Below are 72,089 nucleotides of genomic sequence, written 5' to 3'. Positions count from 1 at the left end.
CCACAGATATATGCAGAGGACCACAATGCAGACCCCTGAGGGCTCCACCATTGCCAATCCAGCCTCTGTGAGTACCCGTGAGCCCTGTTTAGTTGATTCTGTTTTCCTGATGCCCTCAAACCCTCTGGATCCTGCAATCATTCCTCCCTCTCTTTGATGGTATTCCTGAGCTCCACCTAACGTTTAGGTGTGAGTCTCTGCATCTACTCTTATCTGTTGCCAGAGGAAGCCTTTCTAGTGATGACTGGGCTATGCACCCATCTATGAGTGTAGTGGAATACAAATGAGAATCATTCCATTCAGTTGTTTTTGTTTGTCTGTTTTTGGTATTTGTGTTTGGCTCTACCCTCGGTCTCTGAGCCACCCAGCTTCTGGTTCCCGGCCACCCCTGCTCTTTCAGACATGGGCTCCCTCTCATGGACCGGGTCTCAATTTAGACAAGATATAGGTTGGCCTCCCTCACAATGAGCTAACATTGCTCCGGTACATTTTTCAGGCATGACAGCTGCGGGCTGAATGTTTTGTGCCTGGTTTGGTGATCTGATGCCACCATTGGGAGCCTTGATAAGGTGCCAAAGACGGCAGGTTGAGGCTCTACATTCTTCATGGCCAGGTATCCTCACTAGGATCACCCTCATAGATCCCAGGAACTTTCCACTGTGCTAGGATTCCACATCACCCCAGAAATACCCTCCACCCAATTCCAGTCGTATTTACCTGTACCCTCAACCTCCATCGCTTCCTCTCCAACCTGATCTCTCCTGTTCCTATCCCTACCTGCCCCCAGTCCACCATTTATTTTCTTGTAAAAGCTTTCTTGTATCTTACAGTAAGGAATGTGTGGAAAAAAAATGCTCTACAGACTAATTATTTAAATTTTAAGCAGCATACCACAGCAAAAATTACACTCCACAACAGCAATTTATAGTAATAAGCCATAGTAATAGATTGGTTAATATTTTGAAATGTATGGGCTTTCCTTTCAGATGGATAAAGCGGAAAGGTCTATCCTCTGTGACAAATGTCCCTATAAATTCTGCTGGGCAAACATTCCTGATTCCTTATATCTGGATGCTCTAATTTACCTGGGAATGTAATAAATTCTCAGTGAACTCTCATATGTTTTAGAAATAACAATGTCTCCTTTTGCTCTTTTCCTCTGGCACAACTCAACTCTATAATATCAATATAACAGGTTTGTTTTTTGTTTTTTTTTTTCTGCCTTGAAACTTTAGTGTTTCTTATTTGTTAATTTGTTTTCGAAGTCTTAGGAAATTTATTGCCATATCATGGTGGCCTTAGTTTGATTGCTAGAAAAAAAAAAAAGAAAAGAAAAAGAAACAGACATTAAAAGAGAGAATCAAATCCCAAAGTTGTCCTGTGACATCACATCTATGCTGTGGCATACACACACACACACACACACACACACACACACACACACACACACATAATAATAGTAATGATGTGGACATTGATTTGGAATAAAAAGAAACTACCACGAATTATTGTGAGTTCCATCCATATTTCAGTTAACTAAAATGTTATGTTTGGTTAAAGGAATTCAAAATTTATTTTTTTTCAATCTATGATAACCAAAGAGAATCAAATTGTCATATGCCCATTGATGAGAAATGTTTTGTGACTTAAAACATGTGTTTCTTCTGCTTCCCCCAACTACATGTCTACATAAGTTTTGTTTTATTTTGTTTGTTTGTTTTGTTTGCTTGTTTATTCTTTGTTTGGCCCACAATTATATCCTATATTCAGATAAATCCAATAATGACTTCACTACATTTGTGTAGTGGTTGATTTGTCAGTAATGTTACTGTTTATTTTTGTTGTTTATAGATCCTTCTGTGTCCACCATACTATTATGAGCGAAGAAATTCCGATAGTGATAAGAATGACTGACTTCTGCATTCAAGATTTACCTATCAGTGCTCATTACTCTACACTGACAAAGAAGCAAAGAACGTGACGTTTCTGGGGGAAAGATAGATGCCTCAAGGGTTAAGAGAACTAACTGCTCTTGCCGAGGATCTGGGTTCAGTCCTCAGCACCCACATAGCTTATCACAATCATCTGTCACTCCAACTCCAGGGCATCTGATGGCCTCTTCCGGCCTCCACGAGCACAGCCCTCCTGTGATGTGCAGACATCCATGCAGGCAAAATACTCATGCACATAAAGTAAAATATTAAAACAGTGAAATAGACCTTAAAGAATGTGAGTAAGACTTAGAAAAGGATAAACATGTATATAACTGTGAGCATCCTATGTGAAGGGGTGCATAGGATGGAAATTTCCTCAGAGATGACATTTAATCTAACACCTGAGTGCCGAGAATGGTCAGACATAAGGAGGCTTAATAAAGAGGGGCGAGATGGTGTCTGATAGTGATAAAGGGGATACATGTGTGCATACACATATATTATGTAATATATTGCATATATTTTATACTATATGCATGTTTATATGTACATATCATAATGAATTTAGCTTGTTTCAATCTCTCATATATTGAGCCACTTTTTTTTAATTCACTTTACACCCTTTTTGTAGCCCCATCTCTCTTCCCCTCCCAGTCCCACCATCCCTCGCTCTTTCCCTCCCTCTCCCCTTTTTCTCAGCAAAGAGAAGCGTCCTTTTCCATCCACCCCAGCTCATCAAGTTGCATCAAGACTGAAGATGTCCTCTTCTCCACCATGGCCTGGCAAGGCAGTCCCATAAAGCAAACTGGTCAAAACCTAGCAAGTGAGTCTGTGTCCAATGCACTCCCTACTTCCCTTACCAGAGGATCCACATGAGGCCTAAACTGCCCATCTGCTACATCTTCGTAGGGCGGGCCTAGGTTCATAGTTCTTATATGGTCCTTGCTTGGTCCTTCAGTATCAGCAAGACCCTCTGGGTCCTGGTTAGTTGGCTCTATTGGTCTTCTTGTGGAGCTCCTGTCACCTTCACATCCTTTTCCCTTTCCTCCCACTTCTCCATAAGAGTCCCTATGCTTCACCCAATATTTGGCTCTCTTTTGAGGTGCTGCTATACACATCCATGACTTTCTAGGGGTCTTAGGAACAGAGCCCATGGCAGCAGACCATCTACAGGACTATCTCATAGAGGGTGTTGGAACAGAGCTAGCCACTGTTTCACCTAAACGAATTTCTACTGTCCATTAACTGGTCACCAAATTTCCAGTTTTATATAATTTCCTTCAGTGTTTTCATGTTCTCATCTGCATGGTATAATTCAATAAGGCAAAAACGTCACCCTACTCTCACAGTGCTTCCTGTTGTGAAATAATTACATTTTGACTTTACAAGAAGAAGGCTGGGGGCACATATATCCTCTATATTTGCACTTGTGAATTATAGATACAGGAGCAAAGCACCTATGGGAGGCAAGGCAAAGAGTTTCAATTCCTTTTTTTCTTTTCTGATGAAATCACATCAGTTTCCTTTTTCTTTTGTGATGAAACCTCAGAAGCTTATAAATTTCTACAAGTTTGTGTTGGCTGAAGTTAGCTGGTGGCCATGTTTCTCAGTACGTGCCTTCCCCTCCTTTGGGGAATGCATCATAAATGAGATGGACGGCTTAACCAATCGTGTAAGTACAAGGATGGATAATGTGAAGGTCGGGGACTTAGCCTTGCCTGGAGATGTGCTTCAGCTGGCACACTTGATTTAGTGTCTATCTAAAATGCTTCAGGGGCTTCCACGTACAGTTCCTGCATCTCACTATTCTAAAAGTATTGTACGTGGTCAGCCTAGACTACAGATTCCCATCACAGTATCAGACTCTCTGGAGATGGACAGATCCCATCCGATGGGACACAAACTTCCCAGCTGTCCCCAGCCTTTACTGGCTCATATTCCTCATTTTTCCTGCCAGAGTACTGTAATTAGTGACTTAGTGAGCCGTGCTTTGATTTATAGTCCCCTGTTCACACATCCTATTTGCAGCTGTCCATCAGCTTTATATCCATTTTTGTGCCTCAAAAAGAAAATAACCCAAACTCTTGATTGTCCCAGTACCTTGTGGCCTTACTGGACCCACATCAAAGGTTGTCTTGCTATCTTTCCTGTTGCTGTGATAGAATAGCCTGTAAAATTTTTTAGGTAAAAAGTGGTTTATTTTGGCCCCACTCTTCAGGGTATCGTAGTCTTATCATGGCAAGGAAGCCCGAGTGATAGGAGATCCATATGTCTAGCTGGTAGAATTGCAAAAGTAGAGAATGGTTCAGAATCATTCATACTCAGGCAGCATGCTCCTTTCTATGACATTCTGGTCTCTATCCCAGAGAAAGGTGTTATCCAAGACTGGGTGATCTTCCCAAATCTATCAGTCTAATCAAAATACTCCGTCACAGGTGCACCCAGAGGCTATGCTAATCTAAGTTATCCTTACAAATTGCCCAGAGATTTGTTCCCTAGGTGAGCTCAGAGTCTATCAGGTTGACAGAACTCTTCATGTCATCCATCCCACTTGTCCTCTCCTTTCCCTACATTTGTACTGAACAGCTGCTCAATTCCTCATGGTATTTCTTATGGCTTGTCTTTATTAACGAGATCACACGGATAATGCTGCCTCATACCCAGTGAATGCCTGCTCTTCATAATATCTCCCTTTAATATACTCATATTTCCTATTGTAAAATAATCTCTAACGCACATGTAAATTTTTAATCAAACTGTTTTACATCCTGTAAAAATTCCTTACAAATAACATCCACTGTCAGTGTGGCCCAAAAGCTGGTCTAGTGTGAATACAAACTCACTCCATACTCTCATCCTTTATTCCTGCTCTGCCCTGAGCCCTAATACTGTACCAGACTATATGCCATATCCCTGCTAGGTCAGCATGTTTTTACCTATAGTAATTCCCTTGGTCCAAATTTCTCCTGATCAAACCAAGCTCAATTTATCATTCCCAATCAAGATATGCACCCTTTTATGTGGTGTTACAGAACCCTGTATGATACAGTTATGACTGCCCTCACGAAGTATCTCTGATTGAAGAGTAGTGGAACAAATGTCATGAAAGTAACCAGCCACTTTCTGATTGGATTTAAGGCTTGCTCCACAAAATGAAACCAGTACTTGGCACCGTTATCATTGCTAGACAGGTCATGGGCCTTACTGGAGAATCTTACACTATTACTCTTCTTAATTTAGTACTAAGCCATTTCTGAATGGCTTAACATTATATCCACAGATCAATGCATCTCTTGGTCCTTATCAGAGAAGCTTTTTCTTTCAATAGACGGTAATTAGCACAGAGACTCACAACTGATGAAGGTATAGAGGATAAGAGACTGTTGAATTCTCAGTCCTATATGGTATCTCTGTATCAAATAGACTCATTCCATGGCTCAGGGTTCATTTCAGAATGGGAAAGGAAAATGTGTAAGAGCCTGAGTTGGTGACTGACTACAAGGAAGCAGCCTTGACATGGCACAGCACCTCCACAGAGGGCCACAATGACCCTCTAGAGGGAGATACCATCTTTGGGGTTTTCTCATATTATATCAAACATATTGCAAAAATCAGAACAGTAGTGTTTAAAATATTAAGGCCAGCAAGATGGCTCACTGGGCAAAGATACTTACAACAAAGCTTGATGACCTGTGTTAGGCCCCTAGAACCCACACAGTGGAATGAGGGAAACAAGCAACTCACGTTGAAGAGTATCATGAGTTAGCATCCTACAACAGGAGAATTTGCAAATGGTTTCCATTTAAAAAGAATATAGTGAACAAGCATTTGATATCAACCCAACCAAACCAAGTGATTAGAAGATGAATAGAATGCTTCCCTCTGTTCATAGCAAATCAACAGTACATAATGGACATTTTACCATAAACTACATGCGGTTCCATGAATTGCAGATAGGAAGTGGTTGAGGAAAGGATTATAGCAAATGAGTGTGAGGGAGAAAACTTTCATATTTAAAAAGATAATAAGTAATGATTTCATTAAGGTTTTTGAGAGTAAACATGATTTTTAAAATGTCTTGACACATTTCTAGGACACACAATTGTGAACTTATAGTCATAATTGCTTCCAGATCTGTAAAGAAGGAAAATGAACTACCCGTTGGAAATATCCATATCACTTTATGTTTGTGATTTCTGTTTTTGTGTTTAGCTCATAGAACCATGGCGAATTTAATTACTTTTGTGTCAGAAAGAACTAAATGCATTCGTTATTTTTTATGATGTTCTAATTCCATGCCATCTTTCCTTCAGGGAACTGATCACAGAATTCACAGAACCAGCTTTTCAGTCCATGGTTGACCAACAGGCAGTATTAAAATGTACGTCCAGGGAAAGGTCTGAGTGGAAAAATGAAAGGCTGCAATGGCAGAGCCACTGGCCTCAGGCAGGCTGAGCAGGATCATTTCTTCAGTTTAGTCATATCACTGAGCCCTGTCAATTCTGGCTCCTCTTCATCATTCTCCTCCTCTCCCTCTCCTCTTTCTCTTTCTCCCTCTCCTATACATCCTACTCCTCCTTTTACTCCTCCTTCTTTTATTGTTGAGGTTTTGGGGTTGGATTTTATGTTATTGTTTGTTTGTTAAGGAAGGTTTCTCTATGCAGCTCTGGCTTCCCTGGAACTCATTATGTTGACCAAGCTGACCTTACATTCATAGAGATCCGTCTGCTTCTACCTCCTGAATACCATGGTAAAAGGTGTGCACCACTGTGCCTGGCACAACTCTGCCTTCTCTGCCATCATGGGTAAAAGAATGAGACTGGAGACTGGATTTAGTATTTTGATTCGGAGTCAAGTGCCTCTATTTTCATAAAACGTTAATAGCATTATTGTAGTTAGATTCTCAATGTTATTATTATTACAGCTATTTCTCATGACAGATGTTCAATTTAGAAAATTAATTCTTTCAATAAATAATTCCTAAACATATAAGTAGGTTTTTCAGTATCTCTCTTCGATTGTTTATGATGCCTGTGGCCTCCAATATGGGTAACATCATACCTGTATTTCTCATAATACTTAGCTTTGAAAATTAAAATGTAAAAAAGGAGAGAAAATGGTTTTCAGAAATTATGTTTTGATTTTAATCTCCACTGAATATACACTGCATAGCAACATGTTACTTTTTTTGGTGAATGCATTTAAGAGACTAAAATAGCCATATCGCCTGTATTTTTGCACCAGTGGCTTAAACTCTCCATTCTAGCCCTCGATGGTTAACCTTTGTCTCACTCATCTTACTGCATACTTGAACATGTTCTGCATTCTCTGTGGTTACAGGAGAGAGAGGGAGAGAGGGGGAGAAAGATAAAAAAAATCTATACTATGTTATTTGAAAAATTTAGCTTGATAGTTTTTAGAAGAAATTTAGAAAGCAAACTTAAGTTATTAATAAATATTGAGAGAAACTCTCTCTCTCTCTCTCTCATTAAACAGCCAAATGGATACATATGGCAATACTTCTCAATATGTGTTCTGCTTATCACACTAAGATAGGAGTTCATATTACTTATTGCTTGCCAGTCTACATCATTTGACAATGATAGAAAATCAATATGCAAATATAGAGGAAAAAAGCATAAGTCTGGCAAGCTTTCACATGTGTAACTCGGACACTGACAGCAAGACATGATTTCATCTCATGAATGTTTGAAATAAAATGAAAACCCCTTTAGCTGAGAGTTGTACAGGACTGATTTAGGACATTTTATAAGTGGATGTTCCTCACACCCCCAATTCTAGGCCAGCCAGCCAGATCACCCTGGTTTAGGTATTTGAATAGCAGCCACAGCTGGGTCCCAAAAAAAAAAAAAAGGAAGAAAGAAAACAAAGCAACAACAAACCTTTATACAATATACCTAGGAAAACAAGTAAATTCCAGTGTTAGTGTGAAACATTTAACAGAATATTACAGCTAATTCAATTAAGATAAAATGGCAGAATATACAATGACCATCTACTTAATTAACTGCTTTGTGGTCTCTCTAACTCTTGAGATATTTCAGAGAGGAAAAGAAGTAAATACATAAAACCAAAATTTAAAAATAAAATAATGGTTAAAAAAATATTACTCCATGGGCTTATTTCAGAACTGCCCTTGTGTCCAGTGCTCAGCTCAGCTTGTGTACAAACAGGACTCCGGGTTACATGAAAGGAGCCTCCCCAGGGTGCTTACGCTGTGGGCAGAGAGCTTGGGATTCTGACAACCAGCCTATGAAATGCCAGCAGCCAACTGTCTGTCAGCAGTGCTCTGAGATCTAACAGCTTGTGTGTCAATAATCTCCAGAGGAAACATTCAAAGTCGGAAAAGAAGCAAATGGTGTATGGCCATTTCCAGAAGACCCAAACCTCCTGTCTGTCATCTGTGCCTTCACTGGCAGATCATGCAAATTTTAGAGAAAGAAGCTCATCCCACTTTGGTCGGTATTAACACAAAGAATTTTGATGCAGTAGTAATTTTTCCCTATCCAAGTAAGACCATTATGAGTGCTTAAAACACTTCTGCTCCACTTCCTCCATCATTGTCTTACTCTTGGTAGGTAAGAATAGCATGTTTATGCATGTCTACATTTATACACATATGTGCATATATATATATATATATATATATACATCTGCATGCACAATTAAAACACATAAAGGTTCATGTCCACACATGATCACATATGCACACATACATGCATGCAAATGTACACACATCATACACACACATAAACCTTTGCATTGTATGTCTTTCTTCAGTCCTGGCATACTAAAACCAGTTCTGGACACAATCTGAGGGTCTCTGATTAACATTTTTTAAATAAATAAACAAATTCAAATGTGAGTAAAGCTGGCTCATCTCTACCCTACTTTGTTTTGAAGATAATTAATTAACTGAAACAATCAGACTTCAGACAGATTCACATCCTAAATCAAGTTTTATCACCCATTATGGAGCATTTTTGTTTATAACATGGGCATTTTCATATTTTTGCTTAACAAAATACCATAAATGGTCCCTCATTTTGAGGGTGATTCCTCAGTGGGCACTGCAAAACACTTCCTCAATAAGAAAAATATTGGTAAGTTATATAAAATCCTCATGAATATTAAATGGCATATTTTACAAAGGAAAAAAAATACTGAGCTACTGTTAGATTCAAAACACAACCAAAACAAATCAGCAATAAAATGAAAAAAAAAAAAAGACACCTAAGCGAATAAAAATGGTATACCCTCAATGTCAGGGAAAACAAAATGCTAAAAGGAAAGATAAAGACAAAACGTGACTGGTGCCTGGCCCAGCTCAGCACCCTTTCATTTATTCCCAATATATTAACATGAATATTCATTTGATTGAAATTATGATTTACTATCTAAATAAGATGAGAGCTTAGAAGTACGCACGTGTGTGATAGGGACCGGAAAGTGAGAGAAAGCTGAATTATCATATTCCACAGAGGAGGACCAAGAGATAAAGCCTATTAATAAAATGCTCAGAAACAGCAATGTAGGCTTGCTATTTAGAGATGAGGAGAGATATCACAAGAACCAGCTAATAGAGTCGGAAATGGTCACATCTGCACAACAGGAAAGGGACTGCAGAAGGAATACAGGAAATTGCTGTTTCGGTGGCAAACCTGATAAAACTGCTTGATGCTTTATGTGCACGTGTGACATCAAGACAATACGGAACTTGAAAGATACCACACTGAAATGTAGTGAAATGTAAGCACAACTACGCTTGCTCTTTTCTGAGCCCATTTTAAATTACTCATACTTGAGTTCCCTTGTTCGAGGAGCTAATTTGCTCACAGTCCTGGAATAATGAGTCCTCACTTATACCTGAAACAATACAAAAGGAAAAAAAAATATTCATCTTCTCTTAGTTAGAACATATATGTTTAAATCTACAAAAATAAAATGGGCTATTTCCATTAGAAATAAAGACTACGGCCACTTTCGCTGGCTGATAGTTTTGCTATAAAGGAAGCAATTTCGTTATAAAAAATTCAAGGGACTGAGAGAAATGGCTCAGTTAGTCAGGTGTGTGTTGCTAAAGTACCCCAGTACCCACATAAGGCTGGCTATACCAGGAGTAACTGTAATATTTGTGGTTAGTGTGAAGACAGGCTAAATGAATGTGGCCTACCTCTGCATACACCTACACAAACACACACTCTTGCGCACACACACACACACACACACACACACACACACAGAGTCACATATAAAATTCTAGAAAGAACATGCAGGAAATTGTCACCAAAGGGGTGCAATCGCCTCTCAAATAAGTTATGTTAATTTGAGTACCCCCACACGCCATGAACACTGTGTCTCACGAGGCTTCGGAATTCTGACATTCACAGCACATCCAAGAGTGACAATACCATCCGTCATCAGCAGCTTTGGCAAGTCTATCCACCGTGGCAGGACATTTTATGACTCCCTATCAGAAACTACTTCGGGATGTCTTAACCATCTTCGTAACAGTGGCTCACAAATACGAATGTTGCTATATCAAAGAAATGTAGTGTTATGTGACTCATTTGCGGGCCTGTTTAGGAGGCTCAGTTTCTCTGGTGATGGAGCAGTGAGTCTCATGTTGGGGAAACCTGACTCCAACATCTATAGTGTACCTGTGGAGAGGAGGCTTGTAATCCCCTGAGCAGCAGAGCCTGAATCCGCTCCAGCAAGACGTGGCCCTAAGATATAAAACCCTAGGACGAATGGTGTTCCTGAAAAATAAGCTTGTTCTCTGGCTGTTTTCATGTCAATTTTCCTTTTTTTTTTTTTGACAGGTATTTCCCCAAGCTGACAGTCCTCCAGTCTGAGACTCCCATAGGCTTGGCATGCAGAAACACACGGCGCACAACTCAGTGGCTCATTGGGAAAGGTCCATCTCGTATTTCAGAAAACTTCACAAATGTATAGAAAGATCTGTGCGAAGCTTGATGAGGCTGCCAAGTATGCCATACCCTGTGCACTTACTTGTGTGGGTTAAACTTCACATACAAGGCTGATCACATGTGACTCTGACCTTAACTCATATAACCAGTAACACCAAAGCTCCCCCTTCAGGTCCGGATCTTCAATGCAGAAATCTAGTCAGTCACAGGGTATTTATTTATATTCTTGGGTATAAAAGTTGGAGTGGAGAAAACGAAATGAGTTGTGTTAGCCTTCCCATTTTCATTTTATGAAGTGAAATACACAGAAGAATTTCCAGTCTCTCCTACCGATTGCAGCTGTGTCAAGGTTGCGCTGTAGACGTAAGAAACCCTGGCATTTATTATGGAAAATCAAAAGAAAAGTGAGGTATGATTTGTCTACAACTTTGTTTCCAGAATATGGCATTGCAAGGCCTGCACAATTTACCAAAATGGTTTAAGTAAGAAAATAAGTGAAACCAAAAACAAAGGGATTCAGTAGTATGCATAAATATTTATACCAATAGGTAATGATCATAAATGACAGATAGATAGATAGATAGATAGATAGATAGATAGATAGATAGATACCTAGATAGATACATAGATAGATAGATGGTAGATGGATGGATGGATGGATGGATGGATGGATGGATGGAACATATACAGATGATAGGTTCATAGATACATAGATATATAGAGAGCTACATAGATACATAGATAGATAATATGTAACATTAATAATTAAGGATCATGTAGTGAGCACAGAAGAAGCTGAGGGAAAGGAGAAGTAGGAATCATGTAAACCCAATGATCATGAATGATGTTCTCAAAAACAAATGTTTAATTCAGATAGAGTTGCCAGTCTGCCAAATAAGCTATGATCTTGTCTTTCTTACTCTCCCTACTGTAATCTTCCTTACAAGATCTTCATGAAATATACCTGGTATTCTATGGCTGTACATGCTTTGTCTAAAACAAATTCTAAATGCTCACATGTGTGCAGACAAACACACACACACATACATACACACAGACTGTAGGAGACAAACTAGATGTCTGAATATAAAGACATGAAGTTACCGTAAGAAACATTCTTACCTGGAAGTGGGATTTTAAAATATTGAGTTGAAATCATGCTTAAACTGACAGTTGCAATGTTAAATAGGTGAATTTTTATTCCTGATGTAAAGGCAATGAAAGTGAAGCCAGGCAGTGTTAAATAGGCTCACGCAGGCACAGGAGCAAGTGAGGGCTCTCCTTCCGTGAGCTTCCTATTGTGCAGTTCTGAATTTGGGCACTCAGGCAGCTGTATTTAAACAGTCAATACCTTCTTAAGCATGGAAAGGCTGACAGATGATTAAAAAGACATAATTGCACACAGCACATAATTTGAAGTGTATTAGCAGCTGCTCCCATTAACACTGTCTCCTATTTTTCTGCTTCAGAATCTGAGAATAAAAATATGACAGAAGAGTACTATCCATTAGATGTTTATCTGATGACTGAGTCAGCCAGGAACTTAAGACATCAGCATCAGCAGACAGGAATAATAACAAGAGCAAACCTTGAAAATAATTTGAGGTCACATTCTACCTGCTTCATACATCATTCCCATGTGGCTTACAGAGAACAGAAGTTACTTTTCTTCCCAGGAACTGCCAGAGTCTCTGGAATCCTGGCCAAGGTGTAATCGAGGAAGTTCAAAATATTTTCAGAGGAAATAAAGTTGTTCAGAACTTCTGATAGTTAGAGGAATTCATTCAGCTCTAAGAAATTTTGGAAGGAGCAAAGCCGGAGATTCAAAACTGAAAGAGCAAATATGGTAAATTTGAGTCCCGATAAACAGACTATTTAAAAGGCTAGACACAGTTCTTTAGACACAGGGTTCTAGAAGGAACAAAGGGCAGCAAGAAGAAAGGCGAAAATGCTGCCACAGAGTTCTTTCTCTCACAAGGCACAGACAGATTCACAGGCAGCACAGTCTAGAGGTACAATCCTCCCTCCTCAATTAGAGGAATTTGTCTTTAGACACTGTAAGTGCGTAAAGCATCAGGGGGATTTCGAGAATTAAAGAAAAGAACTTATTCCAAAACCAACCTAAGGAGAAAGAAAGTCTATACTCTTTTTTTTTTAAAGGGGGTTGGAGATAGGGTTCCAGACAGGGTCTCTACATGTCACCTTGGCTGTCTTGAAACTCACTCTGTACCAGGCTGTGCTCAAACTCAGATTTGCCTGCCTCTGCATCCCGAATGCAGGGATTAAAGGCATGTTCTGCCCCTGCCCCATTTTTAAGTTTTGGGGGTTTTGTATTGTTCTGTCTTGTTTTGTTTTGGAAATCCAGACTTACGGATTTAGAAGAACCAACATGTTCCCTAGAAAAATTATTACAGTGATTTTTTTAATCATCACCTTGACAGGTTATACAAGACTCGTAGAGTTTGGCAGAGTTACATTGTTTCTGCGTAAAGGCATTTCTAGTGAGTGTTGACAGAGGGTGAGCATCCATCCTGAATGTGAGTGTCGCCGTTCTGTGGACTGGCACCCTGGACTGGATAAAATGGGAAAGTGGGGATGTACACTAAATACTAGCATCTTCGTCCTTCCTTTCAGATCCACCCAGATGTGAATAAGAAGCCTCACTCTTCTGCTGCCATCACTGAGAGAGAGCCTCCCTGGCAGCCATACTTTCCTTGGGGTGAGGGACTCTATCCTCAATCCCTAAGCCAAAATAAATCCTTCCTTCCTCAGGTTGCCTTCTCACAAAAAGAAGAAAGCAATTAATACAGTACTGATTAGTAATAGCAATGCTGATTAATAATAAAACCTAATTTGGCCAGAGTATTTCTTGCTTCGGGTACTGTGATAGGCGATCTTCCAAGCCTGTCTTGTTTAATACTCTCAACAGTGTTGTGGTGTAGCCACAAACTGCACTTTACATATGGAGAGGCTGAAAATAGAAGTTATGTCAATTACCTGAAATGATCTAGGCACCAAGGCCACGATTCAAATTGCCTTTAAAAGCAATTATTTTACTTTCCATCAATCAAAATGCTAGCATTTTGAATTTAAGTGAGAAATGTTTTGCTATTGAGAACTGTGATCATGACTGTCAATTTCAAGATGGTATTTGTGGACAATACCTGTCTTTCTTTCTCTCTGTCTTTCTTCTTTCTGTCTCTCTCTGCCTGTCACTTTCTGTATGTCTCTCTCTGTATGTCTCTCTCTCTCTCTCTGTTGGTCTGTCTCTCTTTGCCTCCTTATGTGTGCCTATCTCAAACTGTCTCTTTCTCTTATTTATAAATTGAATAGAAAAAAATCAACGCATCATAAAATTTTGTTTTGATTTTTTTAAAGTTCTATAGCCAAATAATAGCTTTTTTCCCCCTGCACCAAATGAGCAAACATCATCAGCAAAATGAAATAAACAATTACCTTAAACCTTATGGTAAGCAGCGCTTATGAATTACAACACATTAATCCATTAGACTGCTGAGTCTTCCAAATCTTAGTGTCACCTTGTATTCCCATGAGTGCTCTTTTTGTGCAATCAGACTTTTTTGTGTATCAGCTGGTGGTAGATAAATCACCTTCGTGACATCCTTCAGAAAATTGGCCTCTTTGAAGAAGGCTAAGGTCATAAAAGTTACAGAATACATACAGTACCATTTTGAAAGATCCTTTAACCTTTTTATGTGTGGGTACGTGCTGGCGGGGGCCATGTGCACATGCTTGTAGGGGCTCATGACAGGCAAAAGAGGACATTGGATGCCCTGGAGCTGGAGTTACAGGTTTGGTGAGCCAACATGTGGGTATTGGGTACTGAACTCAACAAGATAAGCAGAGGCTGTTAATGGCAGAGCCATCTTAACAGCCCTGCATTGTCATTTTGAAATCTGTACTGGACAGCTGAGTTTTCAGCAGAGCCTGGTTTATTTTCATTCGTGGGAGTCTTGGCAGTGAGCAAGAGGAGCCTAAGGATCTCTTCAAGCAACAGCTGGGATTAGAAGGCAGCCCTGTTTTCTTGTTAGAGGTACTCCCCACAGACACTGCTTTCTGCCCACGGAGAGTGTATTATTGCCGGAAGCACAGGATATAACTGGTAGTTGAGGGCACTGTAATTGTAATACTTGTAAAACTCTTTGATAAATTGCCCTTAGTGCAGAGATCGCTTGACTCTCATGAAATGAAGATTGCACAAGGCCAGTGAAACATTTTAGACTTTATTGTGTAAGCATTCTCCCTCTTACCTTCAGCATAATATGTCTTCTTGTCCCAATTCTTGCTAAAAAATAAAATAAGATAAAGAACCGATATAATTCATGCTAGATTAAAAAAACAAAACAAAACATCAGGCATATGGCTTACTGGGTAATGTGTCTGCCATACAAGCCTGGCAACCTCACTCTGGATGCCAATATCCACATAAAATTCAAACATGGCCATATTAGTCTGTAACCACAGGGCTAGGAAAACCAAGACAGGAGGATCTACAGAGCTTGCTGGCATCCAGACTAGCCAATCTCTGAGCTCAAAGTTGAGTGAAAAAGCCTGTCTCAAAGGCAAAGTAGAAAACAATAAAAAAAGATACTAATACTCAACTCTGACCTTACAAGCACCCACATGCAGACACCACACACACACACACACACACACACACACACACACACACACACACCATCATTATAATTTTTTAAAGTTGCTATTTTATTTTTGCTAAACATGTTCAAAGAGAATTTTTCCATGTGATGTGAATGGTCTGACCCTTCATGAGAGGAAGCTAAAGAATTAATAGATGGAGATCAGTGTTGTCATAGAACCAGTCTACATCCAAATGACCTACCCATCTTCATAATGATAGATTCTGCAATTAGGTAGAATTCAGCTGTGCCAGGTGCAAAGTGACCCTAGATGCATTATTCTACCTCATCTTTTCTCCTCAATACAAGATACCTACCACCCTATGTAGGATTTTTTCTAAAACTCAAATGATTGACAAAAATAAAACTCGTGAATCTGGAGTTAAAAACAAACAAACAGGGGGACATACAAGAACAGACTTACATTTCCTAACTCTGTAGGTCAGAAATGCATGAACCAAGGTTCCAAAAAGCCTACATTCCTTTTGAGAGCCCCTGCAATGCTTTCTGCTCAACCCAGCTCTTTCCAGAGTTCAGTTTCATATTGGTCTCTGTTTTCATCCTGGCTTTCAACTGAGCTCAATTTTCTGTTTCTAAAGGCCACCACAGGCCTTGGCACATGGCTCCCTCCTCCACACTTAAAGGAAGCAACAAGTCATGTTCCTCTCCTACTGGAAAAAAATCAAAAAGAAAAAGAAGAACATGATGAATTGCCATTTTCTATTTCATTTTCCTCTCACCCATTTCATTGGAAAAGTTTTTTTTTTTTTTGCATGTGTGTAATTCCTATTTTGAAATAGCAATGCATTTTTGGGAAAATAATAATAGTAAACCTCTTGTGAGTATCGCTAGGCTACCTGGGAACTCAGAATTAAATTAAATTCTGCTTTGCCTCTATAAAATTGACCATCAGAACTTTAAAGAATGTGCTGATGATGTACAAACGAAAATGACTCCATTCTGGACAGGGGGAAATAAATTAGCTCTCTGCAGTGGGAAGGCCTAGTCCCCAAGCAATAGCCTGGCGCCTATGAAGGACCGCATGGTTGGGGTAAGGGCATCTATAAACCAAAGGACAAGGTCTTAGTCTTATCATATATTTTACCAGTGCAGGGCAGCTTATATGTTTTGTTAACCACCTTCATTCATCTAGTGAGGGTTTTTATTCAGGACTGAAATACATAAAAATGTACAATATCTAGATTGCTGATACAATATGGCACCAGCAAGTCCTGCAGAGACAAAAGTATGCACACAATGCCTTCCAACTCATTACCTCCCCAAATGGGTCTATGTGACTCACCCCTGTGGTTCTACGGACTCCCAATAAATCAAAATGTTTTCAGAGGGTAAATAAATAACTACCATGTTTCTATGTAGATAGGTTTTTTTTTTTTTAATCTTTCTATCCACCGTGTGTACAACACTTGGATAAATAACTTACTGGGGCCAAAGATTTATCTCAGTTGGAGGAACACTTGCCTAGTATGGAAAAAAGGGGGGTTGATTTCCAGCAGCACACAAAACAATAGTGAGTGGTGACTCACACCTGTAATCTCAGGACTCAGAGTTGGAGACAAAGGGAACAGAAGTTTGAGGTCATCTTTGGCTACTGTTCTGATTATTTTGTTGGCAAGTTGACACAAGTTATGGTCTCTTAAGTAGAGGGAAGCTTAATTGAGAAAATGTCTTAACTAGGTTGGCTCTTAGGCTTGCCTAAGGGTCATTTTCTCGATTAATGATTGATGTAGGCAGGCTCAGCTCACTTGGGTTCTTGCCTTTGAAGGTAATAAGAAATCAGGGTTGTTTAAGAAGGGTTTCTTTCATCCAGCTGAGAGTGATGGTGCATGGCTTTAATAATCCCAGCACTCAGAGAGGCAGAGCCAGGCAGATTGCTGTGAGTTGGAGGCCAGCCTGGTCTATAAAGCAAGTCTGGAACAGCCAAGGCTACACAGAGAAAGCCTGTCTCAAAAAAGAAAAACAAAAAGGAAAAGCAAGCCAGAAGGCTGAGTAATCTATAAGGAACAAGCCAATGATCAGCCTTCCTCCACACATCAGTTCCTGCTTCTCTCTTTCCCTGCCTTGTGTTCCTGTCCTTATTCTCTCCTGATGATAGACTAAAACTGTAAGATGAAATAAACCCTTTTCTCCCCAGGATGCTTTTGGTTTTGGTATTTTAATCACAGCAATAGAAACCCTAACTAAATCTAGTACATTCCAAGTCTGAGGCCACCCGGGGCTACATGAAACCTTGTCTCAAAATAAAACAAAACATGACTTGGGTAGCACAAATCTAGGCCTTGAAGACACTCTGTTTTCTTAGTGATGTTATGTACAATTATCTTTGCTGAGGACAAAGATAAATTGCTTTTTAATATTCAGAATGTGAATCTCTCTGTGGCTCAAGTAGGTTTTCTAAGTTTGTCTGCTTATACATATGGATATGTGTATGTATATGTAATGCTTGTTTCTGTATGTGGCTGTTATATTAAGCTCTCTGCTTCACCAGATTATTATAGTGACCGACTAAAAGCCACCTTGGCCCATGAGTCCCTTCTCCAAATTTATGGGAAGCAACAAGCCATCTTCTTCCCTTACTGGAAAACAAAAGAACATGGTGAATTCCTATTTTCTATTTTAGTTTCCTCTCACTCACCCATTTCATTGAGCAATTAAATGAGTTTGTTCTCCATTAGATTCTGCTCAGTGATTGTTAACTGTTCGTTCTCTAATGTTATCGTATCATAGTTAACTCAGTCACAATCATGGGTCCTTCTTTCCAAAATGAAAATGGGCATATTCTAAGATATGCAAATTATTATTATATTAAGGTTCTTCAGAGAAATAGAATCAATGGTGTGTGAGAGAAGAAAGAGAGGAGAGGTATATACATTTATAGGGAAAGAAGAGACATGGAAGAGATTGAGAAGAGTGAAACTGTGAGAATTTAACTGATACAATTCTGTAGAGAACAAAGGTCCAGGACAGTGCCCTCTCTGTGCTGGAGAATCAGCATGATGGTGATATAACTCAGTCCCAGCCTGAAGGTCTAAGGTGTTGGATAGAGACAACAATATTGATTTAAGTTCCAAGCTGCCAAGGCCTGAACACCTTCAGTTCTGATGTCAAAGTTCATGACAATATGGATGCCTCAACTCAAGAGTAGTGAGAGGGAAAGCCAACCTCTCTATCCCTTTCTCTTCTGCTGACACCTCCAGTAGATTGGAAGACAAAACCCCACAGTGCTTAGGGTGAGTCTTCATTACAATATCAGTTAACTCAAATCTGTGAACACTCTCGTAGACATATTCAGTGTTTTAAGCAACTATCTGAACCTAGTAAATTCATATAAACTCAGGCATCTCTATCACTAAGGCTAGGGCTGTGGAGTACAGCACTGAGATTCCTAACAAGCCATGTATGTAAAACTCAAAGAGAGAAACTTTCCAATGATTGCTGGGGTGACACAGTTATATTTGTTTTGCCACAGGACTGAAAATAGTGAGAAGAATCAAGAGTCTGCTGCTGTAGAGTGTGGAGGAAGTAAGCTCACAATTTGTGGAGTGCATTCACTCACACATCTTGGTGGGCTTTGGCCATCATTTGAAAACTCAGTGATGTTTTCCAATAGTCCATGATCTTCACTTTAGAACCTCCAACCAAATGCTGCATTTTCTTCCAGGCTGACTTATTTTGAGACCTCATTATTATTATTTGGAGATTTTTTTTTTTTGAAATCTTGTGCTGAGTATCTCTCCCACGTCCTGATTTGGTCAAATTTATCTATTTTGTGGCTCACAATGATGTTTTACAAGCTGGATTTATATTCAGTTCTAAGCTCCCCCATCACAGCCCATTTGCCAGGAAGGTCATTTTTCACAGCATCAGCAATTAGTCTAGAGACTTCCAGTGGTTCTGGAGAGAAATAATTGTGGCTTGTAGAAAGATATTGTAAGTGGAAATGGAAATAAATGGCAGAACCCAAGGAATATTTATGAGGTTCCATGGCAGCTTGAGTGATTGATTACATGCCAGGGCCGTAGGGAAAAGAGAAGTATCAAGGATGCCTGCTAGATGCCTCGGTCTACAAAATATTTATCAGACACATATCCACGTGCAGAGGGAGGATAAACATGATGCACGTTAATATTAAAGAGAATGCAAAACCAAACACTCTTATAAACATTGCATACCCCATCAAACACCTGTATTATTAAGATGACTTCAATGTCAAGCATGGAAATAACAATAATAATGAGGAAACAATAATAATGATAAGAAATAATAAGAAAACAATAATAATGAGGATTTTTTTAATCCATCCAGTTGAAGAAATTGTACCTATTTTACAACTTCAGATTTCCATGGTAATATTTTATTTGGGCTTTGATGCGATGATCTGAGTGCAGATGTTTTATTTAACGTTTAGCAATCCCATTGCATCCGATCACTCAGCGGCTCAGCTGTTAAGAATTCATTGATTTTATTCATGTAAAAGTTATTCCTCTTCCCCAAGCAGTTTCTCTGCTGCTCACTCATTCTAATGCCTGTTCATCCATGCACAAGAGAACATTTTAAGTAACACTCAGAATATGACCTATGCTTCATAATATTCTCACATGCACGAGGCACTGGTAAATCAAAGGTTCCTTGTTGTTGTTAGCAACGAGGAAAGCAATAGAAGAGAAATAAATGAAGCTTAAAATTGGAATGCTAGGCACAGTCCTGCAGAAATCTAGAAAATAATTACACAGAGAGCAAGGTTCTAAGATGATTTAAGAATGACACAGCCTGAGACATCTGTGATATCTGTCCTCTTGGGAGGGCCATCAATGCAGCTGTCCAGCACTGCCTGATCAAGTAACTTGAGACTTCTCTAATGCAAACTGAGCAAGTGACTTAAGTGTTCCAGGGATGGCTCAGTCAGTTAAATGCTGGCCTGGCAGACGTAAAGATCTGTATTGTATACCTAGAGCCCGTCTGAAAGATGCTAGGCATGGCAAATGCTTGAAATTTCAACACCGGGGAAGCAGAGCAAACAGATTTCTTGGGCTCCTTGGACAACTTCAGGCCAGAGAGAGAGAGTGGGTCTCAAAAAAACATGTATGTGCAGTATCCAGGCATATGCAGTACCCAAAGAATAATCCTTCAGGTTGGCCTCCATGCACATGTGTTTGCATGCCTGCATGTATGTACACATGAACACACACACACACACACACACACACAGACAAACCAAAGTTAGGCCCTTCCCCTAGGTACATTTAGAAAACATTTAACACAAACGTTAGTCATTTGTGTTGGATAGATTATCTATTAGAGATGGATAGTTATCTCAGATTACTTAGGATGATTAAACTACACATGCACTGACGTTCCAGCTCAGTCTGCACTCTGTAGTAAAGCTTTCAGCTCCTTAAGTATTCCAAAGAAGCCTTATTAGAGGTGGGAGCTTATTTGTTTAACCCAGGACACATTGAGAATAAATGTGTTACTTATTATTAGCCCAAAAGTATCATGAGAAATCTGAAAAAAAAAGATTCTTTAAAATATCACTAACAAAATATTAGTTTGATTCTTCGCAGCAAAATAGGTATCAACAACAATTATAGTTTGCAGGTTCAACTGTTAAGCTGGTAATTAAATGTCACATTAAGCCCAATGTGTCTGGTTTAAAACCCCTAGCATAGATGTTTAAGAAGGAGTCTAGGCTGAAATGTAAACGCAATCCAATTCCTACATCACACACTGAGGACTTAGAGCAAAATTTCTCTGGGGGTAGACATCAGAATGTGGTCTGGTGATCTTCAGAAACACAGTATCAAACATGTGTACCAACATTAGACTGACAGTGACATCCCATCTTCCTTCACAGAGTAACATCCCATCTTTGGACACTGCTGCCCTCCTGAGAGTACATCACAACCTTGAAAAGATAAAAGGAGCCACGGTAGTGACATTTTGCCTGGAGTCTCATAGGCTAAGTTGATCCATTTTCAGAAAGCATCATGGAGAACATGAGATACTTCGCGTCTCCTGATAGTTGCTTTCTGAAATTGTGGACATTTTTGTAAGAGAGTGGAACAGCAATGTAGGTCACATAACATCACCTACAGATGACATGAAAGTGGAGAAGAAAAGAGAGCTCTATGAATTCACAGGCTACAGTGCAGAACTATTATTCCAGGGTTTGACTCACTCATACAAGAGTAACAGTGACTACAATGAAAGCATTTGCTAGTTAGCTAATTGTGGATCAACTCAGGAATTATTTTTGCTAGTAAAAGCAGTTTGTGCAAAGTGTCATTTGCATACTGAGGCTCAGACATGTAGCTATATACACAGCAATGGGATCTTCCCTTGAGAACTACATGAGCTAGCAAATATGAATGGTTGTCATTAAGTAAATCTGTGCCTAGTGGCAAGTATGAACTGAACAGCTGTCAAAGTTTTCAAGTACCTGTTCCTTTATTTACTCTCAGCTATGCTTTAGAGGACACATTCTGTGTTTTCCAAAATGATCTTATCTTATAACTTAATCATTGGCTTCTTTCTCTGTCTAGCATCTTGGACTGGATATCCTCAAATAAACTCATTATAAATTTAGCTATTAATAGAAATCCCATGTGTCCATACTCGTTCATGAGCTAAATCTCTCAACCCTGATATGATACTTTGATCCATCTTCGGATATGAGTGTATAAATTTGTTCATAAATATAAAATACAGATATTTTATTTCTTTCTAAACTAAGTTATATGTGTTTATCTATGTGTTAATCTGTGCACATGAGTCAAGTGTCAGTAAAGGTCAGGAGTGGGCGTCAGGGTCCCCTTCAACCATGGTTAAAAATAGCTGTTAGCTGGGAACCAAACTCAGGCTCTCCTTAAGAACAATACATTGACGTCACCAGCAAGCCATTTCTCCAGCATTGTTTCTCAATACCATAATCCAATACACTAATTTGTGCTTGGATCACTCCTATCTATGGCTTTTGGTATCCTAGTTAAGTTCTTCAAAATAGTCATATTTTATAGTTTGTTTAGAGTTATTTGATTGTTTTTTGAAATATATCTATACTTCCATTGCTTTTTTTCTTTTTTTTTTCATTCTTTATTAATTATACTTTATTCACTTTGCATCCACCCTGTGGTTTCCTCCCTCCTCCTGTCCCAATCCCTCCCTTCCTCCACCCTCTGCCCCTCCCCAAGTCCACTGATATGGGAGGTCTTCTTTTCCTTCCTTCTGATCCTAGTCAATTAGGTCTCATCAGGAGTGAGTGCATTGTCTTCTTCTGTGACCTGGTAAGGCTGCACACCCGTCAGAGGGAGGTGATTAAAGAGCAGTCCAATCAGTTCTTGTCAGACACAGTCCGTGTTCATATTACTATAGAACCCACTTGGATACTGAACTGCCATGGGCTACATCTGTGCAGGGGTCTTAGGTTATCTCCATGCATGGTCCTTGGTTAGAGTATCAGTCTCAGGAAAGTCCCCTGTGCTCAGAATTTTTGGTTCTGTTGCTTTCCTTGTAGAGTTCCTGTCCATTGCTTTTTTAATATTGTGTCTCAATGTGTCTAACCTTTTCTCTTATTTATAAGGTTTAATGACAATTATTCTAAGTTATTTTAAATTTTTTCTTTGTTTTTGACTCTACATGGAGTTCATATTAGGATCCTTTTGTACACATTAATTACTCTTGGTTTTCACAATTTTGTCATTTGTGTTCCTGTCCTTTGTATGGATCTTGATGATAAGCCTTTCCTTTCTGTTACACTGACTCCAACAGCTGATGAAAAAAAAAAAAAAGGTCTCATCCCAACTACTCCAAAGTCCATCCTAATGCAATCTGAGAAGAGCTTTTTCCTTGGCTTAATTCTATGCTATTGCACTGGTGTAGCCCCTATGAATTTAATCTTTGAACTTACAATCAGTCAGCCCAGTGTTGAGGGACAGTGGAACATGGGATGTTTACCTGAGCAAGGGGACTGTGTGTGACCAGACCATCTTCTTCACACATGTGACACCCAGCACATATGAAGCTTTCCTGATGCCTGTGGACACAGATCATAATTTGAAATTGTCCCAAAACAGTCTCAAATAACCTGTGGACACAGATTAATATGAAAATGTGTGAATAGAGCCACTGGCAGGACATATAATCTACTCTATCTAAACCATGGTTCAAAGCCTCAAAGAGATGACAGACTTTTTTACAAATTAATATTTTCTTTATTTGCAAGCATTTCATATAAACATATACATGAAACATATATCATAACAAAATATGAGCCTGTTCCTCATTATCCCTACACAGTGTCATGCTACCAACATCTATTTTCTTTATTTTGGTAATTTATTAAGTCCAGTTAGTTTTGTCCACGTGTGCCTGGGTGTGAGGCCATCCACTGGAACACGGATAATACATCCTAAAAAAAAAGAATGATTCTTCTTCCTCCAGCAACTCTCCATTGCCAATAATTTCTCAGTAAGTGTTTGAGTCCATCCTAGCTGGGCTTTTGGCTGGCTTAGTTTGCACAGATTTTCTTCTGGTTACCACAGTTGCTGTGAGTACTTGATTACAATATCCACGGCATGTCCACAGACAACATTTAACAGGAACTCAGCCAGTCCTCCAGCTCTTACTTTCTTTCTGTTTCTTCATCCATTTTCTTGGGTTTGAATTAGGGCTACTGCTAAATAATAATGAACTTTCATTGTGTATTAAGCCCTGAAAACCTAAGAGCCTGCCCTGAAAGGAATGTTAGGAATAAGCCAACAGCACTTTAACTCAAGCTCATAGTCTAAGTAGTGAACCTTGAATTCTTCCCTGTACAGCGGGTGCTTTTAAACTGTAGATTTCTGTGGTATTCTCTACTGTCTTATGGACATATAAAAAATAATCAAAGAAATAATCAAAGTGATTACATGTTTATATAACGTTATATACTTGAGAAAACAGTGTCTCACCATAGACTAAAAAAATAATAATAACAATGATAATATGGACCAGCAAGATGGCTTGGGTGATGAAAACATTTGCCACTGTGACTTAAGACCTGAGTTTGTAGAAGAGAACTGACTCATTAAAGCCATCATCAACCCACACATGTGGGCCATGCATATCCCTGTTCACACACACACACACACACACACACACACAGAGAGAGAGAGAGAGAGAGAGAGAGAGAGAGATTAAGTCCTTTAAGTTTCTATGCTTGCAGCCCAAACATGTTCACAGGTGGCGCTTGAGTTCTGACATTTGTCCTTCTAGTGTGCCATCCCTTGTTCGAGTCCATGTGCTTAGTATTAAGGTGGACAGATTATAGTAGGAGAGCCTTTCACTTTCTACAAGAAAACTACAATTGCCACTTAGTGCTCTATCCACTCCAAACAAAGAAATCTCCAATCCTGCTTTTTCAGTGAATGGGTTCTGGCTTTGCATCATGCGGCTGGCTCCGAAGCTGACTCCATGCTGACACAAACACTGTCATGTTTTCTCCTTTCCTGACCATTTTTAGAGCAATCGAATCAAAGAATGCACAACTTTACATTCTGTTGATTTATATGCCTATGACCTGTGTGGATAACTATGGTAAATAGGCACCTTTTTTATAGGGTCCAGAATACCTGGCCAGATATTCTTTAAGAATATCTATTTAATAATAAATTAGAAACACATAACTTGAAACCTACTGGGGTCAACATAAGTAATAGTTACAATTTATTTCTCTGGGTGTGACATATACACACAGAGAGGATGAGGACAACTTTCTCTCCCCACAATGTGGGACCCTGAGATCACACTCAGGTTGTCATGCTTGAAGTCTGAGCCATCTCGACGGCCTCAAAATATTAGTTCTAAATGATAGAGACATGGGCACATTCCTCGAAATGATTAAATTTCAGTTTTGAATATCATGGTCCTTGCATCTGTGCTATAATAAGTACAAATCAGCAATCTAATCCACGTGTCTCCCATAGAAAGCAGAGTCCATAATGTACATCTGACAGATTTTTCTTTAATTTTTATCAATTGTGGAAAACAGTTCTTGCCAGTCAACTTAGATACTTGTCACCCTAACACTCATAAGGCAGAGACAGGAAGGTAAGAGTTCAGTTAAAAGGTAGCCTGAACAACACAGTAAGTTTGGGGCCAAATTAAGTGACCACAGACACCAAGTCTTAAAACAGGAAAGGAAGTGAGATTTCCTGTGCTTCTCATCTAATATTAGTAATACTAATATAATTATCTTTTATTTTTTTTTTGGTATCATAGCATGTTTCTTTTTCTATAAACGGTGTTGGGTTTCCAGGGCCTAATGTTCTCACTGAATAGTAGAAAACCAAAAATTTTCATCTATTAAAGAATTAAGTACAAAAAAAAACACCCTTGCATTAATTAAGAGGACGAATAAATTCACAGCTGCAAATTCAAACTTTCCCAACAAAAGGCAAGTAATAACAGAAGATTATCCAGAGGAAATCACTATAATAGAAATTGGGTCAGAAGGCTATGACTTTCCCATCCTGTTAGAAAAGCAAGACAGAAGTGCTAACTGGATCAGGAACCCTTGCCAGTTTGAGAAATCCTGTCACAGTCGCCTGTCCATTGATACCCTGAACAGATCACTGTTCAGTGCTTCCATAGTAAACTTCCTCAGCCTCAAGCTGCATGATTAATGATTAAATCAAGATATGCATAGGGTATGAAACATATTCCAGGGAACAAATGAACTTGCATACAAGGTCAAAAGTCAGCCCCAACTTCTACAATCTAGTGCTGATATGAGATACAACGTTCAAGGACAAATTGCTTTTCACAGGCTTATTCCAGTTTCACGAGGCTAGCATGAGGTGTGTCCATATGCCAGGCAACATTGGTACTTCAGAACCAGTTTGTGAGCAGGTGCCTGACATCTGCTGGGTCCATCTAGAAGCATTTGTGGTAGATGAAGGAGAGGCCTGACTCCACATGTTCTTGCTTACTGATCCACATTTGCTGAAAGATGAACAGTGAATGCAGGATGGAGCTACCAATCCAGACTGAGTACTTATGTGCAAGGGAAGCAAGGATCTTGATCTTCATGATGGAGTTGAAGGTGGTCTGATGGATACCCTGGGCTCCCTGTCCAGAAAACTGGGCACTGGAGTTGCTCATTACCAATGGTGATCACCTGCCCATAAGACAGCTTATAGCTCTTCCCCAAGGAGGAGGAGATAGCAGTGGCCATTTCCTGCTGAAAGTCCAGGGCAATATAATACAGCTTCTCTTTAGTTTCTGCCACCAATATCTGGTTCAGCTGTGGTGTGAGGCATAGCTCCTCTCAGTCAGGATCTCGATACCTGCCAACCAGGTCCAGAAACAAGGTAGTGTGTGGAAAGACACTGGATGTGTGAACTGTGATACTAGAATCCACAACAAGACCAGTGGCACACCCAGGGGCATTCAGAGACAGCACCACCTAAACGGCCATGTACAGGAGTTGGATGTTGAAAGTTTCAAATATTGTCTACACCATCTTTTCTCTGTTAGCCTTGCTTCAGAAGCAATGGGTGTTCCCTAGGGTACATGAGTAGTTCATAGAAGTTGTGGTACCATATCTTCTCCATTTCATCCAAGTTTTTTGACAACGCAGTGCTCAGTAGGTACTTCAAGGTCAGGATATCCCTCTGAATGGGGCCTCTTTGGCTATGTAGGAGTCCTTCTGGCCCCTTCCTGCTTTGATGCCTTGATGTTAGAGATACCGCCAGGATGGAAGGGAACATGGCCCTGAGGGCATCATTACCAGCATATCCAGCTTTGCCCATTCAGGAGCCAGTGGGAATGGGAATGAGGAGCTCCATTTTTCATTCTTCCAATACCATCAGCAGAGGACAGGTTGAAGAGTGGTAAAAAAATATGCATGGTACAGACCACCAGTAGAGAGTGGTACTAATTATCCTTCTTAATATCAATCTCAATCCCCCCTTGCAAAATGGGCATAATAATTCATTGACACCATTATTTCTAGCATAGAACCAAACTGCAAATATTTGGCAACTTTAGTTGCATAAGAATTTTCTGGCAGGTAGATTAGAACAGATGGTAGGTAACAGCGTCCCAGTCATATTTCAGAAGCCAATGATAGTATACAATGATATACTTCAAAAACCAGAACTGTGATGCTGCCCGTAAATGTTGGGTGAGTAATTAAAAATCATCAATATATGTCTGAAATCATAGCAGATCTAAGTTATGGGTCTAAACAGTGCCAGAAATTAAAAAAAGCATAAACTTCCGTGATATAGAGATAAGACCTGGTTAAGTCCTTATCTTAGCTGCTGCCCAGCCCCCTCATTGACACTGGCAGAGTCTAGACCACGCTGGGGGCCAGTGTTGATCACTTAGCATCATGACGTACCTGTCTCACAGGGGTCCTCTTTCTGTTGTAGATATGGGTTTGCTCTTTGTGCAGATCTTATTCTGTCTGGTTATACCATCCTCTGCCTCACCCAATTGTCTCTTTGATGATTTCTAGAATTTGAGAGGGACTCCCCTCCCATGGTCTTGTCTTGAATGGAAGTAATTCTACTGCTCTTGTAGCAAGACTGTTATAGAAGTGGCCCCCATAGGCTCATATATTTGACTACTTGGTCATTAGGGAATGACACTACTTGATATGGATAATGAGATGCGGCCTTGTTGGTGGAAGTGTGTCACTGGGGAGAGGGGTATTGGTTTTCAAAAGCCCATGCCAAGCCCAGTGGCTCTCTCTTCCTGGGGCCTGCAGATCCGGGTGTAGAACTCTCAAGTTTCTTTTCCAGTACCATGTTGGTATACATGGTGCCATGAGGATAATGGACCAAGCCTCTGAAACTGTAAGCAAGCCGCAATTAAATCCTCTTCTTTATAGGAGTTGCTGTGGCCATGGGGTCTCTTCACAGCAATAAAACACCAACTAGGACAATCACCACGACAAGTAAAGTCTTCCTGGGATCAATCAATATAACAGGCCAGAATCATATCAAACACCACAAATGTGTACCTTTGTAAAACACTCATAAAGTAAAATCTGTAATGAATAAATAAATTTGTAATAGATGAATAAATAAATAAATAAATAAATAAATAAATAAATAAAAGGGGGTTTAAAAATCTAGGAAATTTTTTGATCTCAATCAACTACAATAATATCAAGATCATAAATATAAATGAGTATTTTCAAAGGCATATGTATTGTGGGGAATTACTCATAGATCTTTCACCTCTTGGTTCTATAAAAGCTGCTGAACACAGACATTCGTGCATTATCTTAATTCATACAATCTTATTAAAATGAAATATATTGTGATTATGACACAACTAACTGATCTCTTAAAATATCATTTCAACAAAGCATTGCTAATTAAAGTGCAAACACACACACACATACACACACACAATGGAATACAAAAAGGAATGTTCCCAGCTGTCAGAAGCAAAAGCACATTTCCTCAGTGTGACCTGGACGTTGTCAAATGAGAAAATGGACGTATTAGGGAAAGCACATGAGACAAAAAAAAAAAAAAAAAGAAGACCGGATAGAACTGAAAACCAAGTTATTTCAACATGATTCTCAGACGTCCATTCCCCCTAAATCATCTTGCAACAAGGATTTGATTCTATCCTTTGCAGGGGGAGGGCTAGGCAGTGTCGTATATTCTCCTTCTCAGTACAATGTGTGAAAACAAATCCTGGGAGCATGAATTTCATTTCTATGGCTAAATTTCAATGAATTTACATGATTTTTGTAAATTTATGACAAATGAAAATATTTGCACATGAATAGATTTTTGTTGTTGTTGTTGTTAAAAGACTTCTAAATTTTCATTTGTTTGGAATATCATACCAGTTTTGACTTTGCTTGCTGCTGTTTTCTGCAAATATACAAATGTGTAAGTCCAGGCTAGACAAATCTGTTCTGCTATATGATTTAAAATGTCATGTAAACAGTCAACTTGAAGACTGTTACAGGCTAAAGTGTTTGCTATCTGGCCCTTTAGAATAAAAAAGGTTACTGGCTACCAATATGAACGTTACCTTCTCTTTTAAAGGCCTAAAAGCCTGGGCAACTTTTAAACAAAACAAGAACTTTCAGTAGCTGAACACTTCCATCTCTCTGGCACTTGAACCTTAACAGAGGTGGACATGAAAGTTTCTCTCAGTAATTACCTGGACTAAATAGATTTCTAGGTGAATTGCTAAAGCATGCTTTCACTGTTTCTGTGAGAGTATTTCAACAAAGGACTAAGATGTAAGGGAGGGATGTGAATGAGGAAGTGATGCCTTGAGTATGGATAGCAATGGATAGAACAAAAAAAATGGAAAGAGAGCAAGCTACAAGCTAGACTGAGGTCTGGTAGGTGTGGCTTTGCTACTCTCCTGACCTGTGGATGCCAGCCTTTGAACACAGACTCATACCAGTTGGTCCCCTGGGTCTTCCAGGCTTTCGTCCACAGACAGGGGCTGAACTATTGGATCTGCTTGTGCTGAGCTGTGGAGCTCATATGCTGAGAAGCAGTGAGTGGTCTGTCTCTCCAGCCTGCAGGCTGACACTTCTCAACCTCTGATCATCTGAGACAATCCAGCAAGCGCCATGTTTGGAGCTAACTGCGAACCCTCTAGTTTCTTCTGAAAAAAAAAAAAAATCTGGCTGATATAGATGTCATCCTATTTTGAAATGTTGACTTAAAAGCTATCCTAATATCACAATTTTTCTCTTCTTAAATATAATTTTGGTATAATCATTGGCTTAAAGAAACTATGTCACGAGACTGGCAATGGACAACAGAAACTTCTCAAATGATTTAAAAATATGTTTATATATAAAACCTCTAAGTAACCTAGTAAAGCCCACTCATTACTAAAAAATCATTATATATTGATGTTCTGTATAAAGAATATTTACACTAGATTTTTTTATTTTGATAACCCATTGACTTTTGTGACATTTGGGTTAAAGTGTCAGTTAACATAGTCCAAAGATAAAATCAGGGCAAAAGTATTTGAACACATAGTGATACCTTATCCCAAGAAAAGTGATTATGCTCAAAGGCAGCATGGCAGTTGGCTGTGCTTACATGCCATTTAGTGATGATTCGGTCAAAGAGATCAGATGCAGTAGCTTGGTGACAGGATAATAGGTGTGATTAAAACAGCAGGCTTGTGCAGGGTGATAAGTATGGATCTATTTTCATTTTTCTACATGTAGACATCCAGTTGGACCAGCACCATTTGTTGAAGATGCTATCTTTTTTCCATTGTATGGTTTTGGAATCTTTGTCAAAAATCAGGTGTCCGTAAGTGTGTGGGTTTATTTCTGGGTCTTCTGTTCGATTCCATTGATCCACCATTCTGTTTCTATGCCAGTACCATGTAGTTTTTATAACTGTTGCTCTATAGTACAGCTTGAGATCAGGGATGGAGATACTTCCAGAAGATCTTTTATTGTAGAGGATTGTTTTAGCAATTCTCGGGTTCTTGTTATTCCATACGAAGCAGGTAAATGGTGGGACCTGGAAAGGATCATCCTGAGTGAGTTGTCCCAGAAGCAAAAAGACACGCATGGTATATACTCACTCATATAAACATACAACATAGAATAAACCCACTAAAATCTGTACATCTAAACAAACTAAGCAAAAGAGAGGACCCTAACTAAAATGTTCAATCCCCATCCTGAAAGGCAAAGAGGATGGACATCAGAAGAAAAAGAAAATAGGAAACAACCTCGGAACCTGCTACAGAGGGCCTCTGAAAGCCAGAAGAAAACAGGAAACAACCTTGGAACCTGCCACAGAGGGCCTCTGAAAGCTTCTGCAGTATAGACTGTCAAAGCAGATGCTGAGCCTGATGGCCAACTGATGGGCAGAGTGAATGAAATTTTATGTAAGAAGTGGGAAATAGTAAGAGCTGGAGGGGACTGGAACTCCACAAGCAGAGCAACAGAACAAGATAATTTGAACACAGTGAACTTCCCAGAGACTCATACTCCAACCAAGAACTATTCGTGGAGATGACCTGGAACCCCTGCACAGGTGTAGCCCATGGCAGTTCAGTGTCTAAGTGGGTTACATAGTAATGGGAAGAGGGACTGCCTCTGACATAATCTGATTGGCCTGCTCCTTGATCACTTCCCCCTGAGGGGGGAGCAGCCTTACCAGGCCACAGTAGAGGACAATGCAGCCACTTTTGATGAGAACTGATAGACTAAGATCAGAAAGAAGAGGAGTGGCATGCATGCAGAAAGGGGAGGGAGGGTGGGATCAGAAGGGGAAGAGGGAGGGGCTTATGGGGGGATACAAAATGAATAAAGTGTAATTAATAAAAATAAAAAAGTGAATAAATTGTACAATAACAATAATTATAAATAATTGCAGCGTAAAAAAAAACAGCAGGCTTGGTAGAGTTAAAAATGAGGGAGCGGGATACAGCTGGGACACAGAGTTAACAAATTGTAACTAAAAATAAAAATAAAATTTAAAAAAAAATTCACACACCTGGATTTATAAAACCTAGAACTCTGTGTTGACATCAATAAGTCTTCTTTCCCAAGAAACATTCTGGTCTTTGATTCCTAACTATGAAGTCTTCAAAAACTCCCCTACATTTCATGTCACCAGAAAGAATGAAGGGGTGACTTAGTGGAGAGCTTGTTTAACAATATTACAGGAAACTCATCTGATCCACATTTTTGCTGTGTCCAGAGCCAAGCAGACTCACTTGTCTGTAATTTCTTGGACCTGTTTCTGTTGCATCCCTGGACACTGATCAATGAAGGTGTCACTCATGCATGGCTGACTCATACATATGTACTGCCATACCAAGGCATTACCTGACTCAGAAATATCGCCGACTTGATTCAAACAAACACACATGAAGCATGACTAGAGAATGACACTATAGACAAAAATAGAGTAGGAAAGAGAACTGTTATGAGAACTTGAGAAGTAAAAATGAGGAAGAATTTTTTTAGAGGCATCATCAGCACTCTATCCCCTCTCTCACCCCCAATATGTTCTTTGCCACTTAGCTCAGACAGAAGCACGTGAAGGGTTGAACAGAGCAGAAACATGATTACACTGAGAATAGACATGGCAGAGAAGACTCTTCAGACACCTGTCTCATAGGTCACTCAGTGAGAATAACTATCCAACACTGAATCCCAGCAGCAGACTTTCGGGTTATACTCACTTTGTAAAAAGGGTTTACCTTCACTTCTCTGCCCTGAGCACAGAAGGAAGTACAGTGGGGAGAACTCTGCTCTCTCTCTTCCACCCTCCAGGTGAGGATAACATGATCATCAAAATTTGGAAAGTGCAGGTGAGAGCTTTTGGAAGAGAAGCTCCAAAGCTCCATATGAGCTGTAAATAAAAGCCAAACAGTTACTAGTAAGATCTGTGCTTCCATTCCACCAAAAGGATGTCCTCTGTGGTCTGTTAATGACTCCCCCCCACACACACACACCAGTGGAAAGTGATCAAAGAACAAGCAACACAGTCCATGTCAGAGACCGCCCCCACTCCCCTTGCTAGGGTACACACACGAGGACTGAGCTGCCTATCAGCTACATCAGAACAGGGGTTCTAGTACCTCTTCATGCATGGTACTGGGTTGGTGCATCAGTTTCTGCATGCCCCCATAATCCCAGATTTTTTGCAGCTCCTGTTAACTCTGGGTCCTTCTGTTCCCCCACTCTTTCCTAAGACTCCCTGTGCTCTGCCCAGAGTTTGGCTGTGAGTGTTAGAATCTGCTTCAATCCCCTGCTGGGTAGAGTCTTTCAGAGGACATTTCTGGTAGGCTCCCATCCTGTTCTCTCTCTTCAAATGCGAGAGAGGGAGAGGGGAGGGGAGGGGAGGGGAGAGAAGGGGAGGGGAGAGAAGGGGAAGGGAGGAGAGGAGAGGGGAAGAGAGGGGGGGAGGAGAGGGGACAGTGTCCTTTGCTTTACAGAAGCTATTCAGTTTCTTGAGGTTCCATTTATTGATTGTTGATCATGGAACCTGTGCTGTTGGTGTTCTGTTCAGGAAGTTGTCTCTTGCGCCAATGAGGTCAAGGCCTTTCCCTGCATTTTCTTCTAACAGATATATTTGTCTGGTTTTATGTTGAGGTCTTTGATCCACTTTCGTTTACTGCAGGGTAATAAATATGGATCTATTTTCATTTTTCTACATGTAGACATCCAATTAGACCAGCACCATTTGTTGAAGATGCTATCTTTTTTTTCGTTGTATGGTTTTTGGCTTCTTTATCAAAAATCAAGACCTCCCTTATCAGTGGACTTGGGGAGGGGCATGCGTGGAGAAGGGGGAGGGAAGGTGGGATTGGGAGGGGAGGAGGGTGGGGTTTATGGGGGATACAAAGTGAATAAAGTGTACTTAATAAAAGTTTAAAAAAAAGAAGGGGAACAATGCCTGAGTAACTGGATGGCATAGAGAAGGGGCCGTCGTTATTTTGTTAATAACTACGAGAAGGGCAGGGATATATTTTGCAATATCAGGGGTATTCCATAGTTTACCTTATGTGGATCTGGGTGGCTCTACCACAGAACCCCACGCCTCCAAGTCAATGTGTTTCTACCTTATTAAAGGAAAAGTTATTAGAAAAAAAATCAAGTATCCGTGGGTGTTTTGTTGTTGTTGTTGTTTTTCTTCCCCTGGGTCTTCTATTTGATTCCATTAATCCACCATTCTGTTTGTATGTCAGTACCATGCAGTTTTTGTTGGTGGTGGTGGTTGGTTTTGTTGTTGTTGTTGTTGTTCTATAGTAAAACTTGAGACCAGGGATGGAGATACTTCCTGAAGATCTTTTATCATACATGATTGTTTTAGATATTCTGGAGTTTTTGCTTTTCCATATAAAGTTGAAAATTATTCTTTCAAGGTCTGTAAAGAATTGGTTTGGTATTTTGATGGGAATTTCATTGAACCTGTAGATTGCTTTTGGTAAAATGGCCATTTTCACTATGTTAATCCTACTAATCCATGAGCATGGGAGATTCTTCCATCTTCTGAAATCTTATTTCTTTCTTCAGAGACTTGAAATTTTTTCATACAAGTCTTTTACTTGCTTGATTAGAATTACACCAAGATATTGTATGGTTTTTTGTAGCTATTGTGAAGGATGTTGTTTCCCTAATTTCTTTCTCAGACCATTTGTCTTTGTGTACAAGAGGGCTACTAGGTGTTTGTTTGTTTGTTTTAAGTTAATTTTGTAGCAAGCCACGTTGCTGAAGGTGTTTATCAGGTGTGGGAGTTTCCTGGTAGAAATTTGGGGGTCACTTATGTATACTATCATATCATCTGCAAATAGTGATACTTGGACTTCTTCCTTTCCTATTTGTATCTTCTTGATCACCTTTAGTTGTCTTGTTGCTCTGACTAGGACTCCAAGTAATATATTGAAAAGATATGGAGATAGTGGGCAGCCTTGTCTTGTCCCAATTTCAGTGGAATTGATTTAAGTTCCTCTCCATTTAATTTGATGTTAGCTACAGGCTTTCGCTATATTGTCTTTATTATGTTTAGGTATGTGTTTTGTATCCCTGATCTCTCCAAGTCTTTAAACATGAATAGCTGTTGGATTTTGTCAAATGCTTTTTCAGCATCTAAGGAGATGATCATGTGGGTTTTCTCCTGCAGTTTGTTTATGTGGTGGATTACATTGATGGTTTTCGTATATTGAACCACCACTGCATGCCTGGGATGAAGCATACTTAGTCATGGTAGATAATATCTTTGATGTGCTTGTTCTTGAATTCAGTTTGTAAGTATTTTATTGAGTATTTTTGCATCAATGCTTATAAGAAAGATTGGTCAGAAATTCTCTTTGTTGGTTTTTTGTTTGGTTTATGTATCAAGGTGACTGTGTCCTCATAGAATGAGATTTATAATGTGCCTTCTGTGTCTACTTTGTGGAATAGTTTAAAGAGTATTGGTATTAGCTCTTCTTTGAAGATCTGGTAGAATTCTGCACTGAAACAATCTTGCCCTGTTTTGTTTTGTTTTGTTTGTGTGTGTGTGTGTGTGTGTGTGTGTTGCTGTTGTTGAGGTTGTTGGGAGACTTTTGATGACTGCTTCTACTGGGGGAACTATAAGACAATTTAATTTATTTGCCTGATCTTGATTCAACTTTGGTAAGTGGAATCTATCAAGAAAATTGTTCATTTCACTTAGATTTTCAAGTTTTGTGACGTATAGGCTTTTTAGTAGGACCTAATTACTGTTTTGGATTTTCTCAGTGTCTGTTGTTATGTCTCCCTTTTCATTTCTGATTTTGTTGATTTGGATTGTGTTTCTCTGCCGTTTTGTTAATTTGGCTAAGGGTCTGTCTAGCTTGTTGATTTTCTCAAAGAACCAGCTCTTGGTTTTGCTGGTTCTTTGAATTGTTCTCTTTGTTACTAGTTATTGATTTCAGGCCTGGGTTCGATTATTTTCAGCCATTTACTCCTCTCGGGTGTGTCTGCTTCTTTTTTTTTTTTTTCTAGGACTTTTAGGTGATCTGTTAAGTTGTGTGAATGGGATGTCACCAATGCTGAGCAGTCTCTGAACTGTAGCATAAGCAATATAACTCAAAATATTACCCAGACTTCAAGCCCCATGATGAATTTCATTTATGCTTTGCAGCCAGAGCTCTTACATGCACACATTACTCAAATTCCATGCTGATATACTTCTATCTATTAATTTATATGCAGTTCCTGGATGTTATATTTCTCACCCAATTGCTATAATGTATTAGTGACTTAGTATCACCAAGCATCAGTTATTCTCAGAGTATTTCATATTTGGGAGTTCTCCAGATTTGAATATATATGGGCTCATGATGGCTCATTCAGCAATACAGAGAACACAGAGTGATCCAAGAGGCTTAGCAGAAGCTACAAACCTCTCCTTTGGCTTACTAGATCAGGTTCCCTTGAAAATTAACAGCATAACAATGAGTTTATAACAGAAGTATTCACAAGAGTCATTTGTAAAATTAAATATTTTATAATTTAACATGTTAAAGGTTAACAGCCAATTTATCATATGTATTTGCAAGTGACTGTTAAATACTTTGAAATATCCAACCATAGGTGCTAGAGGATGCCTTGGTAGTTAAGAGTGCTTATTCCTTCTGTGAAGGATTCAGGCTCAGTTTTCAGAACCTACATGGTACCTCGTAATTGTCATTAATTCCAGTTCTGAGGGATTCGATGCCCTCCTATGATCTCCTTGAGCTGCTACATGTAAATGGTTCACAAAAATCCATGCACACACGCACACATATAAGAATATAACAATAATAAAATAAACCAATACAAATAAACACTGAAACTGTTCAATCATAGAGAAAATCTAAATTTCAATTACATGAATATATTTGTCATCTCTGCAGTTTTCTAAATAACAGTTATTACAATTGGTGAGAACAGGAAAGGAACGCTGTTTACACATAGCATGTGGTAGTAAAAAGTAGAAAAGCTTTATGAAAGCACAAATTATAAAATGTAATAATTGTGAAGGCAGGCTTAGTTTCTGACACATGTCTATGAGTTTTTCAAAAAGATTCACCTCAATAATATAAAAACAAAACTACCCAAAGTCACTCATAGTTTATAATCCCAATGTGATGCAAGCAGTCTACACTTTCAGCTACAGAAAAGTTGCTGGAAACTACTAGTGAACACATGCCAGGAAGCACTAAGGAGCTGACAACAAGGAGCAAGATCTTCAGGGTGGTCAAGCAGTCTCTGGGCTGTCAAATTAAGTGAAGTAAACAACGTTCAATGGAATGTGAATGTTTATGCCATGCTTTCATGTGACTAAGAAAGAAATACTCACACATGGGCACTCAAGAATTAAAAGAGTCATTGCCTACAGAGCTTGGCGGTTGGAACTAGAGAGAAGAACTTGGAAGTGGTAGCAATGAGTAAGGCTGGGATGCTCATAGAACGTGCAGTGCCAAGTGCATGTATCTCTTCAGACTGCATCACTCAGTCCATATGAAAACATAGAATTAACCACATGTAACAAAATGGTAGGTAAAAGGCTTCACCAAGTGCTATTTGGGCTGGTGCTCCCATATCGAATAATGAAATGCAATGTTTGAATGTAGAGCTGGTAAATTTCTGTCCCTGTTCCTTTCGCTCCTTTTTGGATATTGCATTTGTTTAGTCAGGGAAGAGGTGCAGCTGAACAGCTACAAAATTCTTAAATTATTTTCTGCAAAGTTTAGAACTGATAAAAAAATTATCAGTTCCTTCACAGTTCTCTAGATGCTTTATTTGACATAAATTAGGTATTTGGCATGTCATGCTACAGGATTATGAATATACAATCTGGGGTAAATCAATCAATAGAGAAACGCCAGTTGTTCAGAGGACAGGAAAGCATAATTTCAAGGTAGAAAATTAAATATGAAAATAAAGTAGAAAGATAAGTTGCCACCGTATGGTCATTTTACCTATAAACAGTATATGTTGAGAGACCTTTGGGAGCTAAATCAAAATTCCCATGTGCTTCTCAGCTGAAGATTTGGCCACATGGGCCTCCTGAGTATTCTCTTTTCCTGGGGTGAGTTAAAGGCATCAGTCCACAAGCTCCAACCATTCATAATGTAAGTGGGTCACTGCTCAAAGTGTGTGATGAATGTGGCTGACACAACTGGAAATTATAAAGACATCCTTTTAACAGGCCTTCAGCTGCCAAGCAAATTAGAACAAAAACATACAAAGGGAAGCATGTAAGTGATTTAATAATGTCTATCTAAATATCCGTTAAGCATTTTTATTAAAATGCCAGGGCATTGTTCTCCAGGTGATTAATGAGGCCCCTATAAATAAATGCTTTTTCACAACAGGACAAATTCAATTCTTCGGAGTGTTCACATTCGGAGCATAGGGCCATTTATTACTGTTTCCATTACACAAAGATTCCCTTTACAGGGAATCATTTTCAAATTGGTTTAATTACATTGTAATTACTTTTAATTTGATTAAGAGATACAGTATCTATACATTGCTTTTCAAGTGAAATAAAGGCATTAAGAATGTATAATTGGATATGAAGTCCCACTAAGGAGAAAGTCTGTGGCTGGGAGAAGTGTGTCCTTCTACTTGAACCCATCTATTGACTTCCAAGGAATATGGCAAAAGACTAGGCAAAAATAGTCCATCTTGCATGGCAATTGCAGCTTTATTTTATGCAAGAAAGGCTTGCTTTCTTCTGTATGTGCCAAAGCAGAAGGTGTGGGAAATTTTATATTTTATGTATCATCTTATTCAAGAAGAATTTAAGTATGTATCCCACACTGATGTTTCTTGGTCTTAAGCTGCTTACATTGTCAGCAGTGGGGAAAAAAAATAAGTTTACACAGAAATACCAAGACTAAGGAATTCTCAAGTATGAATGTCATTTTCTGTCACACTGAAAAGAGTCTGAGGTAACCCTGTTCTCTGCATATGGCTGATTAACTCCTTTAAATCACAGGACCCAGTAGGAGACTCAGCCTGAGAAGTTGCTCATGCAAAAGACTTAGGTCGGTTGTAATGGGGAAGCCCATCCTGCTACAATCACTGAGAAATAAGTAGTCCAGCCTGTCACAATGCCTTAAACTTTACTTTTGCTCAAGAAGCCGACATGACTGGAATAAGTAACTGTATGTGTTCGCTAGGTGATTTTTGTCAGGATCCAATAAGGTAGTGGACATTGGTAGCTGACAAAAAGAGCTGCCTTCTTGGTGCTCACTCCAAAGATTCTGCCTCCATTTCTCCTCCTAGATTTTTTGATTCACGTTGTGTGAGTTGGGGCTCCAGATCTGGCCATTGTGAATGTGTTGACCCAAGAGAATATAAATGAGTAATTAAGAGTAAATGGAAACAACACCACCATTTTTCTACCCATATGCACTGATAGGAAAGCAGAATCTCAAGGCACACCATTGTCCATGACTTCCACACAACATACAGAAGAATCTTTTTCTTCTAAAATTAGTTCAAGTAGGCCCAGAGTTGGCATGGGTTGCAATTACATTGCAAGGCTTTTCTGGGCATCTTGTGTACTCTATACATGGCAAACATCAAGGAACTATGTCAGAAATCATAGCAAATGGAACTTCCCAGAATTTCGCATAACGTTACATACCATTCCAGGATGTACGCTTAGCTAAAGTACCCTTGAGAAAGACGAATCCTGTCAATACATAGCAAAAGAACAGCATAGGAAAAAGGAATACAAAGTTCCCCCCTTTTATATATCCTGGTGTTTCCTCTCCTGGTTTCAATAGCTAAACTGGCCCTCTTGAGGCTATATTTCCCTTCATTTCCGAAGCATTTAGAGTAGGTCACCTCTGCATTACAGGTGGTAAAAAAATAGAAATTATTGAATAAACATTATTCCCCAGAAGCAAATTGTTTCTTTAATATTAAAAGTTTCTCCACTTTATATGCCTTTCCTAAAGAGACTTTTGAGTCAGCCCCCTTTTTCTTTTCTCCTGTTTTGATATAATTGAGTGGAAATAGCCTTCTCTGAAATTTGTTCTTCACAGAAGATAGATAGCACATACTCACCACAGGCAGCCAAGTTCTTCCTAAAATCTTTCACCCAGGATGAAGTTATACTGTACTTTGCAACTCCACATTTGCTCATTTGTAAGAGCTCGCATACACTAGATATGTCTATCTCAATGACATAATTTATATTGGTATAGTTTAATAACAATTATTATTATTATTATTTTAAAGAGGTGGTTCAACTTATTTTTACATTTTTCTATATTCCTGGCACATTTTTCTCCTCTCATTCTTCAGAAAACTGTGACCACCCAATGGATTTGTAATTAATATCTATCTCCTTTCTTCTTATGTTAATTTTATACACTCAAGAGCTTCATGCATTTTTATCAGTGTCCAGTAGGCATCTCAAATGAAGAGGTGCTCAGCATCCCTTCTAAGACTTTCCTTTCTCTCTGCTAATCCAATGGTCCTCAGTCTAGGACAAAAGCTCCATTCAGTTGGCAAACCTAGAGATTCCCTGTGCTTCTGTCTTTCATCTCACATGTTAATCATCAAGTCATTTTGGCTTTGGCTTCATCTTCAAAATCAACCCCAAATTTGATCATTTTACCACTCTTCCTTTGCCAGGGACAGATGTCTGGTCCCCCTGAGCCTGGAGAGATGCAGCAGCTTTTGGAGGACTATTACAGCTTTCCCTTTTGCTCCTCTGGGAATACTCTCTACTTTTAAAGCAAAATTGGTTTTGTTTTTTTTTTTTTTTTCAAATTAAAAGGTCATACCATTGTGCTTCTTAAAAATTCTACAACAGGTTTCCATCACACAACCCAGTTCTTACCCAGGTCTGTGACCCACAACACATTCTGGTCCTAGCTTGACTCTGAGCTTCCTATCCTTGGTTTTTTGGGGGGTTAATTTGACTCCAGCCAAATGGTGCTATTTGCTGAGCACACCCCAAGGAGGTGAATTCTTGAAGTGCCTCCCTATCTTGAGTCCATCTCTTTTCCTAAAGGAACCTCTTCTGTATCTTCCTCCTCCAGCAAACCGTCCTGTTCTAAAGTTTCTTATTCTTCTTTTTCTTCTCGATAGTACTTATCAACTTCTGAGGGTTTTTTTTATTATTTGTAATTCATTGCCTGTCTTTGCCAATATTAGATAAGATTGGTAAGGGGATGAATTTGATTTTCTTGTCAGTACTCTGAAATCATTTCCCACCAGGAGTTCTCATTCCTTTGTAGTAGAATGTTGTCCTTTGCACAGCTCAATTTTTGTAACATATCCCCACCTGCTATTTTCATCTTTTGCTCTAACCATTGTCCAGTGCATCATGAGAGACAAAATTACCCACCAAGAGAGGCAATACTCCATATCCTGCCATAAGAAAATGCTTTAGATTCTCCCTCTGCCTCCTTATCACTCATATATGTGGAGCCAAAAACATCTAACGATATAGAAAATGATGGCCTCCAACTTTTTAGAGAGAGAAAGAGCTCACAAAGTCAATTATGCAAAATATTGTCATATATAAAGTACGTGTTTATGTTTATGTATGAAAGAATATAACACAAACATGAAGGGAATACATGTTCTGAGAACACTGTTCTTCATTCTGAGGGATGTTTTATTTGTATTTCCATTTAACTTTATACACAAGAAGAAAATAACTGCAATACTCATTTAAAGAAAAAATTAAAGACAAGGATCAGTGAGATGGCTTCTTGGTGAAGATACTTGCTGCCAGACCTGACAAGCTCATACAACAAATGTGATAGAAGAGAAAGTGCTTTATGCTGCTAAATGACTGTGCTTTGTCTAGGGTAAGAGTCCAGCTCCCTATTGTCCTCTGAGACCCAGGCTCTCGGCGCTCTGAACTGTCTTGAGGTTCTGTCTGCCTACACTTCAGGCAGCTGGAGTACACCCTCCCTCTCCAGGCACAGTGGACACCTATAGAGTCCTCATTCCTATACATATTCCTGGACATCTCTGCCACATCCATCATGCTCTGCTCTAAATGCTCCAATGAAATAGCTCTGGCTTTCCTTGTTTTTTTTTTTTTTTTTTTTTTTTTTTTTTTTTTTTTTTTTTTTTTTTGTTTTTTTTTTTTTTTTTTTTTTTTTTTTTTTTTTTTTTTTTTTTTTTGCTTGTTTGTTTTTTTTTCTTTTTTTTTCTTTTTCATTGTTCTCATATTCTGCTCCAGGAATCATATACACAGCACTGTCCACCGAACTTCAGGCCACTACCAGTGAGCATATGGCCTTGCATTCCCAGGAGAATACAGAGTATTGTCATTTACATACCGTCAACAGACAAAATTGAGAGAACCACCACTGGTGTAGAGAAGGTCCATACAATGAACGTACCTGAAGCCGACACACCATCTCATTATCTATCAAAACTCCAGGAATCATTCAGACAGGTTTCCCTGTGTCTCTGGGAGTCTTGAGAAACAAGAGGCAGGCCTGTCTACTCTCCATCAACAGTGGATAAGGCCAAAGCATCATAAAGGGAGTCAGCAATTCGCCTGTGACACATACATCTTTTCTTCGGCAGCCCGGTGACACTAAAAGGCACCCTCACCTGAACCACCAAGTATGGCTTCCGTGTGGATCTTGGGAACTAACAGTTAACGCTCTGAATATTGCACTCAGTGCTGTTTTCTGTCCACCTGGCTCACACCTGACTTTGGAAATGACATGTTCACTTAGAACCTGCCATGTCTCACCTGCTAGACCTGCTAGAGATTGACATCCAGATTCAGTGTGCCAAGAACTGACAATAAACCAGTCTCACTCAAGGATGGGAAGAAGAGGAACTGAGGGAGACTGATGAATGGCCACAGAGGTATGGCTGAACAAAATCATAGCATTTAGGACACAGTATAGTGACTAAGGTTGACTGCTATCAGCTGCATGATTTGAATTGCTAACAGAGACCATTTTGAATATTCTTTAAGAATTAAAAAGAAAAATTTCTAAAGTGATGGATATGTCTATCATTGTGATCTGATCATTATATGTGTTGTTGAAATGTCACACCATTTTCATGAGTGTGTGAAGTGTTTCTGTTAACTTTAAAAAATTATTATTATCATTTACTATAATTTATTAACTTTGTATCACTGTTGTAGCCCCCTCCCTCATCTCCTCCTGGTCCCACCCTCCCTCCCTTTTCCCCTCCTATGCTCCTTCCTCCCCTAGTCTATTGAGAGGGGAGTCCTCCTTCCCTAATGTCTGTCCCTAGCCTATCAGTTCAGAGGAGAGAATTGGAGTAAAAGCACCAGAGAAACTTGCAAATGTCACGGCCCTGGGGTAAAGACCAGCCTAAAGACTGACGTGCCATTGCAGGACTACACAGTAATTCCTAACACCAGTCTTACTACTACACAAACAGTGGAGGACAACCTAAATACCTACGGACAGGTTTGTTTGTTTTTCTCTGACAAGGAATGAAGCTGTCCACAGCCAACAGAGGGAACCAGAAAGAGGATATTAGAAGAATTTTAAGCCATTCGCCCTTGCAGCTGCAATAAAATTGTTGAGAAAAACATCACCACCAGTCAAATTGGTGATCTGACTGTGTGAACACATAATTCTTAAAGATGTTCCCACTAAATTAAAACAGTAAAATGCAACTTACCAAAAATGTATAGAATACAACATGCTGAAACAAAAATGTGTAGCAATAAACCTATATACTAAAGAATAAAAATACTTTAAATGAGTAATCCTAACTCGAAGAAAAGAAGGAACTGGATCAGGAGGAAGAGAAGGGAGAGGGAAAGGGGGAGAAGCAGGAGGAAGAGGAAGAGGATCAGGAAAGGCACTAGGGGTGCAGTTAAGTTATTGATGGATTGTATTAAATGCCAGGAAATGGTAGCAATTCACAATCTGATGAACAAAAAAGAAGTAAAGGGAATGGCTTTGATTCTTTCACGTGGGCCCAAATCACAGCAAATATCAAAATCTACAGAGAGATTATGAGAATGCAAAAGTGACAGTGTTGTCTTGCTTTAACGTAAATGCATGAACACTTTAAGACAGAATTAGCAAATAAACTCTAATATATATAAATAGTATGTGCCCCTCCCAAATGGGATTTATCCCGTGTACTGAGGTCACTGTCCTCTCCAATTTAAAGGTCCATAAAGTCCCAGACCATCTGATAATATAATTATAAAATCCAACATTATTTTATAAAAGTCCATACAAAATCAAAATAAGACTACAACGTTTTCAACTTATGAAGGACATGTACAAATCATCTAACATCACACTTAATCATTAACAATACAATGATTCATTCTTTTATATTTCCTATTCAATGTCATCTTGAGGGCCTAGCTAGTGAGACAAGAAAACAAAAGACATCGATAAAAAGGAATAAAATATGATTTTTCTTTGTGGGAAATCTCAAAGATGAATAATAGACAAGAGAATGAATTTTGTGCCTGAGCTGTTGGTGTTCTGTTCAGAAAGTTGTCTCCTGTTCCAATGAGTTCAAGATTTTCCCCACTTTCTCTTCTAACAAATTTAGTGCATCTAGTTTTATGTTGAGGTCTTTGATCCAATTGGACTTGAGTTTTGTGCAGGGTGAAAAACATGGATCTACTTGCATTCTTCTACATGCAGACATCAAATTAGACCAGCAACATTTGTTGAAGATGCTTTCCTTGTTCCATTGTGTGGTTTGGCTTCTTTGTCAAAAATCAGATGTCCTGTTGCCTGCTCTTTGATCACTTGACCCTGGGGATGTAGACTTGCCAGGCCACAGAGGAAAAGGATCCAGGCAGTCCTGATGAAACTTGATAAGCTATGGGCAGATGGCAGAGGAGGAGAACTCCCCTTCAATGGACTAGGGGAAGGGGATGGAAGAAAAAGGGAGGGAGGGTGGGATTGGGAGGAGTTGAGGGAGGGGCTTCAATCAGGATATATAATGAATAAATTGTAAAAAACAAAATACAATATAAAAATAACTTAAAATATTAATTAATTGATTAATTAATTAATTAAAGATTTAGGTGTCTGTAGGTGTGGATTTATTTCTGGGTCTTTGATTTGACTCCGTTGAACAACTTGTCTGTTTTTATACCAGTATCATGTTGTTTTTATTACTATTTTTCTGTAGTACAGCTTGAACCCCGGGAGTCTGTGGGGTGACCCCCTAGCTGAGATTCCTAAGAGAGAGGGACATGGAAGAAGCAGCCACCTTGTATAGCCACGCCGGACTTCCAGTGGAGGGAATGGGACACCAATTCACCCCTAAAATCTTGTACCCCAAATTTGTCCTGCATACAAAAACAGGGATAAAGATGGAGCAGAGATCAAGGAAATGGCTAACCAGTGACTGGTCCAACTTGAGACCCATTTCACCTCTGACACTATTAATGACACTCTGCTGTGTTCACAGACAGGAGCCTAGCATCACTGTCTTCTGAGAGGCTTCATCCAGCAGCTGATGGAAACAGATGCAGAGATCCACAGCCAAATAACAGGCCAACCTCAGGAAGATTTGTTGAAAAGTGGAGGAAGGATTGAGGGACACCACAAGAAGCCCTACAAAGTAAACTAACCTGGGCCCATGGGGGCTCAGAGACTGAACCACCAACCAAAGAGCAGGCATGGGCCGGACCTAGACCCCCTGCACATATGTAGCAGATGTGCAGCTTGGTAATCATGTGGGTCCCCCAATAATGGGAGCAGGGGCTGTCTCTGCCTCTGTTCCTAAAGTAGATCAAACTCTTAGTATCTCTAAAGCTAATATTTACAACATTCGTGAAGAACAAATGTAATGAAACACAATTAATTGTCTGGTGTGGTGTTCTACTCCTGTAATCCCAGTACTTTGTAGGGATGGTCAGGGGATTTGCAATTACATAAAGATTTCCAGGTCATCTTGGGCTGTATAGCAAGACCTTGTTTCAAAATCAATAAATGCTAAATAATTGGAAATAATTGGTTTATCCTTAGTAATTTCATTACGAGTGCATGTTTGGCTAGCAGATGAGATATCCTTGTTCAATAGTACAATTACGATTAATCACAACCATATGCCGTCAGCTATATCCTCTTTCACAGGTGTCTTTAGGCAGGGCTTCAACAGAGGGAGAATAGGATGTCTGCAGGCCTCTTTTATCTACCCACATTACAGCAAAGTGAGTGTCACTATTGAATTTCATCATCTCTTATTGTTTCTTATCATGGAGACTTAGAGAATCTGTTAACTAACTAGGTTATAAGTAGATTTGGATTCTGTCAAGAAACAAGAAAGGTTTGTCTAAAAAAAAAATGCCCTATGGGATTGTTTATGAGAGAGCCATGGAATTAGTCTCTTAGTAGGAAGCAGAGTGGATCTCAGGAGCAGTTGGTCTGGAAACACTGCTATGGTGCATTTAAATGATCTAATTACAGTCATTTTTTTACATAAATGGAATTTTTTTCCTTGTAAAGATGATGTTTTTTTAGTAGATGACAATGAGAACTTATTTAGGGTATTATGATGTTTCTATGATTTAAGGCAGGTGAAGAAAAATAAATAAAGCTGGAGGACAAAGGTTGTGTGGTTAATTTGAATGAGAATGCCCCCCCCACCAGCACATGTGTTTGAATACTTGGTCTCCAGTTGATGGAATTATCTTGGAAGGATTAGAAGGTGTGGCCTTGTTGCAGGAGGGGTATACAAGTTAAGGGCTGAGATTTCAAAAGTCTGCACTATTACTGTGAGTTCTCTCTGCCTTGTGCTTGTGAATAAAGATGTGAGCTCTCAGCTACCGCTCCAGTGCCAGGCCGGCTTTCCTGCAGCCATTCTCCTGGCCATGGTGGTCATGGACTCTAACCTTCTGCAATTATTAACCCCAAACTAAACGCTTTCTTCTGTAAGTTGCATTGGTCATGGTGGTTTATCATCAGAGCAATAAAAAGCTAAGATGGAAGTCAAATTAGGACACCATACTGAGAAATTAAGTTGAACCACATCATGTCCCCAGACAGAGTTTCTGATCTCTTCTTCATTAACAGAAAACATGAAAAGGATTTCTTGAAGACCGTACACACAAAAAGGAAAAATAATAAAGCTTGCTCTGGGAGATGATAAGTATATTAAGTTTGCTCTATTCTACTAATAATGCCACAGTAGCATACCTATGTCAAAATATCACATTATACAGCTTAAATATACACAATTTAGTTGTCTATTATAAACATGCAAAGCTACATAAAGTTGTTATCTTGCTTCACTGTAGTATTATAGATTCAAGGTAGCGATTTCACAGCCTATAACAGGCTCCACGTAAATATTAATGATTGTAATTATCAATGGCAGGAGAGCATAAGGACATAAAAGGATGTTTATAGCGGGCACATAATGTCATCACCCAGACTCTAAAGGCAATGCTTTAATGGGTGCTGATACGTGACACCTCATTGGGAATTCATCAGCCCATTTGAATACATTTTATGAAAACTAAAATACCTGTAAGTTGCCTCCATTAGAAGTTTATCATAAAAATCATAAGCATGAGTTGAATGAACATCATTGAATGATTTATTTCCCGTGAATTCTAACCACAGAATAATAACTGCTGACAAATAAACAGACTCCCAAAACTCAGATCCAGATCACGAATGGAATCATGTTTGTCAAGCCAGGAACCCTCTCTGCACCCTTCCTTCTACCCACCAACAAACAAGTGTTATTTATACAGCTTTAAATGTGAAATGCTGAAACACACCTATAGAGCTTGTGTTCATTTTAGTCAGATTTGTGCCATTTGGTTAAGTTCCTTTATATTACCCTGAATATCGTAAACTTGATCACTTAAATGGTAAAACAATTTCTCATAGTGTAATTACATCACAGTTTATTGTTTTGACACATGCCTGAGTATTTAGTGTCTGGGGTTATCATGAGAAAGTTGTACGATTACTTCTTTAAAATTCTCATTTAGGAATTTTAGTTGTCTGAAAGCTCACAATATTTTTTGGCAGAGATGTAATCCTGTGTACATCAAATCCATTATCTGTTCATATCCTTGTTAACACTTGATGTCATCAATTTTTTTTTCAACATAGCTATAATTTTGCTTGGGTTTCTCATTTTGTGTTTAATTTTCTTTTTTTTTTCATTATTTTCCATTTAAATTTTATTTATTTATTTATTTATTTATTTATTTAATATTAGTTACAGTTTATTAGCTTTGTATTCCAGCTGTATCCTGCTCCCTCATTCCCTCCCAATCACACCCTTCTTCCCTCATCTTCTTCCTGCCCCTTTCCAAGTCCACTGATAGGGGAGGAACTTCTTCCCTTTCAACTGACTCTAGCTTATCAGGTATATTCAAGCCTGGCTGCAAAGTCCTCTTATGTGGCCTAGCAGGACTACTCCTCCCTCAGGGGGTGGGGGGAGTGTCAAAGGGCCAGCCTTTGTGTTCATGTCAGAAATAGTCCCTTACTGGGGTTTCCACTTGGGTACTGAGCTACCATGGGCTACATCTGAGCAGGGGTTCCAGGTTATATCCATACATGGTCCTTGGTTGGAGAAACAGTCTCATAGAGGGCCTCCGTGCCCTGATATATTTGTTCCTTGTGGAGCTCCTGTCCTCTCCAGGTCATACTAACTCCCCCTTCTTTCATTTGATTCCCTGAACTCTGCTGAAGGTTTGGTTATGAGTCTCAGTATCTGCTTTGATACACTGCTAGGTAGAGTCTTTCAGAGGCCCTCTGTGTAGGCTCCTGTCCTGTTAATTGTTTTCTCCTACATCCAATGTCCATCCCATTTGTCTTTCTAAGTGAGGACTGACCAGCTTACCCCTGGTCTTCTTTCCTGTTTATCTTCTTTAGGTGTACAGATTTCAGTATGTTTATCCTATCTTATAGGTCTAGTATTCACTTATAAGTGAGTATATACTGCGTGTGTGTCTTTCTGCTCCCACGATACATCAGTCAGAATGATCTTTTCTAGATCCCACCATTTACCTACAAATTTCATGATTTCCTTGTTTTTAATTGTTGAGTAGTATTCCTTTATGTAAAAGTATCAAGATTTCTGTATCCATTCCTCCACTGATGAACATCTGGGTTGTTTCCAGGTTCTGGCTATTATGAATAAAGCTGCTACAAACATGGTTGAGCAAATGTCCTTGTTGTGTACTTGAGCAAATTTTGGATATATGTCTAGGAGTGGTATTGTTGAATCTTGAGGAAGAGCCATACCTAATTTTCTGAGAAAGTGCCAGATTGATTTCCAAAGTGGTTGTACAAGTTTACATTCCCACCAGCAATGAAGAAGGTTCCCCTTTCTTCACAACCTCTCCAGCATGTGTTGTCACTTGAGTTATTCATCTTAGCCATTCTGATGGGTGTAAGGTGAAATCTCAGGGTCGTTTTGATCCACATTTCTCTGATGGCTAAGGACATTGAGCATCTCTTTAAGTGTTTCTCTGCCATTCTTTATTCCTCTACAGAGAATTCTCTATTTACCTCCTTAACCCATTTTTAATTGGATTGCTTGATTTATTGCTTTTTAAACTGTTTAGTTCTTTATATATTCTGGATATTAGTCCTCTGTCAGATACAGGGTTGGTGAAGATCCTTTCCCACTCTGTAGGCTGTCTTTTTGTTATGACGACAATGTCTTTTGCTTTAGAGAGGCTTTCCAGTTTCATGAGGTCCCATTTATTGATTGTAGCTCTTAGAGCCTGTGCTGTTGGTGAGAACACCAACAGGTAGTTGTCTCCTGTGACAATGAGTTCTAGGCTCTTCCCCACTTTTTTCTTCTAACTGATTTATTGTATTTGGTTTTATGTTGAGGTCTTTGATCTACTTGGACTTTAGTTTTGTGCAGGGTGATAAGGATGGATCTATTTTTCATTTTTCTGCATGTAGACATCCAGTTGGACCAGCACCATTTGTTGAAGATATTGTCTTTTTTCCATTGAATGGTTTTAGCCTGACTAGTAATAATTCATTGTTCTACATGTACACTAGCCATTTATGTATTCTGTATCCTTATAAGTTTACTACCTTTTAAAATTATGTTATTTTATTATTATATCATTAAAATATCAGAATTATATCTTGAATCCAACCATTTTTTCTGAAACTCTTTCAATCTGTGGTTTGCCTATTTTTGTACTAAATAATGTCTTCTTAATTAGATGTCAGAGAAACATTTCCTACTCCTAAGGTATGAGATTTTCTACATTCTCATAACACATTTTTTTATTTTCTCTGTAAAAGTTTAAGTTTTTCAATTACATTTTTATTTTTTATATTAATTACAGTTTATTCTGACCCTAGCTTATCAGGTCTAATCAGAACTGGTTGCATTGTCCTTCTCTGTGGCTTGCTTGCATTTTAGAATGTATTAGGCAGATATTCAACTTGACCTTATTTCAGACATATATCATATTTTAGTGTTCATTGCAAAGATCATTTTTTCCATTTCACAAGATTATCAAAAACTAAAGAATTTCCTACACAAGAGAGTTGGAAAAAGGACCAGCTTTCCCCCACAATGAACAAAGCTTTTATAGCTTGGCTCTTTGTAAAGGAAAAGTATTATTCTCTAGGGAACATGTACTCTAACATGGCTATATTTGATTTCTTCTTAAAGACTTAAATAATAGGTGTATAAATGTGTATAATAATAGTATATATAAATAATAGTTGCATAAATGTGTCACATTTTCTTTATCCATTCTTAGGTTGAGTAACATGTACATTGTTTCCAGTTTCTGACTAATGAAGCTGCTATGAAGTATTACTGAGCTGTTAAAAAATAAGATCATGAAATGTGCAGGCAAGTGGGTGGAACTAGAGAAAAACAGATCATTCTGAATGAAGTAATCCAGACCCAGGAAGACAAACATGGTATGTAATACGTAATCACTTAGAAGTAGATAATAGCTGTGTAGTAAAGGCACTACTACAATTAGAGTGTGGGCTGTCTCTGCCTCTCTGACACTTTTGCCTGCTTTAGGAAACCTTTTCCTCATACCTGGTTGCCTCTTCCAGCTCAGTCTTGTTGCAGTTTGATATGCCATGTTTGGTTGAGATCCGTAAGAGGCTGGCTCTTTTCCAAAGGGAAGAGAGAAGGAGTGGATCTCGGGGGTGCAGACATGGAGGTAGGACTGGAAAGAGAAGAGGTAGGGGAAACTTCAGTCAGGATGTAATATGAGGAAAAAAATTTTAAAAAAAACATAACAGATTTTACACATGCTGTCATACATATTCACATACGTGAATTCATATATGCAGCTGTCTTCCTGTGTCCAAAAGATATGTCATCGCACGCATGCTCCACAGACTCTTCAGAGTTGAGCAAGCCTAAACCACACCAATTCCCAGCATGGAGAGGACAATGCCACCCATCCCCAGGAGGCTATTGGCGATCGTTGGCTGCTACATAGGAAGAGTAAGTTTTCTCTAAGAGTACAATCTCTGATAAATCTAACATGTTCAAATGGGATATTTTAGCAGCACAAATCAGCCTTGAAGTTTTTCTTTTAAAAGATACAATGTTAAATGGGTAGGGAAGGGGAAGCAAATCTGAAAAGACTTGGAAGCAGTTGAATATGAACAAAACACACTGTACAAAGCTTGAAATAACTAATAAAGTAAATGTTTAAAAAGACTTGAACACAAGAGTTTCATGAGTAAAATAAACCAGGTATGGTTTAGCTTCTCTTGCAGAGATAGCACATAGAATGCTTATAGTTTAGAAATATGATGAAGTAATAAAATCTGACATTACCATTGAGGAAATATTTTTTTTTCAATAAGTCCAGTGACACATCCTTCCAAGTCACCATCTTTGTAGCTCCTAAGGATAACACTCCAAAAAAACCTCCTGCATAGTGTCAGATGGATCTTGCTCTTTCCCAGTTCAACGATGCCTGAAGCATTCTCAGATCTTACGTACCCTGATCCCTATTGTTCTTTGATTCTGACTGAATAGGTACAACATTAAACTGCTAATTTGCAATCACTTCTACTGTGAGGTCCTGCCCCCATTGGAAACCTCCATCTGACTACTATTATCCCTGTCAGTATGATAGTTATCGCCATTGAGGAAGGCCACAGGTTTTGCCTTCTCTCTCTGGCTGAATTCTAGCTTTCCATGGGATATGACAACTCTCAGAGCCTCGATGACCTCAGAATTAAGTATGTATGCACATGTGTGCAAACCCACATGCAGGCAGGCCTATACAAACAAGACTAGTAAATAAGATGTCATTTATAATAAGCTAAATTTGATAAATTTCATTTTCTGTTTTGCTATGAGAATGGACATCATCTTGGCCATTGTTTCAAGGAACCATGTGTATGAAGGACCATAATTGTAACTTCTAATATTCAAGTATCTGCTCCTAGTAAGATATTTACAGGAGATAGAGCCTCTAACAATTTGAAGTAGAATTCTGGGGTGGGCCAAGGAAGAATTCACAAGGGACAGACCCAGGATTTCTTTCAAAGTAGAAGAGCGCTGATTTTTTTTTTCTTCAGTACCAAACAGACTTGTTGATTCTTAGTTATCAAGATGTTTTGTATATGCAATGCTCCTACATTGCCCACCTATTCCAAAACAAACAAGAAAACAAACCTAATATGGGAAAATACAGCTGCCTCTAGGCTGGTTGCCTTTGTGGTAGAAGGGGATAGAGAAGAAGGCAGGCAATGTTGAGACACAAGTGTGAGCCCTGTGTTAAGGAATGCCGTGCAGGGACTATGCGGTGAGAGTCTATATGGAAGATGTGAAAGAATGGAGTGTGGCAGTGGTAAGGTGAGGACACTCTGTGGTGTGGTGTGAAGGAAGGACCATGAGGGGACAACATCAAGGAGACAAGAGGTCCCAGCTCAGCTTGATGCCAGATGAGACACTATTTACTTCATGCATTTTACCAGAGAAGGTTAGGCCTTGTTGTAAGAAAAAGAAACTGACGTGAAATGGGAAGTCAGTGAAGTAGGAATTTATAGACCGAGGAAGAAAAGAAAATTTAGTATAAATTTAAGGAAACTGGAAAGCTACGCTGTAGGTAATCACGGCTTCTAGAACCGGCTTTAGAAAATCAATAGCAATGCTCAGGCCACAGTGTAGAGAAAGCAGCTACTCGGGGCTGGTAGATTATTCTACCTCTCAACAAGGGACTTTGAGTTATGGCTTTTCTCTACACTGCACTAATTCATTTCGTATTGTGTGCTGGCCCTTTGATTTCTTAAGAGTGTGAAGGCATTTATAATCACAAAGAAGTCTGAGTTTTACATAGTGGGAAGTTACTGTCTTTTCTTATAAAAGGACTCAGAGCGAAGCAGAGCTCACAGCAGAAAGAAGGAGAGGCCTGGAGAGTTCTCCGCCTTCAGTGCCGTTCTTTAAATAGTGTTCAAACTGAAGCATCGGATGATTTTAGGATTTTTTTTTTTAGACCGCATCATATGCCTTTAAATGTGGAGTGTGGAGATGAAAGAGCGAGAAGTCTTGTACTCTGCATATGAGGCCAGTGCTTCGCTGAGCCTCCTGAGCCTCCACTTTGATACAGCAATTCCACAGAACTGTCTGCGACTCCAACCGAGAGTATCCAAAGCTTCTAACTGCTTCTGGTCACCACACACATGCACCCATATCAACATGGGTCCACATGTACACATTACTAAAAATAATAAATCTTAAAAATAGGAAATGTGTTGAAAATATCTTATTAAGTAAGATATCCAGCTGAATAAGTCGTCTATGAAGCCGAACAGCGTGGTATACAGCAGTAGGCTGGGTAATGTAATATCACTTTCACACGGAGAATGCCACCTGTTGTCTATGGCAGTGCAAGTCCTGTGGTGTCTCTCAGTGCACCACCATATAGCACACCGTTGGGCTTCATAGCATATGGAATTCTGTGAACCACAAATAAGAGAAAATACAATGGTTTTCTTTCTATATCAGGCTTATTTGATTAAATACGATGATAGAGGTGGATTTATTTTCTAACAAGTGACTACATTTCATTATTTCTGCCTACGTGGACTCATGTCCGCACGGGTTCCACGTTTTCTTTATGGCCATCCGTTGACAGACTGACAGACATCTCGAAGGCCCATACCTTAGAAATTGTGACTAGTGATGAAGTGAGCGTAGCCATACAGACAAATACATTAAAGAAAGCTCACAAAGTGTTACAACTGGCAGTTCACTGACTCTGAACCTTCCCAAGGGCCTAAGTCTTACTTGCACCTTAATGTCACCTATCTGTGCTTTAGGTCAGAGTGCCACCTGTGCAAGAAAGCCTTAGATGGTGGCACCATAGAGAGATGGCACGTTTGAAGGAGTGGAAGGTGGAACTGCCTTCAGCTACAGCAGGAGTTCAGGCACATAGTTTTGATATTAGTAAGTGCTGACGCTGGCAGGCACTGTAGTCAGTGTTCATCATGGTATCACACTATTATGAGCTGAACTGATGGAGTAAGTGAGGAGTGACCCGGGTTTCATGCAACATTGCCCGGCTGGGTGGAGGCTACAGCCAGCTACAGTCATAAGTTTTGCTGGGTTTGTTTTCTTTGAGAAGTCATTGTTATTTCAGGAATAATAAGTGAGAATGAAAATGGATAAAAATCTCTTTCTTTCATAGCTAGCATAACGTAGTCTCTCCCCCATACACACACAAAAACACACAGAGACACATACACACAGAGAGAGACATATACATACAGAGACATACACAAATACACAGAAATATACAGACACAACACACCTACAGACATATACACACACAGAAACACTGAGACACAGAAATACACACATATATATACACACAGAGAGACACATAGACAGACACTCACACACATGTACACACAGAGAGACACACACTTGCACAGAAATATACAGACACACACAGACAAACACAGAAACACATAGACACACACACATGCACAGACATACACACACACACACCATGTAACTAGAAATAAAATCATGGCCATGCAGAAACCCAGGAGATCAACATGCTGTACAATGCTATTTGGATGGATCTTATTCAGAGTAGAATGGGAACAAATTGCTCAAGCAATGATGGAATTTTCCATTGTAATCATATGCTTATTCTAACAGCACAGGCTCTAAGAGCAACAATCAATAAATGGGACTTCATGTAGCTGAAAAGCTTCTGTAAAGCAACGGATACTGTCATCAAAACAAAATGACTGCCTACAAATTGGGAAAGAATCTTCACCAACCCTTTATCTGACAGAGGACTAATATCCAGAATATATAAAGACTAAAGAAGCTGAAAAGCAACAAACCAAATAATCCAATTAAAAAATGGGGAACACAGCTAAACAGAGAACTCTCTGTAGAGGAATATAGAATGGCAGAGAAACACTTAAAGAAATGCTCAACCTCATTAGCCATTAGGGAAATGCAAATCAAAACGACCCTTAGATTTCACCTTACACCCATCAGAATGGCCAAGATGAAAAACTCAAGTGACAACACATGCTGGAGAGGTTGTGGAGAAAGGGGAACCCTCCTCCACTGCTGGTGGGAATGTAAACTGGTACAACCACTTTGGAAGTCAATCTGACACTTACTCAGACAATTAGGAATAATGCTTCCTCAAGACCCAGCTATACCACTGCTAGGTATATACCCAAAATTTGCTCAAGTACACAACAAGGACATTTGTTCAACCATGTTTGTAGCAGCTTTATTCGTAATAGCCAGAACCTGGAGACAACCCAGATGCCCATCAATGGAGGAGTAGATACAAAAATTGTGGTATTTTTACACAATGGAATACTACTCAGCAATCAAAAATGAGGAAATCATGAAATTTGCAGGCAAATGGTGGGATCTAGAAAAGATCATTCTGAGTGAAGTATCCCAGAAGGAGAAAAACAAACATGGTATATACTCACTTATATAGACCTACAAGATATGATAAACATAATGAAGTCTGTACACCTAAAGAAGATAAACAAGAAAGCAGACATGGGGTAAGATGATCAATCCTCACTTAGAAAGACAAATGAGATGTGCATAGGACATATGGCAGGAGTCTACCGCAGAAGGCATCTGAAAGACCCTACCAAGCAGCGTTTCAAAACAGATACTAAGACTCATAACCAAACCTTCGGCAGAAGGAAAGTTAGTATGAGAGGGAAAGGATAGGAGCCCCACAAGGACCAAATATATCTGGGCACAGGATTTTTTTCTGAAACTGTTTCTCCAACCAAGGACCATGAATGGATATAACCTAGAACCTTTACTGGGACGAAGCTTATGGTAGCTTAATAACCCATTGGTTTCCCATAGTAAGGGGAACAGGGACTATCTCTGACAGAAACTCAATGGCAGACTCTTTGACTCCCCACCCCCCAGGGGAGGAACAGTTCTGCTAGGCCACAGAGGAGGACTTTGCAGCCAGCCCTAAAGATACCTAATAAAACAGGGCCAGATGAAAGGGGAGGAGGTCCTCCCCAATCTGTGGATTTAGAAAGGGGCAGGGAGAAGCTGAGGGAGGGAGGATGGGATTGGGAGGGAATAAGGGAGTGGGATACAGCTAGGATACAGAGTTAATAAAATGTAACTAATAATAATAAACAATAAAAAGAAGAAAAAGATATAAGGTTACATGGAATTTGTGAAATAGTTCAGCATGAAATAAATCGTTGCTTAATTTGACATATGAATTAACATAATTAACATACATGGTTTTTTTTTAATTTTTAAATTCTTTCTTCTTACTTTAGTCATAAACTAGTTAGAGGAAATATATATCTTTTCTTTTATTTCATATGTCCTTTGAACACCAGCTTGTCATCAAAGACATGCCTATCTCTCGGGACCCATGATAGTGTTATAAAAAGGTTTTCTTTATCCAATGATCCAAAATATAAATAAGAAAGTAAACCAGTAATCATCCTTTCCTTCAACATCTTTCAGCTACTTCCTCCGCTGAGTGTTTCCCAAAGTTCATTGTTGGAAGTGAGAGCCTAGTGAATTGATGTTAACTTGACCTGTAAGATGAGATGGTATCAGGAGGGTTCTAACCTCATGATTGGCTTACCTCAGGCAGATAAAGTGTGAAGATTAGTTTTGCTATGAAAGTGAGTTTGGCTCTATTTGCTCCCTCTAATGTATGCTCTCTTCCTTTCTCCACACTATCTCTGTCACAGGTTAGCTGATGCAGTAAGCTCCCTCATCCTCAACATCCCAGCCTCCAACACTATGAGCCAAAATGTTTATAGCAATCCCACCTATGTAGTTTTGTCTTAGAAGGTGTTGTAACAAAGTTTCTATTCTTACAACACTCCCAACATCCTTAGGGCTCTGTTTGACTTTCTGTTTGTGCCTTTTACCCTAAACATACTCATTTTCTTTGCCCTTATTCACAATGACAGGTACAATCTTCATGAAGACAGGAAATCAGAGGTATGCCCAGTGCGCGCAGTGAGGAGGGAGAACATTGCTTCATTACAAACAAGATTTCATGGACATTTATCATTATTCACAGGGCATAGCTCTGGGTGAACCCCCTAGAAACAATGCCTTGGTTCTTTCACATGGTTTTGTGAAAGCATTCTTTTATGTGTTAATATTCCATCACTTGGGAAAGGTACTGCACAGCTCCGCTCTGCTCTCTGTCAGACTCACCTGCATGCCACTGGTCACGCTGTAGAAGATACGGGCCAGATGGTGATTGCTTCCTTTTAATTTCATCAAGATTACATACTTAGAAACAACTTCATAAAATTCGGACTGTGTGAGGTTAACAGTGTTTTCCTTTCTGGATTGTAAAAGCTTACAAATTATTAATCTTGCAGTTAATCAATACTAGCACAAATGGCAGAGCAGGCAGGACTCCCATTGCTTGATGACTTTTCAGACAAATCTCAAAATCCAATTGACATTTGGTGCTATTTAACTTCCACACTCAAACCTTATAATAACCTTTACTTTTAAGCATCTTGTCTATTTTTAGAACGTTGATTACATTAGCAAATAGATCTGGTATGCACCATACATAAGCTCACACACACACACACACACACACTCAAGCAGTCATAATTTTTTAAAAGCAAAGTTATTTTTAAAATAGCATAGTAGGATTACTCTGAAATAAGTTTTATACCATACTCATCACAGTTGCATACATGTCTGCTCTTCTTCCATGCCCCATGACATGACACCAGGGCATTCCAAATCCAGGCATCATACCACTGGCCTTCCAGCTGGCCCCTGAAGGGGACATGTGGTGTTGCTGCTTCTTAGCTCTGATATGGATTGCAACCTGCATTTAGTCTTTATGAACTGTGCGCCCGTTGGTATATGGGCACACAGAAGGGTCACATTAGAATGAACCCACTTGATTTATAGTCATTATTCTCTGACTTGTAAATAAATGAAAAAGTGTGAACCAGAGGACTTTGTAATATGCAAATTAGTTGTGTGTCATGCACACTAATTTGTATTTAAGTTCATGGAATGAATATTCTGTATGGAGCTTTTTAGCTTTTATTAATACAGGATTAAAATCTGTCATACTAAACTTCTTTGCTCATATTTAATGTGCAATTGGATACAGAGTGAAGTATAGAGTGATATTTTTTATGTTGTAAGAATTACCTGTCACCATTGTTGTTCGAAAGTATTTATTAACCTGATATCTAACGAATAGAATGCTTTTCACTGTTTTAGTTCTGACATTTACATATATAACCTGGTTGAAAGAGTTCACTGGTTATTTTCAAATTTGCTAAAAGCTAAAGGTAGAGATCTTCATATATCAAGGAATTAAAACCCAAACATTTACTGTTGAAAAAATTGTCGGTCACTAACAAACCTCCGTTTAAAAAAAATAAAATAAAATCTCCAATTGAAGTTGCTGAGTTCTGCTAGTTCTCATATCCAAAATCAAACACAGTGGAGAAAATGCAAAATTGTGGCAATCATTACAAAAGAAATGACTTCTGTCTATCCTATACAGGTCTAAAAACACAAATATAAAGAGAATTGTTTACAGAGAAATTTCAGAGGCCAACTAGAAGGATTCTCATGAACATTCAACTTACATGTAATTGTTAAACAGTATGAATACCTGAATTCCCAGATCGTCATTAATATTGGAGGAAAGTAGCCTGTAAGAATTAATCTCTAGGTGTAAAGAACAAGGACGACACTTCATACAGAGTCCACACAGGATCCTAAAGCATCTAAAATAACTTAATACAGTGAGAAGCAGTAAAATTGAGCTTTGTGTTCTAAATTCCTACCACAGTTATTCTAGAATAGTAGTATGAAATCAGTCTACATGCAGATGTGTGATGGGCTACAGGTACATGTTCAAAATCCATGTTGAAGCCTTAGGCTCTAGGACTCCAGAATGTGACTGAGTTGATGGCAGGGCCTTTAAAGAAGTGGCTTAGTTAAAATGGGATTACTAAGGTTCTGATCTATTTGGATTGGTCTCTTGATAATAAAATCAGAACACACCAACATCCTAGAAACACATGAAAATTACAAGGATACAAAGGTATGGCCAAAATATAAACTAGGTCAAGCTAGAGAAAGAGGGCGCTCAAAGGAAATTAATTATCACTGGATATCCAGCTCCCAAATGGGGAGAAAAGAGTCTGTGGTTAGACAGACTGGGAAAAGGAGAGCCAACTCAAGTTAATAAAACTGAAAATAAAAATTAAACCATTAATACTGATTCTAAAGTAATTAGGATTGTGAGAAAATACTATGAACAGCTCTACAGTAAGAATTTGAGTGGCACAGATATAATAGATTTAGGAACTAAAACATACAAAGAACAAATGAGCCATAAAAAACAATTAGAAAATTTAAATAGGCCTGAAATTTATGAGATATTAAATCAGAAAGGCAACATTTAAAAAAAAAATACAAGGCCCAATGAATTTTGCCAAATGTGTAAAGAGTTAACATCAATCCTGTTATCCCATTTGGTATATGTGTCCAACATTGCCACAAGAAGACTAAAAAATGTTAGCCATTAGGAAGAAATACTGATGCAAAAATCTTCAATAGAACGGGGCCAAGCCCATTCATCAGTGTAACAAAAAGACTGTTTGCTGAGACAAGGCCAATTTACCCCTAAAAACAATACAATTCATCCATGAAATATCTTCAGTTAATACCATATCCAAAGCTGAAAAATTGAGAGTATTTTCACTAAAATCAGAAACAAGATAAAGATGACATTTTTATCATTTCCATTCATCTCAGAGCTTGAATTCAGCCAAACCAATGAGGCAAGAAAAATAAATAACTTTATATGCAGACTGGAAATAAAAAGTAAAATTGTGCCTACATATGATCTAATCTTAGAAGTAGAAAATCCTTAATATCCAATATAAACTACCGGAGCCATGGACCAGAGAGAAAGCTCAAGAGTTAAGATCACTGACTGCTTTTTCAGAGGACCTGGTTTCAGTTTTCAACACCTACATAAAAGCTCAAAACTGCCTATTACTCTAGTTCCAGGAATCTGACATTCCCATTCAGTCTTCATGGAGATATATATATATATATATATATATATATATATATATATATATATATTACAAATACTTATGTATATCATATATATATGATATACATAAGTATTTGTAGTATATTAGTATGAACACATACACATAAATAATAGTTACATAACTAAGAAAAAGGAAGTTTAATAAAGTCTAAGATACTAAGTCAATATACTATAATCAGATGCATTTCTACACACAAGCAATGCATGATAGGTAAAGAAAATAAAAACAATGCCATTGATAATAGCCCTGACAATAATAAAATACTTTGGATTTGGCCAGTGAGATAGCTCAGTCGATAAGGCACTTGTTCATACACCTGAGGATTGGAGTTCAATCCCCAGAACCAATGGTGTAAACGAAGAGACCCATCTCCTACTAGCTGTCCTCTGACTGCTTATACACACAATGGCGCATATATGCAGGTATATACAGGAACACAAATCAATCAATCCATCAATAAATAAATAAATGAAAAAAAAAACAGCTTAAAAACTAACCAAGAATTTCAATAACCCATAAAATACTGTTGAAAGAATTTATATATAAATAAATAGAAACATATCATATTCATAGATTACTATATTTAATATTGTTCAAATTCCAATCCTACCCAATACTTTTTAGAAATTGAATATGACCCCTCTCCAAATATCAATGGATTATTTTTGAAAAGTCCACCCAAAAACCATATCTCAAGGGTAATATATCATATACACAGCAATACTGGCAAAATGAACATGGAGGACATACTCATTTCATTTTCCCCCAAAGCTACGGTAATCAAGAATCAGTACCAGTGTTCAGTACAGAAATATAGGTAGATAAGTGGAACAAGGTGGAGACAGGAGATCGGTTCTTGCATGTGTGACCAGATGATTGTTTAAGCCGTGAAGGTTATTTTTTTTTTCTGGGTAGCAGTGCAAGAGGATCATTCTATGACGGTAGACTAGACCTGCAAGTGACATCGACGGGGAGATTGCTCATCATACTGTCTCTTCACTCAGGCAAACCCAAGACCGAGTGACTTCTGACAAGGATACCAAGAAGAAATGTTCACCTAGCTGAGCGTAGGTGGGTCATTTCTCATTCAAACCCCCACCGCGGTGACTCAAGTTTGGGCCACATGCGTAGCTAACTGGGTGCAGGCAGCCATGGGACTCGATTCATATGCTCACGTAGACGTTGTACTCTGTTCCTCCAGCATCATGACCTCGCCAGGGTTCACTGTGCAATCTTTCAGGCTGCTCATTACCTGATCTAGTCTGGGAAACCATAACATTAAACTCCAGCCTAATCTGCAAACATGTACTACTGACAATTATGTCTATTTGTTTATGTCAACCTTTGTCTGTATTTTTGTTTAAATGGAGGAAGTAGCTAAAACGGTGCTGCTATTATGGAAGATACTGCTTCACAAGAATTGAGTACATGCCTTCACAGGAAAAATAAAAACTGACCTGCATATTTGTGAAATATATATTACCTGAAAGATCTTTTGAGTAATTTTGATCTGTACATGTAAAAAAAAAAAAATTAACTAACTCTCTTTGAACATCACAAAGTGTAGCTCCCACTGGTCTCCAGAACAACAGAAAACTTAGTTTAAAATTCACATGAGGTACACCCTTAACACAGAGAATAATCAAGTGAGAGTGCCTTTTCACTTAGAAATGTAAATAAAGATGTTCAGTTTTATTAAAACAAAAGCCTCCTAAAATTTCTAAAAGCTCAATTTGAAAGGATAAATCTTACCTGAAACTCACAGGTTTCCATGTTGCTCTGTTCTCCGTTAATTTATTCCTGCAATATAATTGTTCTCTTTTACACAACATAATCACTCACATTTAAAATACTATGGTACTAATCATGTCTAATGTAAAATTAAAATTGTGTTCATCGTTTGATAGCAAAAAAAAAAAGAGCAAGCATAATATAAACTTCCTAAAAACTTATTTTTAAGTCTGAAGTTCAGTTCAGTTTTCTTGGTGCACACACATAGTCATGGAAACAGTCGGCGCTGTGATCATCTGTGCATGAATTCAGAACCTTTTATCACTTCAAAAATATCCCGTTTCCTGTGAAAAGTCACCTTCCGCCCTTCCCTTTCCAATCCTTGGCAATTACTGTCTGTTTTCCTTCTCGATACACTAGCTTAGCCTGGACATTTTAAATAAGTGGAAGCCTACAAACAGATTTCCATGTCTGGCTACCTTCATTTAACACCCTGGTGTAAAGGTCAAAACTAGATTTCATTAAGACAAGTAGGCAGGGAAGCAAGGAGGAAGGAGAGGCCACAGCTGACTTTAATGAACACTGTTATCAATCCCAAGGACTGTGTGCATTCTATGACTCCTCATGTGTGTCAACAGGCAGCCATGCTAGGAGCCATATTCATCTCACCAGGCATTCCTGCATTCCCCTCAAAATAAAACAACAGCTTTCAAAACAAGCTCTTAGAGAACGGGCTGCCTTGTTGCAGCTTATCAAGCATAGTAAAGGCTGGATACGGCATCTCCACTCCTTTTTTTAAAAAAAATTCTTTATTAATTACACTTTATTCACTTTGTACCTCCCTGTGATTCCCTCCCACCTCCCATCCCAATCCTTCCCTTCCTCCACCCTCTGCATGCATGCCCCTCCCCAAGTCCACTGATAGAGGTGGTCTTCTTTTCCTTCCTTCTGATCCTAGTTTTCTCATCAGGAGTGGCTGCATTGTCTTCTTCTGTGGCCTGGTGATGCTGCTTCCCCCTCAAGGGGAGTTAATTAAATAGCATGCCAATCAGTTCATGTCAGAGACAGTCCCTGTTCCTATTACAATGGAACCCACCTGGATATTGAACTGTCATGGGCTACATCTGTGCAGGGGTCTTAGGTTATCGCCATGCATGGTCCTTGGTTGGAGTATCAGTCTCAGGAAAGACCCCTGTGCTCAGATTTTTCGCTCTGTTCTGTTGCTCTCCTTGAGGAGTTCCTGTCCTCTCTAGGTCTTACTATTTCCCACTTCTTTCATAAGATTCCCTGCACTCTGCCCAAAGGTTGCCCATAAGTCTCACCATCTATATTAATAGTCTGCAGGGCAGAGCCTTTCAGAGGTCCTCTGTGTCAGGCTCCTGACTTATTCCCTCTCACTCCTAGGCATATACCCAAAAGAGACTCAAGTACACAATAAGGACATTTGCTCAACCATGTTTGTAGCAGCTTTATTTGTAATAGCCAGAAGCTGGAAACAGCCCAGATGCCCCTCAGTGGAGGAATGGATGCACAAATTGTGGTATATCTACACAGTGGAATATTACACTGCAATAAAAAACAAGGAAATCATGAAATTTGCAGGTAAATGGTGGGCTCTGAAAAGATCATCCGGAGTGAGCTATCCCAGAAGCAGAAAGACACACATGGTATATACTAACTCATATAAACCTATAATGTAAGATGAACCTACTAAAATCTGTACACCTAAAGAAACTAATCAAGAGGGAGGACTCTTGCTCAAATGCTCAATTCCTATCCAGAAAGGCAAAGAGGATGGACATCAGAAGAAGGCATCTTCATTCTTGAAGCGTCTGTCCATGGACTTTCCCCGACACGCCTATGAAGCCACGCTCTCATTTCCACTTCTTGAATCGTGTTTTTGGCAGAACAGTTGTTTACCTTGTTTCTTGAGATCTAAAATGAAACCTTTCTCTTGCCCTGGGAAGTAACAAGTTTTCAATCAAACACAAACCACATGATATCTTCCCCTCAGACAACTAAATAAAAGAGTCACCCTGGAAAGTAAGGCGCACTTTAATGGAAGATTACCTAATCTTTCTATTTTTTTTTCCTTCATGTCTCTTCAGGAAACATTAGAGATTTCACTGTGATCTAAAGATCGAATGCCCTGTGCTTTTTGGTTCATACAAAAAAGCCCACGACATCTCCTTCTGTGAGCTCTGTTGAATGCCATTTCGTTAACTGTGACTAAGAAAGCAAGGAAATGAACATGACCTTCGAGGAGGACTGCAGGATTTTTGGCAGGAACCAATTGGGATTCAGCCAGATGTACTAGAAAATTCTCTGATATTCCCCTGAGAAAGCAGTCATGGAGGCATCCCTCACAGGAAAAGGTGAAGTCACTGGTTTGAGAAAACAAATGAGTGGAATATTTACTCGCCCAGTGCGGCGAGCAGGGGGTTGTGTGGTCAGTCTCTGGCACGGGCACTTGCCCTTCTTAGAGCAGTACAGGTGAAACTAACTCCTAGGAATGGACAGAAACGTATCACCTCCCCCGTGACATAAAGAAGACAAACATATCTACACTAGCATCACTCAGATAGGACCACTACTCAACCTTTGCTTCAGATATTCTAAAGAAAAGTGCAGGGCTGCAAAGGTGGCTCCGGGGGTAAGTACCCCATGTGCTCAGTTCCCAGTGCTCGCAGCCACAAACCCACTCCAGTCCCACGAGATTGAATGCATCTGATTTTTTGAAGCATCTGGACTCCTGAGCACATACCTACAGCCTTACACAATACGCATGACTAAAATACATCCTAAAACAAGACAGAAAGCCAAGCTTGTGTCTGATAGACGCCTTCTCCTCTGTCCTGTCTTTTCTCACACAGTCCCTTCCCACATTGCTGTTTGTATTGTCCCCTAAAAGAAGTCTGAGACAGTAGATGACTTGCTTTGTTTTTTGGTTTTTTTTGTTTGTTTTTACTGAGAAGTAAACAAGAAGAATAAACTATTTTTGTGAGTTTTGAAAAACTGACAAAAATGCTCTGAATATAAGGACCTGATGTAAGGAACATTTATCTGGATATTTTTAAGCGATTTTCATCCCTATCATCCTATGGCTGACATTATTGTTCCCTCAGTTCTAAAGACATGAGCTTATCCTCACTGACACCCAATACATGAGAAGGGCCTAGAAATTGAGAAATTATTGCACTTAGGTATTAAAGTTAAGTTGAAAAAGTCTGGATTCAATCTCAGTAAATGATACAATTAGTGGCAATGATATAGATATATTATGCATAGTCATAGTCAATATAGATTCCGTAATTTATATTAATAAAGTAATGGACATTTTGCCAGTTTGTTTGTTTGGGAAGAAAGGTGATAATCTTCCACTAGTCTAACCAGCAAATAATTGTTAGTAATCTACAAATACAAACATCAAAGGCAAAATAACCATCCAGAAGCTACAAAAATGAGCTCACAGCATCCGTTGTTACAGAAGTTAGCTGAAAGCAAAAGGAACAATGATGCATTGGCTCAGGCTATGTCCATCCTCAGGGACAGTGTGACACTAAGGCTGAAACCAAGCTTTTAATTTCCTCGTGTACATTGCACTTTGGGCAGGATTGTTAACTCCAAGGCAGTACTTGCCCACCATGTACATGGAAGACGTTGGGCTCTATCGCCCACCAGAGAAGGGAGAGTCTTTTAAGATCTCCAAACTGAATCAATTCAAAAAGTTCTGCTCAAGTTTTATCAAGACATAAGCTTTTCAGGAAAAAGCCATATTTTTTTTCTTATTTTCTCATCATAACCAGATATTGGCAAGTGTGTTCTCTGAAGGGGTCAATACCAGCACTTTCAGCCTTGCTGGCCCTGCAGTCAGGGTTGAAACATGAAAGCAGGCACAGATCAGTCAATCAATGTATGCGTGTGTGTTCCCAAGGTTGTTATTTACAAAAACATTTACTTTAAAAGCTGCATCTGGCTGAGCCCCAGCAAAGAGCATTTATGACTAGATGAAGAGATGGGTTCCATACAGGTGTTAGCACGCCCATCCAGGCAAACATCCTTTGGCTCGTTAAAAGGAATTCCCGGCTTTCTGAAAAATTTCACCTTCTCCAGTGACTTTATAAACAAATGAATAACTTCAGTTTAGTTAGGTAACTTGCACTTAGATAAAATAAGATTTTTTTGAAAGTTAGGAAAAGGCTTTAGAAAGATGATCTTTTGTGTGCTAAATTATGAAGAATTAAACACCACTATGTAAAAGTTTTATACCACAATTGGACTATAAAAACTAAAAGTAACTATAATTACATCATTATTAAAACTACAGGAGCTTAAAATTTAATTAGGATAAAATTAATTTTAGTCAGAACCTGCAATATTTGTCACCAAAATTCACATTTTCATAGAAGCCAATTAACTGAACTAGATTTTCCTTTAAAATTTAGACAAATTTGATCTCAAAGTATGTATCATAGACACACAAATGCACAAACAGTTCATGTTTACTGTAAGGTGGTTTGTTCTTATTGATCCAGCTTTCATCCTTCATGATTTGTGGATAAAATAAAAACATAAGTTGCAATTAATTGAATATCTGTATGCTGTTAATGAAAAGGATGGTGTTTGGGGGGGGGTTGGGTTTTTTGTTTTGGTTTGGTTTGGGTTTGTTTTTTTTTTTGTTTTTGAGGGTTTTTTTTGTTTGTTTTGTTTTGCTTTGCTTTGGGGTCTTTTTGCCTTTGTTTTCTTTTGTATTTTAACACTACAGCTTATAGTCATTTTCTGTGCAGGTCAGCCAAGTAACATAGTTAGTCTAATTCTTCCAATTCATTAAAGCAGCAATATTTTCCTCAAATAGCTCTCCTGTTTTTCTGGTTTGTATGCATTTGGTTTTAAGTTGCAGCTTCACTGTTTCTTTGAACAAATTGTTGAATATGAGAGATAATTTTATTTACTAATGAAACTTTTTACACTAATGTTGAAAACAGATTTTTTTCATGGACTATATTTTGATTCTGATTTTCCCTCTCCAGGCTCCTCACAGATTCTCCCTAACAATCTAAATCCATATCTTTTCTTGTTCTGTCATTAGAAAACAAACACACATCTCAAAAAAGAAGACAATATTAAAATAAGATAAAATAAAAACAAACTAACCTGAACAGAACAATACAAACAGAAAAACAAAGGTACAAAGAAAAAGCACAATACACATATGTCAACATAGAAACACACATTGTCACACGCAGAAATCCCCTAAAAGCATAAAATTAGAAGCCATAGGATATACACAAGAGGCCTTAAAGATAATAAAAACAAAAATTGCCCAAACAAAGCATTCAAGACACACACACACACACACACACACACACACACACACACACACACTCTACTACTTAAATTGTTGTATGTTGTTTTGGCTATGTAGTTCTGAGCATGGAGCCTGGCCTTCAGTATGGTTTGTGTAACTAGTGAGAATCTATTAAGGAATTTTTGTTTGTGAATGGTTTTCAACTGGATAAGTTCTGGGTGAGAGGTGGAAGCTTGTGTCCAATTCCACTCTCAACACTGGGACCCCATCAGGGCCAGACATGTGCAGGCCCTGTGTGTACTTCCACAGTCTCCACGAATTCATGTGAACATTATTAGTACTGTGGCTCTCCAAAGACCTCATTTCCTTAGTGTATCCCATCTCCTTTGGCACTTACACTCTTTCTGCCTCTTTGGAAAGGTTCCCTGAGCTCTGGGGGGAGAGACTTAACCAAGGCATCACATTTAGAATTGAATGTCCCAAGGTCTCTCACTCCCTGCACGTAATCAAGCTGTGGGTCTCTTACCGGAATGTCCTTAGGAGCCATGTTGCTGCTACATTCCTTCAGAAGAATAGTACTTGTTGGCTGTCCCCTAGATCTTTAGCATACCTAGTCTTGAGTTCCTGACCAGCCGAATGGCGTGGTTTGGATCCCATCTCATGGAGTGGGCCTTAAATCTAATCAGATATTGGTTAGTTAGTCCTACAGGTTTTCTGCTACTTTTGCACTACCACTTCTTGAATTGAGGTCACCATTGTAGACTGGAGGGTTTGTAGATGGGGAAGTGGTTGACTTTCTCCTTTGTTAGCGTGCAGAGTATCTTCCGGTACCATGAGCTGGTGAAGACTCCAAGTAGGTAACAGCTCCATTTCTCTGTGTTTGGTGAGCCATGGAGGTATCAACTTAAGCAATGGAGCCTCACCATCAGTTTGTGGAGAGCCACCAATAGTTTTGGCAATAGCCTCTGTTGTCTGGGGGTTCCCATGGAGCCCCTTTGACCAACAACTCAGTTAGATGAAATCATTCCCACACTGGTACCTTCACCAGCTTCCTCTATTTTCTGGTGATTCAAATTAGATAACCTTCAGGTGTGTATGTGTGTGTGTGTGTGTGTGTGTGTGTGTGTGTGTGTAAAATTCTGCTGTATTAGGATTCCATATATCATCTTAGACTTAGCTGTTCCTTCTTATATTCCCTTTCTTACTCCCCTCTTTCCTTCTCTTCCTCATTTGATCCTCAGATTCCAGCCCATCCCCCATCCATCTATAGCCATATATTTTAGTTCACCTTCCTAGGATTACCTATCTTATCTCACCTTCCTCCTTGTAGTCCCTACGCTCTACCTAACCTCTGTGGTTATATGGATTAGAGGCGGCTTGTCCAAGACTTAAGAGTTTACATCTAGACCTAGGTGACTACATACTGTGTTTACTGGGGGGGGGGGGGCTCTGAGTCACATAATGCAAGTTGATGTTTTTCCAGCTCCAATCATTTACTTGCAAATTTCATTTTATTTTTTAAACAGCTAAGTAATACCCATTGTGTAAAAGTATATTCCTTACCCATTCAAGTATTGACAGATATCCACGCTATTTCCAATTTTTGTGCTATTAAGAATATAGCAGGTAATCATATGAAAGAAGAGGGAGATAATATGACCTGGAGAGGATAGGAACTTCACAGGACCAAATATATCTGGGCACAGGGTTCTTATATTAGACTGTTTCTCCAACTCAGGACCATGTACGGATATAACCTGGAACCTCTGCTAGGGTGTAGCCCATAGTAGCTCAGTATCCAAGTGGGAACCCTACTAAGGGGAACAGGGACTATTTTTGAAGTGAACTCAATGGCAGGCTCTTTAAACTCCCCAACCCCCAAGGGAGGCACAGCTCTGCTAGGCCACAGAGGAGGACTTTGCAGCCAGTCCTGAAGAGACCTGATAAAACAGGGTCAGATGAAAGGGTAGGAGGTCCTCCCCTATCAGCAGACTTGGAAAGGGGCAGGGAGGAGATGAGGATAGGAAGGTGGGATTGGGAGGGAATGAGGGAGCAGGATACAGCTGGGATACAGAGTTAATAAAATGTAACTAATAATAAAAATAAATTTAAAAAAAGAAAAAAGATTATAGCTGCAACGAGCATGAATGAGCAAGTCTCTCAACAGCAGGATGTAGAGCCCAGGTGTGGTGGAGACAGCTCTTCACATTGATCTATTCCCAGCTTCCAGAAGAACTCCAAATTCCATTGTGGCTATACAACTTTGCAGTCCCACCAGCAATGATTAAATGTTTCCCTCACCCCACATTCTCACCAGCATTAAGTGTCCCTTGTTTTACTGATTTTCACCATTTTAACTGGTTGGTTTAAGATGAAATCTTAAGGTAGGTTTAATTTGCATGACTAAGGATATTGATTGTTTCATTAAGTGTTTCTCAGCCACTTATGTCTCTTCTTTTCAGATTACTCTGTTTATATATGTGCCCCATTTAACTGGGTCCTTTTACTGATGCCCAGTTTTTTATTCTTTATATATTTTAGATATTAGCTCTCTATTGGATGTATAGTTACTAAATACTTTTCCCATTCTATAGCTTGATGTTTTGTGTAAATGATAGTGTCCTTTGCTATACAGATGCTTTTCAGTTTCATGAAGACCCACTTTTTAATTTATGTTCTTAATGCCTATACTAATAGTGCTATAGTCAGAAAGGCCTATCCTGTCCCATACTTTTCATAAATGAGTTCAAGGCTGTTTACCACTTTCTTTATTATCCAGGTCAGTATATGTGGCCTTATGTTGAGTTCTTTGAACCATCTGGTGGTCCACAGGAAGGAGTAAAGTTGTGTCTGCCAGGAGAGACTATGGAGTTCACAGGGAATGGAAGAAGACAGATAAGACAGGACCCTGCAGATGTCCTGCTATAGGAGATTAAAGTGGGGAATTGTAACTGGGGGATGGGAAGAAGAGTGAAAATCACCTACATGATTTTTAGTTATCGCTGGTGGGCTTTCAAAAAGAGACTGTCCTACTGTTCGTGTGTGAGAAGAAGGATGTGGTGAGGATGAAAAGTGTTTAGTCTCTTTGGTATATGGGAAGAGAGGAAGGAGAGGGAGTAGCAGGTGGTTTGCTACCAAACTGGAGATGAGACTGGGAAACAGAATTGGAGGGTGGAAAGGAGATTCAAATTGCCTACTTGATTCCCTAGATGTCATGCCATCAGGGTTCCAGGAAGAAATTTCCTGTGGTATTTCCTGGTAGACAAAGGAACGGTTCAAGGAAGGAAGGCTCGTACCCTGGCACAGACCCCTGAGGGTTCCAGGGAGACACTGCCTTGGTTGTTGATAGGTGAGTCCTTTTCTTATTTTTTAAAGTCGGTATTTACTTCGATAAATTCAAGTTATCATGCACTGATTTAGTAATACCCTGAAATGTTGATTTGTGGTTTATGGCCTGTCCAATGTGCCATCCCCATCCCTAAGTGACACACCAATGGTGGGATGAGTTCCTGTTATCGCCGTGATATCACTGATAACCTAGAAGCTACTACTAGGACTCCAAACATTCAAGTCCTCCTCCTTTGTTTTGTTCTTGCTGCACTCGTGCGGCTTCCTAACAAACTTTGTCATGCAGCTGAGAATTACTGGGTAGAAAAGACATTTTTCCTTCCTTGAGAAATATTTAAGTGGAAAAAATGAATAATTTTGTATTGAGTCTGGAGTCCATGACATCTTTTGAAGAGTCAAGTCCTATTACAGGCTTCAGGGAACAGAAATCAGCAAACAAGACCACAGTACAGAGAAGCAATTTAGAACTCAAATTTAAAAAGAAGTTTGTGTCTAGCCATAATCACTTCTTCAGGTGATTCATTAGGCACATTGCATAGTATTTCTTCATGTAATATTCCATGCACTTCATGAAATACATAATATTCTTCCTAATAAGTAAAAAAATGTAACTTAAAAAATTCCTTACTTATCCAAGACTAATGCAATAGTTCGAACACAAAAGTCCCTGACAAACTCAGCTTTTAGACGCTTAGCTCTCAGAGGGATTTTGGAAGATTCTAGAAACTTTGAGAGATGAGGATCTACATGTAAGAAATAGTGTGGTAGGTCAGATTCTTGGGGGGTTGTCTCATCCCTGGCCACTTCCTGTCACTCTCATCCCATACTTTTCATAAAGCGAGCCACTCTCCTTCTCCACATGCTGATGCCATCATAATGTTTCAGTTAAATGATTGACATCTGTTGACCAGGAGCTGAACCCTATAAAACCATCACCCAAATAAAATTTACCTTCCTTAAGTTTTGTTATCTTGGGTAATTCAATCACAGTGAAAAAAAAATAAACACAATAGTAGGCTAGTCTACAAAGAGTGGGATTCTTTCTGTAACTTAAACTTTGCATGTATGTGGTCCTTAAACCTTAACAATTGGAGTGTGGGAGAAACAT

The sequence above is a fragment of the Psammomys obesus genome, unplaced genomic scaffold, assembly GCF_907164565.1.
Source record: "Psammomys obesus unplaced genomic scaffold, mPsaObe1.curated_primary_1811, whole genome shotgun sequence".
Classification (NCBI taxonomy): domain Eukaryota; kingdom Metazoa; phylum Chordata; class Mammalia; order Rodentia; family Muridae; genus Psammomys; species Psammomys obesus.
This window is presented reverse-complemented; position numbering follows the sequence as displayed.